The sequence below is a fragment of the Thermobia domestica genome, chromosome 14, assembly GCF_964235325.1.
Source record: "Thermobia domestica chromosome 14, izTheDome1.hap1.1, whole genome shotgun sequence".
In the NCBI taxonomy this organism is placed as follows: Eukaryota; Metazoa; Arthropoda; class Insecta; order Zygentoma; family Lepismatidae; genus Thermobia; species Thermobia domestica.
Genome location: NC_137467.1, coordinates 30,413,826 through 30,485,914, shown reverse-complemented (window position 1 = coordinate 30,485,914; position 72,089 = coordinate 30,413,826).

The window sequence follows — 72,089 nt, the reverse complement described above, 5'->3', positions numbered from 1 at the left end:
AAAGTAGTGACTCTATATAGCACTGAGCATTATTGCTACTGCTGGAGGTGTTGAATGGTACAGTCTGTCTCGATCTTAAGTAATTATTATTAAATTCTTCATGATTTTTAAATTCTAAAATTTTTATAAAGTAGTGACTCTATATAGCACTGAGCATTATTGCTACTGCTGGAGGTGTTGAATGGTACAGTCTGTCTCGATCTTAACTAATTATTATTAAATTCTTCATGATTTTTAAATTCTAAAATTTCTATAAAGTAGTGACTCTATATAGCACTGAGCATTATTGCTACTGCTGGAGGTGTTGAATGGTACAGTCTGTCTCGATCTTAACTAATTATTATTAAATTCTTCATGATTTTTAAATTCTAAAATTTTTATAAAGTAGTGACTCTATATAGCACTGAGCATTATTGCTACTGCTGGAGGTGTTGAATGGTACAGTCTGTCTCGATCTTAACTAATTATTATTAAATTCTTCATGATTTTTAAATTCTAAAATTTCTATAAAGTAGTGACTCTATATAGCACTGAGCATTATTGCTACTGCTGGAGGTGTTGAATGGTACAGTCTGTCTCGATCTTAACTAATTATTATTAAATTCTTCATGATTTTTAAATTCTAAAATTTCTATAAAGTAGTGACTCTATATAGCACTGAGCATTATTGCTACTGCTGGAGGTGTTGAATGGTACAGTCTGTCTCGATCTTAACTAATTATTATTAAAATCTTCATGATTTTTAAATTCTAAAATTTCTATAAAGTAGTGACTCTATATAGCACTGAGCATTATTGCTACTGCTGGAGGTGTTGAATGGTACAGTCTGTCTCGATCTTAACTAATTATTATTAAATTCTTCATGATTTTTAAATTCTAAAATTTCTATAAAGTAGTGACTCTATATAGCACTGAGCATTATTGCTACTGCTGGAGGTGTTGAATGGTACAGTCTGTCTCGATCTTAACTAATTATTATTAAATTCTTCATGATTTTTAAATTCTAAAATTTCTATAAAGTAGTGACTCTATATAGCACTGAGCATTATTGCTACTGCTGGAGGTGTTGAATGGTACAGTCTGTCTCGATCTTAAGTAATTATTATTAAATTCTTCATGATTTTTAAATTCTAAAATTTCTATAAAGTAGTGACTCTATATAGCACTGAGCATTATTGCTACTGCTGGAGGTGTTGAATGGTACAGTCTGTCTCGATCTTAACTAATTATTATTAAATTCTTCATGATTTTTAAATTCTAAAATTTCTATAAAGTAGTGACTCTATATAGCACTGAGCATTATTGCTACTGCTGGAGGTGTTGAATGGTACAGTCTGTCTCGATCTTAACTAATTATTATTAAATTCTTCATGATTTTTAAATTCTAAAATTTCTATAAAGTAATGACTCTATATAGCACTGAGCATTATTGCTACTGCTGGAGGTGTTGAATGGTAGTCTGTCTCGATCTTAACTAATTATTATTAAATTCTTCATGATTTTTAAATTCTAAAATTTCTATAAAGTAGTGACTCTATATAGCACTGAGCATTATTGCTACTGCTGGAGGTGTTGAATGGTACAGTCTGTCTCGATCTTAACTAATTATTATTAAATTCTTCATGATTTTTAAATTCTAAAATTTCTATAAAGTAATGACTCTATATAGCACTGAGCATTATTGCTACTGCTGGAGGTGTTGAATGGTACAGTCTGTCTCGATCTTAACTAATTATTATTAAATTCTTCATGATTTTTAAATTCTAAAATTTCTATAAAGTAGTGACTCTATATAGCACTGAGCATTATTGCTACTGCTGGAGGTGTTGAATAGTACAGTCTGTCTCGATCTTAACTAATTATTATTAAATTCTTCATGATTTTTAAATTCTAAAATTTCTATAAAGTAGTGACTCTATATAGCACTGAGCATTATTGCTACTGCTGGAGGTGTTGAATGGTACAGTCTGTCTCGATCTTAACTAATTATTATTAAATTCTTCATGATTTTTAAATTCTAAAATTTCTATAAAGTAATGACTCTATATAGCACTGAGCATTATTGCTACTGCTGGAGGTGTTGAATGGTACAGTCTGTCTCGATTTTAACTAATTATTATTAAATTCTTCATGATTTTTAAATTCTAAAATTTCTATAAAGTAATGACTCTATATAGCACTGAGCATTATTGCTACTGCTGGAGGTGTTGAATGGTACAGTCTGTCTCGATTTTAACTAATTATTATTAAATTCTTCATGATTTTTAAATTCTAAAGTTTCTATAAAGTAGTGACTCTATATAGCACTGAGCATTATTGCTACTGCTGGAGGTGTTGAATGGTACAGTCTCTCTCGATTTTAACTAATTATTATTAAATGCTTCATGTTTTTTTAAATTCTAAAAAATCTCCCACACGCACCTTAGGGGACTGCATGATACACCAGTGTATCGCGACACATCGGTTGAGAAACTACTATCCTAGTTAACAGTGAAAACAATAAATAAAATTTCTAGTCTTAACGTCCCACAGCTATGCACCAAGGCTAAGGGAGACAGTGGTGACAATAAATGAAATCTTGGAAGAACCCTGAGAGAAACTCATGCACACTGTGTTTATACGAGCTGGGATTGAACCAGAGACATCATGCACCGGAGATGAGTGTTCTACCCGGTGTCTCTCCATTTTGCCTAACACTTTATCAGTTGTCAATCACAGATAAGAATGACTTTCACAGTTTTATTGATGAGTTTTATCCTTAGGCGAAATGCCAATTCCCATTACGCCTAACGATCTTATCAGGAAGGAAATAACATCTGTATAAAAGATCTGACAGTATTTCCGTAAATAACTGAAGGGAACTTACATACAAAAGACCTTGTTGACAAAATCAACGATCATCTATTTCATATGCACACAACTATTTCATACTGCGATTCGTTATAACTAAACTCCGGATTGACCTAAGTTGCAGGGATCATAAAACATATCTTCAGATTTTGTTTTTTCAGCATTAAAAGACTTCATTCACATCTACATTTGTTAATAGTTTGTGTAATTAATTGATAAGTGTATTAAATGCTAAAATGAGTACCTCAAGGATAAACATCCACGGCCTTCTTGAGATATATTAAGGTGTTTGTCATCTCTCTCTCTCTCTCTCTCTCTCTCTCTCTCTCTCTCTATCTATCTATCTATCTATCTATCTATCTATCTATGTATCTATCTATCTATCTATCTATCTATCTAATTGAAAATTACTATGTGACTCTAAATCTCCTGTGAACTGCCCGACCGATCTCGATCACATTTGTAACATGGATGAGGTTCGAGGCTGGGCTGGTTTTAGGCTATTTACTTTGATGGTAGAACTGAGGGTCGGGGAGGGGTTATAAAAATAAATAAAACTCCTGAACCACTCGACCGATCTTGATCACATTTTCAACAGAGATGAGGTTCAGGCCTGGGATAATTTTTATCATTTACATTTGACGGAGCAACATAGGAGATGAGAAGGAGAGGGGAGATATATAAAAATCAATTTATATAAGACTGAAAGTGACTATTTTTGTATCTTAATAACTCTTGAACGAGAGGGGTGGGGACGTATAAATAAAAACTAATAAAACCTAATAACTTTTGAACCACTCAACCAATCACGATCAAATTTTCAACATATATGAGGATCGGGCCTTGGGTGCTTTTTATCGTTTCACTTTGATGAGAACCTAGGGGAGGGGGAGAAGGGAGATATATGTAATAAAATTAAATTTACTGCCTTTGTGACTTCATCACTCTTGAGTCACCCAACGGATCTCAATCAAATATTCAACATACATGAGTTTGGAGGCAGATATTACTTTAGGCTATTCACTTTGACGATGCAACGGAGGGGAGGGGGAGAGAAATTTAAAAATGATCAACAATGACCAATATTAGTGTTGAATCCATAGTTTTCGGGATCTATGAGAGAAGCAGTGATACTTCTGATGCTGTTTTAATCCACGTTCATCCCTGATCGTTGGGGTGAGGGAGGGTACAACGTACGGGAAGGGGATAAACATTTAAAAATGATCGAAAATGACTAATATTAGTGTCGAATCCATAGTTTTACCAGTAGCTGAATTTAACAGTGACAATTCTGATGCCGTGTGCCGCAGCACGGAGGAGGGAGAGCTATATATAATAATAATTGAAAATGACCAATATTAGTGTCTAATCCATAGTTTTCGGGATCATTGAGATGAACAGTGACATTTCCGATCCGGTTTAAATCCAAAATCAGCCCCGTCATTTGGGGGAGAGGGAATATATATATATATATATATATATATATATATATATATATATATATATGAACGGGTGGATTCCAAAAGAGCCTAAGTCAATTTTGAGATATTGGTTCTATTAAGTTCCATTTCAGCATCTCCGTATATTAAACTGGATTTCATGCCGAAACTCCATAAATCAGATTGATTGTAGGCAAAAGAAAACAGTGTTGTTTTCCAAAATGTCCTCAGTCAACAGTATTCGCTGAAGTTATTTTCTGATTCATGCGTAAAATCGCTTACATAACTCTTGCTATAGATGATAATTTCACAGTTATCTTACGACAAATAGGCAATTACAAATTTCTTTTATGTAGATTATTTTTCTTTCACAGAAATAGAATGATGGAAACACACACAAAAAATCGTCTCCTGAAAAACTGACTTTTTCGACAGGCTCTTTTGCAATTGAGCGCTTCATATATAAATGATCGAAAACGGCCACTATTAGAGTCGAATTTGTAGTTTTCTGGGTTGCTTAGATGAATAGTGATACTTTCGATCCCATTTAAATTCAAATTCAACGCCGTAACTTGGGGGAGCGGGAGGAAGAGATATTTAAAAATGATCGAAAATGACCGATAATAGTGCTGAATTCACATTTCTTGGGGTCACTGAGATGAACGGTCACACTTCCGATGTCATGACCCGCAACATGGGGGAGGGGAAATATATATATATATAAATGATAGAAAATGACCAATATTAGTGTCGAATCCATGGTTATTGGTGTCGCCGAGATTATCAATAATCTTTCCGCTGCTGTTTAAATCGATGCCATTAAAAACGAAAACAGCATATTTCACGGGTACTAAACACGTGAGATACGGAGTTGTGCATTTCATTTCAACCCAGCGAAGCGGGTAATATATGCTAATATTTTATATATTAAACTAACTGGGTTATCTATTTGGATTGCAGCCGATGGACACACTCAAGGCAACAACACTGGATAAAGAATAATGAAGAAGTGAATAAAAGTATAACTGGAAAAGTCTATATTTGTCCTGTTACTGTCTATATCTGTAAGAAACTAATATTGTGTGTATTTTGTTGGAATAAATAAATTCAGAATTGATATATTGTTCTGATGGCAACTGATTATCAGTAATAAGAATTGATCGATCAGTAACCAATTACTGGCCACAATTGTGTAACTTCTGAAATGTATAGACGTTATATCCTATTATGTGCATATGTGTGATTCAGAAGTGTTCACAGGGTAGAAGTGAGTGAAATATATTGTAAATTTGTGATGTCTTTTTCATAAACGCTAACTACTGTTATGTCTGCTGCTGAAATACTGTGTGTGTATTCACATTGTATAACTACAATATTGTATATTTGAAATATCTTTTGTTAAAGGTATTTGAAATGAGAACCCCCCATTTTGTTTTTAGCAATCTTCATTGTGATAAGTTAATATAATTGTAGTAATTTCTTTGATGCAAGTTAGTTTTTTGAATTTTTTGTATTTTATGTTATAGTTATTTGAAATAAATGTGGTTTTTTGTATGTAAGTTTCTTATAATTATGGAAATACTGTCAGATCTTGTATATAGGGGGTATTTCCTTCCTGATAAGATCGTTAGGTATAATGGGAATTAAGCCAAATGGGAATTGGTTTTTCACCTAAAATGGCGGATGTGATTTTTATCTGTGATTGACAGCTGATAAGTATTAGGCAAAATGGGAATTAGGCCAAATGACTAGTAAATCGTTCTACCCAGGGGGGGGAAGGAGTATACCGGCTCCAGAATACCCCAAGCTTCATAACTAGACATACATTTCTACGCTTCGTTAATAAAAGTATACTTGGTTCGATCCCAGCTTGTGCCAAGTGAGTGATATAGCCGGTGGCTCAGTGGGGTAAAGCGTTCACTAGGTGCACGGCGTCTTCGTTTGATCCCAGCTTGTGCGAAGTGAGCTTTGTGGTGGGCGAACGCCGTGTGCATGGATTTTCCCGTGTCCTCCCATTTCTTCATTCCACTATTTCATTCGTTTCTCATGATCACCGTCTCCTTTAGTCGGGATAATAGTCGGATGTAAAACTTAGATTTCATTTTTGTTTAGTGTTGTAGCATTAAGATTTGATCTTACAATTCATCTGCACTCCTTTTTTTTCCTTATAAAGCAATCCATTTCTAATTTTCTAGATATATATATTATTTTTCTGAGAATATATGAGACAGTACTTAACAATTATGTATAATCGTTTCAGGTGTAGAAAACACTGGTTCAATACTTTATAAGTGTACAGTGTATTGTACTATTGCATGCCCCCTCCCAACAAAAATTTCTTGATGCGCGCCTGGTTCTACCATTGAGCCACCGCTAACTCTAGTTAACAGTGGAGGTCTCTTTTGTACATACATACATACATACATACGCGTATATAAATAGTAGATACATAATTTAACGATCAGTTTTAGCAAATAACAACAATACGTCAAATTATTATTCCCAACGAAGGACTGCTTTTTAGCGCCACAAAAAATTCGTTTCCCTCAGTGTTTCTCAAAAAGTACGCATTAGAATTTATCTTTTAAGCATTAGACAACATTATAGTTGAACAAGAATTAAAAGTTTAAGAATTAATAATAATTTTGGGCTAGTTTCCATTAGTTATACTGTGTAGTGCCGGTTTGCTAATGTTATAACTAGGGACGGCCAAAATTTTCCAGAATCCGGATTCCGGAAAATTTATTTCCTAGAATCGAAAATTTCACTTTCCGGATTTCGGAAAAATTCCGGATTTTTCCGAATTCCGGAAATTTTCCGAACTTCCGAATTTTCTGAATTCGGAAATTTTTCTAGATTCAGGAATTTTTCCGAAATCCGGAATTTTCTAAATTTTGGAATTTTTTCGAAATCAGGATTTTTTAAATTTTACTTTCCGTATTCCGAAAAGTAAAACTTCCCGAATTGGCCATCCGTAATAACATAAAAGAGCCATGTTTTAGTTTCGCTGTTAATTTTAAAATGTGGTATAGTTATTATATAGCATCAATTATTAGGTTTACAAAGAAAGAAAATAATAGTTCTATTTCTACTTTTTCGAATACTGCTAATAAGAACTTACACTCACTTGATATCATTTTGTTTGGCTTGATGAGATTTATCGATATATTCTCATCTTTTAGTATATTTTCCCCAATAATCAGTAGCCGGCGGGACTCGTGTGATTTGGATTAGTGCTGTTAAAATTCGAATTATTCCAATATTGAAAATGAATTTACGGGTTTTTTGAAAATTCAAATAACAGGAATGTTAGAATAATTTGGATCCCATATTAAGCTGTAGTGGGGTAAATCCGTACCAGTCTTAGCAACATTTGACGGACAGTGACAGAACGCAAAACCAGTGCACATAAGTCATGGACACACACAATATATTTTTAAGGATAAATGGGTATAATTGAACCACCACCTTCTTTGAAGTCTGTTAGAAAAGTAGGAAGTCTCCAGGATGGCAAGAAGTAATAAAAATAGGTATAAGGACATTTTTGATTGTCTTTTCATTATGAACAAAAAATCCTCACAGTTGTTTCGATGTAACTTTTTTCTGTGCAGTTACATACTAAAAACTGAGGTGAGGTTTCTTCTTGTTCTGCCTAATAACTAGAGATGCAAGGGCTCGGGAAAAAACGTTTTTTTTTTTTTTTTGGAAAAAAACTCTGTTTTTTCTGCTTCGCTTTTTTGCTTGGGAAATTTTGGGCTTTTTTCAAAATTCTGCTTTAAATTGATAAAGCAGACTTTGTTTCGCTTCTCTATAACACAAAAAGTCATTTAATTAGTGGTTGATGCTGATAATAATATAAAACCTCGAAAATAAACCTTGAATTTCGAAAAGATATTTCAAACAATTTTACTTCAACATATTTACATTATGAATTCCAAAGGATTAACCAATGTATATAATAAGAATTTTTTAACCTCCTATATACAAAAGTAAGCAGAGTTGGCAAGAACCATGGTTGTTTTTGAAAATGCCAAAAACCAGTTTTTGGAGGATGTTTAAACCAGGCTTTTTTGGTTTAAACCAGGCTTTTTTGATCCAGGTTTTTTGATTTAGATATTTTGCTTTATGTGTTTATATTACATATTCACAGAAATCAGTTTGTTTCGCCTTGGTGTTGTTATGCAACAGCGGGGTTATGCTGGAAGAAGTTCCATAAGCTTAAAGAAGTCCGGTCAGTAAATGTCTTAAATTGAGAATCTCCCGCCCTAGCCATCGGGAAAATCCCGTCATTACTTGAAATGTAAGACAATAACGGGAAACTCCTGTTATTGCTTTGCATGTAAAATTTAAAGGTCAATGTATCATAATCAGTACGCTAAAACTGAGGTATTAAATTACAAATTTAGTACCGGTGCGTAGATATCATTGAAAGTCCAATCCAAGCTAATGTTGGAAGTTACGTAGGCAATCGATAAATTTTGCCAATTTCTATCAATATATTTAAGCAGTCTTGGCTTCTTTATAAAACAACAGGCATTTAGGCATGCTGAAATATACAATTTGGTTTCGTTTCGTATGTTTAGGCTTAACATCCTTACGTAATACCAAGTTTACCAAGGAGAAGACTTTCGCTTAAAGTGACATCCGAGTCGCTACTCAGTTTACGTATGAAAGAAGGGTTGTGGTTCGACCGAGAATTGAACATGGGACACCTTGATTAAAAGGTGAAAGGGAAATAAAACTAATGCAGGTGGTTTGATATGTGGAAGCGTCACCATGAAGTTCACACGATTCGCATTTTTCGTTCTTTTTATTTTTTGGTTTAAACCAGTTTTTTTTTTTTTTTTTTTTTTTTTTTAATGTTGGTGTAAACCAGCCAACCCTAAAAATAAACACTTCTTTTAAAAAATACACAAATAACGAGCAAAATTGTATTTAGTATTTTCACTCCAAAATATTCCATACCCTCTTTTTGAAACAAAATAAAATTTAAATAAAACAAGAGAAATATTAGGCTGCACATCTAGAGCGTTTGGTTTTGTATATTCTTGAAATTCCACAGTTAAGTTTTATATAACCACCATCACGGTTTACCCAATCCTCAAGTTTTCTGAATTTTTAACAAGAGGGATTCAATATATCATTACGGAACATTTAAGTTAAGCTAAATACAACCGCACAACAAATATGACTGAGTGGTTAGCTTTTGCGCTTCTATCGGGAAGTCCGGGATTCAACCCAGCATTCGACCATTTTGACAAAGCTTTTCTTCATTCCATCTGTGAATGTAGAAATAGTGCGTGTACTGTGAGTTGGCCGACTTCCTTTCTTGTTGTTTTTAAATCGTTATTATTACTAATTACCAACAGTGACGGTTTTGCAAAGGTTAGGGGGGCGGTCTTTTGGAGTAAAGCCTGTTCCCCAAAGTTACGGAATGTCTGCAACAAACGAAATATCTGTTAGTTATGCCTTTACTCATAAACTTTAAGCTCCCGTCAAATAAAAATTACGAATGTTTAGAAAAACTAAATATTAGTAAGAAAAACTCTTCCTAAAATACTTTTCTAAATCCGCCACTGATTTTCAGTATAAAATGTTCCGGAAGATTATTGCTAAACATACAAATGAAACGAAATATTAGTTGTGCTTGTACTCATAAACTTCAAGCACCTCCCAAATAAAATTAGGTCTTTTTAGAAAACGAAACAATCGGAGAAACCCCTCCTAAAGTACTTTTCTAAATCCGCTACTGATTATTTGTATAAATTAATATTCAATGTTGTGTCTGGAAAATTATTGCTAAATCACTTCACAGCTACAGTATAACAGAAATGTGGAAGTACGGTTTGACGGATATATTGAAAACGTACGCTTTGACGAATATATAGAAAAACGTAAGTTTAACTTTTGCGCTAGAAGCTAGAGTACTAAGCTCTTAGAAATGAAACACGGATGACAAATTGAAATGATCTAGAGAAGAAAAAAATGTCGATCACTCAAAAGTTAAAATAAAGTTAAATAGCCTCTAAAATTGCCCTCAAATACTACATTCTTCATCAGAAAAATAAACACACTGCTGAACAAGACTGCACTTATTTAATATAAAAACACATTTACACGTGACGTTTCGATCTTCTAGCCAAGATCCTCATCAGTGTACGTCTGATGAGGATCTTGGCTAGAAGATCGAAACGTCACGTGTAAATGTGTTTTTATATTAAATAAGTGCAGTCTTGTTCAGCAGTGTGTTTATTTTTCTGATTTTATTCGCAAGACGTTGACTATGATTGTGTGTCAGTTACATTCTTCATGTTAGCTTTAATTCGTAAAACACGTGCTCCATCCATCTTGATGGTGAATTTCAGAGCGAAATATCGCATTTAGGTCATGAAATTCTTATTTAACTATAGAATATACTATAAGAAAGCTATTTAGATAGAAAAATCATGAAAATGAAAAAAGCCAAAATTTCAAAATTCTCGTTTTTTTCCCAAAAAAGCCGGCTTTTTATGTGAAAAAACCACCGATTCAAAAAAGCCGGCTTTTTTGCATCTCTACTAATAACCCTCCAGCACTTTGTTGCACATTTTTTGATCTTTAGGCAGAAGAGACATTCCTGTTCTGCCTAATCTTCCCAAAAAAGGTTATTAGGATTTCAGGGAAATATAATAGTAATTATTTTCCCGACAATTGCAGTTCCTTTCAGGGCTCCTTGATTTTCGTATATAATTTCTTATACCATATCATGCAATTTTAATGACATTCTAAACTGGGAGTGATAAATTCCATTTTTTTCCATTAGTCAAAAATTTTGTTTGGTTATATTTTTCCCTATCGCAAAAAGTAAATGGTATATGTGATTGACTTTTAGCATGCGTGACCTCTTCTCCAATTGTACAGAAAAGCCCCGATTATTCGCTGAATTGGGTGGCAAGAGCACCGTGGATAGCGAAAATCGCGGATAACCCTAACCAAAAGACTAAAAAATAAGGTGAAAGTATGGAAAAGAAAATCAGTATAAAAACTGTTTTATCGTACAAAAAAAAAAAACATAGTAAAACTTTTAAAAATACCTTTGCTTTACGTCTAAATCGCTAAAATAAAGAACAGTAAACAAAAAACAATACTGTACTCTAAACCTGTCAGTAATTTTCGGCCTTTGCATTGTATTTTCCTGGGTTTTAGCTTTTTTTTTTTTTTTTCGTGATTAACCCTTCAGTGGTCGCCTACGAACTGTCACTCTGCAGTGAACATCGAATGTGATTTACTACCCCCGCAAATCAATCTTCCCAATTCCCGTTCTTCATTTCGTACCATAATCAGCTTCTGCCTATCAGAGTAGAGTTGCACTTAGAAACGTACACTATTGTTGGAAATATTGATTTTTACAATACAATTTATTTTTATCTTTTAAAATATTAACTAACTAACTAACTAACTAACTCTATGGCCTATGAAACCCGGAGGTTCAATGCCGCGTTCACAAAATCTCTCCACTGACTTCTATCCTTAGCTAACTGCATCCAGTTTCTACTTTGTATTCCAATCTCTGAGAGATCCATCTTAATATTGTACTCCCATCTGCGCCTAGGTCTTCCTAATGGCCGTCTTCCGATTGGTCTTCCAGTCAAGACTTTGAAAGCGTTTCTACGTTCTTCCATTCTAGCTACATGACCCGCCCACCTAAGCCTTCTAGACTTGACGACCCTAACAATTTTGGGTGAACCATATAAATTATGTAGTTCCTCGTTATGAAGTTTCCGCATTCCCCATTTCCGTCCGAATATTCGTCTCAGGATCTTGTTCTCAAATACTTTCAGTCTATGTTCTTCCCTCAGAGTAAGCGACCATGTTTCGCAACCATACAGAACAACAGGCATGATTATCGTTTTATATATTTTAAGCTTCAAGTTCCTCGACAGAATTCGCAACAACAAGAGATTTTGAACCGAATAGTAAGACGAATTCCCTGCTTTCAGTCGACACTTAATTTTTCCGTGAATATGATTTTCTTCTGTTAATATTGATCCTAACTTTTAAAATATCTTTTAAAATAAAATAAATATAAAAGTATTTCTTTGCATGCCAGTTCGCAGCGACTACTTGCGAAAAATAATTGAACGCGAGTCCAGCAGGGTTATTTTTTTTCGCTGATAATTGGGGCTTTACTGTATTTGATTTCAGGTACGTTAGAAGGATATACGAATATATGTATATGTAGTACTATTACTGAATCGCGAAGAAACGAACAATGTTCGAACTTGAGTGGTTAATATACGAAAAAAGAAACTTATCGATTTGTTTCATATTGTTTTAGAAGTTAGATCTACTTGCATTTATGGAATAAAATGTTTACTAGAGCTAATGTCCGAAACTACTCAACCAATTTTAACATTTCTTTTACCATTGGAGAATATATTGTTAGTAAAAGTAAAACTAGTCCGCCGACAGTAAAAGACTATCCCATGCTGTAGGCGTCGGTGGACCACCGATGGGCAACTGGCAACATATCGCCGAAATTTGGCGGCCCCACAGTGGCCCCACTTCAGTTTTGAAAATTATACCACCAGTGGCGCACCAGCGGCAACGCAACGAAACGCCAAAGAACAACAGAATTACTCCCCCAAAATACGTATGTAAAATCGCCCATATTTGTATTTTTTTTTTTTTTTTTTTTTACATTAAGGTGAGTGTAAGAAGCACTAAGAAAAGTAAAATACCCCGGCGTGGGCGCGAACCATCAACTTTAGGATTACTAGGCTCGCGTTCTTCCGACTCGACTACGGAGGCGATAGAGAAAGCTTCGCTTGTGGAGGGATAAATCTTTGACGTATTTTTAATTTGGCTAATAAGAGTATTCCTTTAACCGTGGGTATTCGACAATAACCGTTAGGGATCAGATGAAATGCATTCGCCACGTAATTTTATAACAAAATGACGCGCGTCTATTAACTTTATTTCATGGTTCTCCCATATTCACTTTCTAATGATCGGTGACAGTTACCATCTAATTCATACAATTATACGCACTCATCTCAAGGTTTTTCACGTCATGATGTTAAGGCAGGGGTTACTCTTGATCCCCCGAGTTCATTTTAGGAACAATTCGTCATGAAAAAATAATATATAATACTAACCGGATGCACATGACTGGCGATAATTCCTATTGGTCCCTTGACGATTCTCAACGATGAATCGAAAGAGCGCGGACCAAAATGAAGTCCTCGCTGCTACGTGGTGGTAACTCCAACACCCCGACTCTAGAGATCTCTTTCGACTTGACGAAACTCTGCCGCCAATGGCACACTAGCAGGAGTCCTTCGACGCGTCGCTATATCGACGATTGACATTTACCGGCAAGTGGGCCACTAGGTGTTGGCGACGTTTACGGCATGAGGTACAACTAAACTGAGTTATATACATAACCTTACTGTGGTTATAGGTGACGGGCATACTGGTAAATGGGTAGATTAACCATACAGTAAAAGAATATTTGTACGTGATTCATTATGTAATATGCAATGTAATCAGTGAGATCATATTATTCAATTTATATAATTATGTCACTGTTATTCTTAATATTTCAACTTCCGGATTACGTGGAAGTGTTCACTAAATTGCCTTAATATCAAGAGTCAATTTTCTTTTATTTACTTATTTTTAAATACAGGTTATCCTACTTGTCTTTTGTATAAATTTTCCACCTCTAAGAGAATCCATCTACATTTTGGCGGGGATAGGTGTATGTCCTCAAATGTGTTTCTGGTTAATTAGTTACACATACCCAACTAGAAGGATGTGTTTCCTCCAGAAATCTTCAAGACTTCCGAACCTATTAAGTATTATTATTATTATTATTATTATTATTATTATTATTATTATTATTATTATTATTATTATTATTATTATTATCATCATTATTATCATTATTATTATTATTATTGCATTTTATTGCATTTTATTAAAAACATTTTTCATATTTAGAATTGACAGGAGAAAATTTATGAAAATATGTGTGTGCTTACTATACTATCTCGGGATGGAATTTAAAAATGAAAATGAAACCTTTCAGTTTAACGTCCCACGCTTATGCTCGTTAGGCTAAAGGAAATGATGATAAAACAGGTGAATGATAGAAGAATTGGTGGAATGAGGATGTGGGAGAAAATGGGAACACCCCGAGAAAACGCATGGGCTTGATGTTGTCCACCACAAACTTATTGGCTAGGGACAGAACCACGATCGCTCTCACCAGAGGTAAGATTCTGCCACTGAGCCACATTGTCTTGTCCTCAATTTATATATTGGATGCTTCATATTGTACATCCTCTCCTCTAGCTTTGCCTTGTTTTCTCTCTTTGCTGGTATCGATTTCTTTGGATTTTAATAATGACTTTTTTTGTAGCCGCTATAATGTCAAGATGAAGCAGTTCTGTTCAATTTTTGTTTTCTTCACTTTGGAGTAAGAAGCTAGAATATGCATTGCGACTTTAGATAACTTCTAAAAAAAAAATGATTTGGTTGAAATATAATTAATGTTTTATTGTTGTCTTTCGTAAAAGCCTGACTGGAAATAAAACAAAAATTCAGTTATTCAATTACGGTATCAATGTTCATATTGAAAAGCGTTAATTTCAATGCATTTTCATGACAAAGACGGAATATTTCTTGCTTCGTCGCTGGTAGTTTCGCCAAGTTCTGCCGATTCCCGGATGGTTCATTCCGCCCTTGCTTGCATTTACACACACACACACACACACACACACACACACACACACACACACACACACACACACACACACACACACACACACACACACTCTCTCTCTCTCTCTCTCTCTCTCTTTATATATATATATATATCACTCTCTCTGGCGAAAAATTGAAAGTCTCAGGAGACTAGACTTGCTCACAGGGGCCTCAGTCCCCTTGGTTACTTTCTAGCTACGGGTCAGATTCAGCATATTTCCTACTAGCTATCCTTTGTGTAGAGTATTTGTGTATGGGTCAGAAACGTGGACATTACGTAAAAGTGATGAAAAACGACTGGAAGCATTCGAATTGTGAGTATGGAGAAGAATGGATAGAATTATCCAGGTCGAGTGAAAACAAATAAGAGGATCTTAGAAATGGGGGAAAACAATTTTAGATATTAAGAAGAGGAAGAGAAACTAGTAGGGGGCATTGGCTAAGAAGGAACTGTATCATTAGAGACGTGCTAGAGGGTATGGTGGCAGGAAATAGAGGGAGTATACAATTAATGGATGATAACAAATCAGAAAAATTGTACGCAAAGACAAAGAGGTTAGCGGAAGACCGTGCAGTATGGAAGTTTCAGTTGTGACAAGTGATCTGCCAATGATGGCAAAATACGTATGGTGGTGATGATGAAATTGGGAAGCACAAAATTAGTAGGGGGCGCGGTGGCTCAGTGGTAGAGCGTTCACCTCCGGTGCTTGAGAGGTCCCTCGTTCGGTCCCAGCTCGCGCCGTGTGGACAAACACCGTGCTCGTGGGTTTTCTCGGGGCTCTCCCGTTTCCTCCCACTTTCTTCATTTCACCATTGACACAAGATGCGGGTATTTTATATTAAAATTCCTAAAATTGTCCCTAAAACTAGGCTAGATTTATACAAAAGTTGAAATTTTGGGGGGGTCTGAACCCCTATGACCGACCCCCTGCGTACGTCCCTGAGTGACCGTTAATATATGAGAACCGCAATGAGCTAAAAGAAATAAATAATTGTGTTTTACCTTTTAGACTTCTAAAGTGTGCTATTTATATGTATGGGAATTCTTACAAAAGGGTAAAATCCGTCCATTTCTCAATAGATAGCAACAAAAAAGGGTAAGAAATAGATGAAAATAGTTTTTGATGTGGGTTCAGTATCCCTAGAATATTACACTCCTCGGTTAATTCTCTATTTAAACCAGAAGTGGTCGGCATCTAGGTCTACTCTAGAGCAAAAATAAATAGTCCTTCTTCCCTTGTATAAGTCAAACATGGACTTGACTGATACATACCCAAATAGTGATTCGGATTCAACTTTAAACATTACAAGTCTCATATAACCTAGATGCTCAAAACGTTGAATAAATTCCAATAAACGAAAACAATAAAATCTCTGTCAGATTTTGTAAAACTGCTTAGTTTTAAGATTTATGGATTAAAATCAGTGTTTATCATTTCCTGTCCGATCTTTCTGCTGAAAGAAATCGAAAAGTGTGCATGGGCTCCTTTCTCCCACTTTTGCACTCTTTTCAAGATAGATGCAAAGATAACAGAATACTATTAAAATTTACAAAGTCTGTCCAGAAAGAACCTGTTCTGTTGATCATGTTTTTCAAAAAAATTATCTTTAACTTTCTGATTGCCGGGTAGTGGGATTTTACCTAGCTTGTGTCGTGAGACTGCGTGTTGGAGTAAAGTTGTGGTCCGTACTTGTGGTATTTTGAAGTACGTATTACGAAAATGATTTTGGGGGGAGGGGAAGCAGTATGTATGCATCAGATTTTGTGTCAAATAGTAAGTGTACGGGGAGAAATGTATGATCAGAACGCATATTTTTTCACGCGCTACCCTAGCCAACTGTTTCATGCGCCACACAAGTGCGAAATTGTATCACATGTTATTGTCATGGGGGGTCAAGGTGGAACAAAGGAGCTATTCGGAGCTTCTAACCCCCTTCGCTCGCTCAGCTATGTTTCGTAACGTAAGTAAATGACTTTTTATGCATTATATATTACGTACAAGGGCAAATAATAATTATTATTTATCTTACTTTAATGATAAAAGTGTTATGATTTTTTAAAAAAAAATAAAAGAAAGAAATTTATGTTGGAACCCAGCCCAAAAGAAATTTTCATTATTCGCCCGTGCGCTAGCATGCTCGGCGACGAGGACCGACAACAGGTGTAGTTTGATTTTTGCTGTATGAATGCTACGTGGCAAGAAACAGATAAGTTTAACCAATCAGAATCGTGTATTTAGCTCCTATGGCTAGGGTGGAGCGTGATTTAAAATATATGCGATCCGAACCAGTGTGTATATGTGTGCTTTTAGCGTTTCAAAGCGGGAAGAACATCTATCGAAGACAAGGCAAGTCATGAGACGCCTATCATGTGTTGACGTTCACGCTCAGAAAGCGCGTTAATATTGTGGGTGAAAATAATCGTTTAACCATCTGTGAAATATCTGAAGAAGTAGAAATCATGTAATCTTAGTTGAAAAATGGAACATGCATCGTGTTGCTACAAAATTCGTTCCACAGTTGCTAACAAATGGAAATCTGTAAATATCTTTTGAAGCGTGAAAACTAAAGCTATAGCTTACTTAAAAAAAAAAAAAAGCATCATAAAAGATTACAAGACTTGGATATATCATTATACAATGCATGGAACCAAAGACACAGTCATCATAATAAGTGGGAAAATCTTCGTGGAGAAAAAACATTAGAGATATCAAAGTGGTTTATACGTTAAAGCGATGCTTGTTGTTTCCTTTGGTATTTGTTGTTCATTTTAAATATGTTCTTAGTAGTCAAACTATCAACAAAGAGTAGAGTAGTATTAAGAAGTAGTGAGACATTTGGAAAAATGAAATAAAATCTTTGAGTTTTACGTCCCACAGTTATGCCGGATAGGCTAAAGGAGATGGCGATGCTGAGAAAAGAATTAAATGGTGGAATGAAGAAAGTGGGAGGAAACGGAAGAACTCACGCACACGGTGTTTGCCCAACACAAGGTTTACTTGGCGCGAGCTGGAATCGAACCGGGGACACCATGCACAAGAGGTGAACCAAGGATGTTATAAAATAGAGGATCTGCACATATGTATCTTCATCATATGAACTCAATGAAGCCAAAAAAATAACCGAGTATCGTCCGAGCTGGCACGTCTGATTGGCTACTCTCGCTTCTGCCATGATTGTTGGCTCGAAATATCGCGATCTTACTGGCGCGGAGAAAGCGGAGTAGGCGTGGCGAAAATGTGGCGTATGGCTTCACGATTTTGTCGTTTGGGCAGATCCTCTATTTTATTACTATCCTTGAAATAAACGCTCTAGCACTGAGTCCCCCCCCCCCATTGAGACATTTGAGGAAGGTCGTGAAGGAGAAGAAACCGGAACCTTGGAAAAATGGAATATGTTCTTAGACATTCAGCGCTTCTTATTAGAATTCTCGACTAAGAACAATACGTCGGTTGTACTCCAACCATTCTGCTGATTTGGTACGTGCAGACTTGTTTCTATTTCCCAAGTTGAAACTCACCCCCAGTTGTAGTTTCCAATCTATAGAAGAGATAATAATAATAATAATAATAATAATAATAATAATAATAATAATAATAATAATAATAATAATAATAATAATAAAACTTAATAGGTTCGGAAGTCTTGAAGATTTCTGGAGGAAACACATCCTTCTAGTTGGGTATGTGTAACTAATTAACCAGAAACACGATTAATTAATAATGGAGGAAAGTATTTTGAAGGAGATAAATCTGAATAGCTTCCACAAACGGTAAGTACCATTATATTTAGAAAGTTCGTTTCTGGATAGTCCTTGTATCTGACTAATTTTCTCGTAAGTACAAAATTATTTTTTTTAAAATGTATTTCATGAGCAAGCTAGCCGAAGGCTAGGATCCATTAGAGGGTTACGCCCTATAATGGTAACTGATTTGTATTAAGCAGAGAAGAACTAGTTTGTGCAGGATATGAAGACTGCGTAGGCAAGAACTGCCTCATAATCTGGGTGATCAGGAGACGTTCAATGCCTGTAAAGGGCTAATAATAATGAGAGTGGAGTATTTAAGCACGGTTGTAGAGTATATTTGATTTTATTATTTTCAACAGAATGGAATGTAAGGAGTCAAATCTGTTGGTTGTATACTTCATTCGAAGAGTCTAAGTTATAATACAGGATATGCGGAAAACTGATGAGTTCATAAAATTCTCGGTTGGGGCTAGGCAACTGGCTTCTGTATATCACAAAATACTCGGACAATGAGTAAACTAGTTAATGTTTTCGATATGATTTTTATCTTATTCAGTTTATTCGTCCGAACATGTGACGTCATAATTGCTTTTATGACGTAGAGGGTATTTCCAAAAGCTTTCCGACTGGTACTGAAATATCGGAGACACTGAAAAGAAGTCGTTCATGACACACAGTGCTATCTGTAGGAGAAATAATGTGTCAGTATCAACTGTCTATCTGCGTATGTTTATTGGAGATGGTGACTTGAATCGGTCGCTATGCGTTGAATTCCCATACTGCATGACAAGGCTTCATCCCACGCAGCTTTTATTGCCAAAGATCCAGTTCTAAATCTGGGCTGTAGAGTGAGTGCCGAATCTCTCCGAGGCAATAGTCTTTCACTTCAGCCTTGACAACAGCACCAACGTGGACTGAAACGTTGCGACGCCGGCTGAACGCACAGTGACTGATTCAATTGATTGCCTCCAATGAACTGACGGAGCTAAGACAGTTGAAACTAATGCATTATTTCTTCCGTACATGGCACGTATGCAATGAACGGGTTATTACCAATGGAGCGATATTTCAGTGTTAGAACGAAAAGTTTTTGAAATGCTCTTGTATCCTTTGTTAATAAGGAACATATGAAGAGTACAAACTACTTCACTATGGAGCAGTTTCTATAACTATCAAAAATTACACAAAAAACGTTTAAGGTTATTCTATGATTACTGCAATGTTATTTTCTTTTTTAAAAAAGGCGAAACACATGAGATTCCTTAATTTTCCAGATCGACCCTCATAGATTTCCTCCTTCCTGAATGTGACCTTTAACATTGTGTGGTGGCACCACTTCTTGCTTAACACACAAGCTCTTTTCGTTCTACAGCAAAAATTTACTTTGTTTAGTGTTTGTTTTCGGCAAGTTCACTCTGTAAGTAACTCTGAAATAAAATATGGATCAAAATTCGACTTTGTTTTGTCCTTATGCAACTCCGAGGTTATGATGGACGGAACCTGAGAGTTCTGGACCACGAACAGGGCCTAAATGAAATGCAGTTGGCAAGTGCACAGACTATCATGTAAGGTCAACCTATAGGCGGTTCCGCACCACACTATTTCGTGTCCGATTGACCTGTAAATAGGGTCTTGCAACCAGTATCGGGTATTGATCAAACTGTTTTCATTGATTCTAATAAAATGATTCGCCTGATAGAATTGACGACTCTTTTTTAAATAGTATGTACGCGATTTTACTTTGTGTATTCTATATGAAGCTGTTCCTTCCGAGAACACTTCATCCCAAATTAATAGTAGGGATAACCCTTTTCGAAAAATTTTGTTTTCTGATTTTCGGAAAATTCGTTTTTGGAAAATTCATTTCTCCGCATAGTATTTTTCGAAAAAAAAAAAAAAGTAGTCATCTTTAATACGTCAGCTTTTTGTTCATTAATGCGATAATTAATTAAGATTTTCACTGTGGCTGTGTCAATTTTTAACCCACGGAACGGAGTCGTGTAGTGTTGCATACGAGACGAGAGTTTTTTTTTGTCTCGTCTCGATTCTCGGAAAGCTTTACTCCTATCGTCCCAAAAAGTTTCTCTTATTGTTTTGTAAATTATATATAAAATGTATGCCCTATTTTTTTTAAAAAGTTCATCTAGAACAGCGTTTCCCAACCTTTTCAACTTGCGACACACTACAGGTGTAACTTGAATTCTCGCGGGGGGGCGCGGTGGCTCAGTGGTAGAGCGTTCACCTCTGGTGCTTGGGGTCTCGGGTTCGATCCCAGCCCCCGCCAAGTGAACTTTGTGGTGGACAAACACCGTGCTCGTGGGTTTTCTCGGGGTTCTCCCGTTTCCTCCCACTTTCTTCATTCCACCATTTCATTCATCTCTCATCATCACCGTCTCCTTTAGCCTAACCGGCATAACCGTGGGACGTAAAAACTCAAAGATTTCATTTCAAGATTTTTGAATTCTCGCGGCACACTCATATAGATATTATTTGTAAATATAAAATACCATGGTAATTCTTTTCTGTGATTACTGATCTTCTCACACAGAAGAAAGCTCGATCACTGGTTTTCCCCCGTGGTAAATCATTATGCTTATTTTTCATTCTAATTTAAAAACAGAAAACAATTGCAATGAGATATAGGAATCAGGTTTTTAAAAGTAGACCTTTTTCGAAAACTGTATCCAACCTTTCACTAAGAAGGAAGATCATTAAATAACGAACTAATTCCTTTTACTTTTAAAACACAAATGTAGTTAATTTGAATGTATGTTTGCTTTGTCGAAAGGATTGAATGATATTTTAAAATTTCAAATTATGAAATAGTCTGCAACAACAAAGAAGCAATAATGATAACAAAAACTTTTTCCAACATTAAAAATGTGCAGAAAAGTAACACAGTATGAAACTTAAAATTGTAGATTCATAGTAGAGGTTCATAATAATATGAAACACACACACACACACACATTTTCCCCTTTGTCTTGCAATTTGATTGCTATAGAATTAATAATTTTGTTTCGATTTCCTCGTGGCACATCAGCGGCCCTTCGCGGCACACCGGTTGGGAAACGCTGATCTAGAAGTTATCAGAATCATTGTGGGTCAGGAGAGGTCCACGTAGAGTGTGATATAACAACATTTAAACCATATTTATAATTGGAGTATATTGTGCATTGAATTGAACATCTTCAAACGTTAATAAATCCTCTTCATTATATTCGTACGATGACTTTATCAATTTATAGTTGTTAAACTTTGAATTCTCAAACACTAAGACAGTATTTAAAAACATCTAAGACTCGGGTGAACTCACGAGACTGGGAAAATGTTATGTTTCTCATCTCGTCTCAAATTTTAAAATACACTTCGTGTGGTGACTGTCGCCTCGGTTTTGAGACGAGACGGTAAATTTCTCGTCTCTTGTGTCTTACTGTAGACGTGAACAGCAACAAAAACATTCATTCACAGTTTGCACATTACATAACGAAACATGGAGAGATGTATGTTAGGAATACCCGTTAAGATTTTAAAAAAATCCCATGGGTTAGACAAGTGACAGATATTACCGTAAAAAATAAAAGCATCGAAGTGGCAATGTGACAAAATATATTGCCAGGAAAAAAATATTGCTAGTTGGACAAAATCAATCCTTAATTGGATACTAAAGAGTACATGCAGTAAGAATTATTCTATACCAGTTTTTTTTTTTTTATCATTAGTTATTTATTTCTCGAATCAGACAAATTTTTAATCGTTGTCAACATACAAACATTTTCATTGTTGAACATTCTCTACCAGTTGATATATAAATATGAAATCAAGAAGCACTGTAGGGTACCATGGAAAAGAATTATCCCAGATCGTTGTGAAGAAAATTTGGAGAGACATTTCATCCAGCATTGGGTGATTGTTATTATAGAATATATGACAAACCAAGACACTTACGATCACTTTTTTTCGAAATTATTTTCAGTAATATGAGTTGCGACAATTACGACTACTTATAAGTTTATATAAAATTCAGAACTAATATTTTATATCGAGGCTAAATGCTAGCCAAAAACTAAGAATGAGAACATTACTCCCATAAAGGTATATGAGTTTTGATTTTGATTTTGAGTCCGTTTCAACAGCGAGGCTATATGAGATGTGGACTTACAGCTTAACGTGAAGGAAATCGAATCCCATGCCAAAGGCACGTACTCGAACTGCTTAGCCACGAGGGAGCCCTTAAAGGTATACGAGAAATTGGTACATAGCTAACGTAAGAGGATTATGATAACACAATATATGGTGTGTATTTTGATTACGAAACCTAATAACTGAATCTGATTGGTGAAGCCGTCAATCGGTGGCCAATAGAATTACCATATTAAGCATTGACTGGCAAACGGCAATAATTTCTCGACCTAAAGCTATTTCACTCCCTGCATTGGCCAGATATATGCTGCTTATAAAGTGAAACACTAAATACAATTTGACCTGGCTTAATACAACATATCTTCTCTGTTGGTGTCGAATTCAAATTCACGACATTGTTTTGATATATATTTCTGTTTGTTACTAGTTTCTGTAGTGTTACTATAGATATACTACATTGATGTTACTAGTTTCTGTAGTGTTACTATAGATATACTACATTGACTTGATATCTAGCCTTCCGTTGCAAGCGCTGCTATCGGCTGAAGGAATTTCACTCGCTTTCTCTCGCTTAGCAACAGCTGAACCCTTATTGGCTCAACGCGTGGGTGTGAGTTTTAGTTCGCATTTTTGCCACGGCTCAAGACATTTTGGCAGCACAATAGATAGTTTTCCTATGAGCATATTATTTGTAAACTCAAAACACTACGCTGGAATCATTAAGAATACAATAATGTGTTAATGTGCTAAGTTGGGATCCGAACGATCTATTCAATAACTAGATTTTTATCATGTAAACTTTATTTTAATTAATTCACTTACTATATTTACAAGTATTATGTGCATCACTGCTAGGAATATGGTGTCACTGTTAGGGTTATGTATGTCACTGTTAGGGGTATATATGTCACTGTTAAGTATATGTATGTCACTATTAGGGGTATTATTTCACTGTTAGAGGCATATATGTTACTGTTAGGAGCATATGTGTCATTGTCACTAGCATGTGTGCCACTACTAGGCATGCTGTCATTATTAGGCGTATTGTGTTTAATATTAGAAGTATGTAAATCACTGTTAGGAGCATGTGTATCACTGTTAGGAGTATATATGTCACTGTTAAGTATATATATGTCACTATTAAGTATATGTATGTCACTATTGGGAGTATTGTGTCACTGTTAGAGGCATATATGTTACTGTTAGGAGCATGTGTGTCACTGTCACTAACATGTGTGCCACTACTAGGAATGTTATCATTATTAGGCGTATTGTGTTTAATATTAGAAGTATGTAAATCATTGTTAGGAGCATGTGTATCTGTTAGGGTTATGTATGTCACTGTTAGGGGTATATACGTCACTGTTAAGTATGTCACTATTGGGCGTATTGTGTCACTGTTAGAGGCATATATGTTACTGTTAGGAGCATGTGTGTCACTGTCACTAACATGTGTGCCACTACTAGGAATGTTATCATTATTAGGCGTATTGTGTTTAATATTAGAAGTATGTAAATCACTGTTAGGAGCATGTGTATCACTGTTAGGGTTATGTATGTCACTGTTAGGGGTATATATATATGTCACTGTTAAGTACATGTATGTCACTATTGGGCGTATTGTGTCACTGTTAGAGGTATATATATTACTGTTAGGAGCATGTGTGTCACTGACACTAGCATGTGCGCCACTGCTAGGAGTGTTGTCATTATTAGGCCTATTGTGTCACTATTAGGAGTATGTGATCCAGAGCCGGCCCTAGCCAATTTGCTGCCCCGTGCAATTGTATCATTTGCCTCCCTCCCGTTTCTTCAGAAAGAACAAATTTTAAAAGCAACGATTTTAAATATGCTATCCCGTCATGAGCAACGAAGGGGGGGGAAAGTCCATTCGCACTCAGAAAGGCCTAAACACTACCAATACAATCGCATTGTGTCTGTTTTTCCTTTAAATAATAATCTCTTACGTTAATGAAGGACAAAGCAAATACACCTGCAATGGAAAAATGGTAATCCTTTTTATAGAATTCAAAATTGGGCTTCAATCTCAATAGGGTGATTGTGCCAGTCTTCGACCACCCCCTAGTTGCCGACCACTTTTCACTTTAAAACCATATATTAGGCTTATTTTCCGATAAAAAAAAAGCATGCTTTTCAGTTATAATTGAATTGCAGCTTATTCTGAACCAATCACAAAGATACTGTCAAAATATATTGCACACGCATTCGGTAATAGCCAATCAAATGTATGCCTACGGAAGACGCACTGAGTTTTCGACAACTTTAATCTGTTGCAAATGGGAACGACAGCGCCCTGTTTTTCGTGCTTCTCCATAGTTTTATCTCATCAGGTAAGAAATGCAAATAATATTCTGTTACATGGAATTGTAGAGCACATTTTAGTAATTAAAATTTAGTGATAACTGTAAGATACGAAGAATAAATCAATAAAATGGAGTGGTCGGACAATGACTTATGAAATATTCTTTGTTAACTAGTGTTCGACCACAGGGTGGTCGAGCACTGAAAAATTGTAGAAATAACAATAACGACTAACTTTCGATTCATCTGCATGAAATGAGTACCTAGTTACCAATTCTGAAGTTATAATGGAATACGAAAACATTTACTAGTGTTCGACCACTACTTGTCGCAATACATTTGTACTGGTCGAAGATTAGCTGTTTCTTTCTCAGTGTCCGACCATGCTTTGCGTTTGTAATTTCTCGCAGAATTTCTTGATTCAAACACTAATTCAGTGATCAATTTACATTTGTATAATCATCTGCTGAGTGTTACCGTTAATACATGAATATTCACCGAATGGCCGTGGCTCAGTGGTAATGGTGAAGAGGCAATCCACTGAGGGTTCGAATCCCTCTCAAGAGCAAGGGTATTTTTAATTGTCCTCGATATTTCTGTGTTCGTGTCCCTGTCAGGATTGGATTACCTCCAATTGGCTCGAGGAGCATTCAGGCTTAATGTCTCGACTGAGACGAACTTTGAAAAGAATAGTAAAGCGTTGGCTTAGCATTCGGAAGGTCCTCGTTTCGATCCTAGCGGTCGACCATCTTGACTGAGTTCTTTTGGGTTTTTCCTCAGTCACACCAGGCAAATGCTGGGATGGTATCTTCAAAATAGGCCCTGGCCGTCTAACTTCCAACATCCTCTCCCCCACCTTATCCCGGTTGGAACCGTAGATGCCTAAAGGCCATAAATTCATGTAGTTTCCCAACATTTTCATGGAAAATTAATGGCACTGTTAGGGTATGACATTTAATTTGAATAATAAATTTATTATATTTGGTCTAATTCGTTTAATACTGAACTACACTACTCTCGCTTCGTCGTGGAACGCATTCAAATATTGTTAGCGGTATAGCTACTATCAGCTTACGTCTGGAATAAAACTGTTTTCCTTGCATGTCCTTAAGAAATTTTTGTTTCAGAGATAATGAGTGAGTAGGCCTAAGCTTAAACTGCCAGCTTATTCAAACGAGGATCTACAAAAAGCTCCGGAGGCTTGTCGCTTAAAATTAAATAATAAAAAAAAACTCCATACGAAAGACATCAGTAATCTATAGAATTCCTCGGGTAACGCAGATGGATAAATTTCATGGTCACAGTCCCAAAAAGCGAAAAATAGATCCAGAACCATACCTAACACAGAAAGAAGAAGAGGGATTAGCAAACTGGCTCCATAATGTGAGCAAAAGGGCTTTCTACAGAAGAAATACGATCTTTTGAACAGTGTTAAAAAATTGTCGATTCATAAAAACGCAAAACGCCGTTCAAAGACAATCGAGCTGGTGAAACCTGGTACTACACTTACTTGAGAAGACACCCACAAATCGTGTCCCTAAACCTTAAACAAGGCGTGATACGCTGTAACCGAGGGAAACATTCGCTTGTGGTTTTAGGACCTTGAGAAATACTTGAAACAAACGGGACAATCTGATATTCTAAATGATTCTGAGCTAATATTTAATGCTGATGAATCCAGCTTTCAACTGTCACAAATCAGGAAAGGCGTTGGGGTCCAAAGCGTAGAACATATGTACGAGGTGAAGGGCAACGAGAAAGAAACATTAACACTGCTTTGCACTTTTTCCGCAGCAGGAAAAATTGTATCCCCGATGGTCGTATATCTGTATGTAAGACATCTTCCAAAGGACGTCTCAGTGCAGTTTCTTCAGAAATTTTCATAGGCAGGTCAGGTCAGATAGCGGCTGGATGCGAAGTGAAACACTACGAATGGATAGGAAACGGCTTCCTAAAATGGGTGAATGATTCCTCTATTAAGAAACCAGTCCTTCTGCTAATCGACGGCCACAAGACTGACTTGGCAATGGAAGTCAGCGAATTTTGTTCCAGCCATGCTATAGTACTCTAGTGCCTTTCACCAAAGAGCACACATATTCTTCAACTCTGCGACGTATCAGTGTTCAAATCGTTTTCGAGATTTGTACATGGAAACTGAGTAAAATGTTACACGTGCTATTTCTGCACCACTAATTAAAAGAGTGATATACAAGGTAGCAACACAATTAGTAATTAAAAACGAATTTAGAAGATGGGGCTTATACCCCTTCAACCCAGAGAAGACGAAGCATGTTTGGTGCTGCATTCCACTGAACCTTAAATGAATTTGGTGGTCCCTTTCTTGACAAAACTATCACAAAATTACTTATTCTCAGCGACTATTGTGCGAAACTGCGAAGTGATACCTGAAAAATTAATGATGTAACATCTACAGATGCTATTAGTTTGGTAAAGTTATGCTTTAGCCTTCATACTGTAATTAAAAGCACATTAACCGAGTAGTGGTCGATGACTAAACAGTAGGCGGTCGAACATTGACGAAAAATGGTCGAACACTAAAAGAAATCAGTTACTTGTGTTTCTCCGACTAATATTACATAAATGGTATAAGTTATCTCAGTTTTTGATAAAGTATAGATAAAATATAGTTTCAGGAACACATATGAGCTACTTGCATCCTCCTAAGTTCTTCCATTGAGTGAAAAACGATTAAGGACCATAAGAAAATGAGTTAGGTGGTCGAGGACTGGCACATTTACCCTATATCAGTTTGCAATTCCAGTGCAGCTACCTCTTTTATCTTTATTTATTAATTTTCTTTCTACATCTGTTTATTTTTTCAAAAAACAGAACTTGTTCCACCTTCAATGATAAGGAGCTTGTTTTGACAGACAAAACTAGTTTTCATATCAAAACTGTGATAACTAACTAAACGGAACAGGTGTTCGCTACTGTTCGAGAATGTTCTTGTATTTGACAACAACCATGCAATTGATGCTGGTATTTGTTTGCTTTTAGCACTGTCCATGTGACGATTTAAACTAATGCGGCCTAAACATGATTTATGAAAGTACTATTCAAATAGGTGGTCAGCTTTAGTAAATATAACTACCAACATCATGAAGTCTGTTTCGAACAAGAAATATTTATTTTAAATAATATTGTTACGACAGATCTTATCGGTTCTCGAAACATGCCGCTACGTGCAAATGTACGTGTTTCACATATGGTAGAGCCGGCCCTAATATGATCACTGTTAAGAGGATTGTGTCACAGTTTGCAAAAATTATACTACTCTTACAATAGATATACTTTGCTACTTAACATTATACAGGGTGGCCCAAAAATAGGTTTACACTACCGTGCTGATCAGCTCATTGCATTTTATATCATTTCTTATTGTTATTCTTCAGGTAGACTTAGTTTCTTTATTATTTGTTCTTAATGTGTTTTTACTTAAACTCGGAACAGCCGAAGAAAATAAACCCATAAACTGGAATGCTATATTTGATCATTGCAGGGATATATACCTACTTTTGGATCACCCTGTTTATTTCTCATGTAGAGTACATAAATATAAATCATTAATCTCTTTGAGCAGAATACAAGCTATCAGTTGTCTCGGATTTGCAACTAGTGGCATTTTTAACATTATCTCTAGAACCCCGCGTGACAGTTTGCCCTCTGGGATGTCACTTTGTTAACTTCGATGTGATGTGTTGGTTGGTGTTTTTTTTAAAACAATATTAAAGAGTTAATCATAGTTTTGGACTATTTATATTACACTGTCCATACTATGTGTAATGGCATAACGAAAGATTGATAAGAGTAAAGTTGAGTTGAGTTGAGTTGATTTTGAGTTTAACGTCCTTTTCAGCAGCGAGGCTATATGAGACGGGATCTACTGATTAACTTTGAATCCGAACCACATGAGCTCACGTCGGAAATCGAAACCTGGATCTCCCATGCGAAAGGCGTGTACGCTAACCCTTAGCCACGAAAGAGCCCCAAGGATAAAGATAAGTATTTGTTCCATCTTAATAGATGACGTTCAGGAATTAGATTTCTGGCCTCTCGGTATCTAAGGCCATTTGGCCCCCTCACGTATATGAAGGATGACGTCAATCGGCGAGTACAGTATCCTATGAAAGGGAAGGAAGGAAGCGGCCTGGGGCCATTATATTAGGTATGCCATCCTGGCATTTGCCTCGCGTGAATGAGGGAAACCCAGGAAACACCTCACTCAAGATGGCTGGCATGAAAAAAGCTTTTATACTTTTTCGATTGAGTGTCCCCATTGGGAATCGAACCCGGGACCGCTCGCACCAAAGGCGAGACCGTTAACAACTACCTCACATGGGGCCACAATAAATGAAGTGTTCATTGTACAGTGTCAATTTATAGATTCACAAAGAATTCGATTTTCCTCGAATCATTGTGTTCAGCTTGATTAGATATATTGATGTCGGGAGGGGGGGCTCTCACATCTTCCGGATTTTGCATCATTTATGCCCCTCTCGCCCTCAAAAATGAAATGTTCAAAACTACACCGTTTTTCTCCAAAACACAAGGTTTCTCAAAAGTCCCCGACATACGGTAACTCTGTTATCAGAGTTACGACAAAATTTAAGAGGGAAAACCGTCTCCAAATATGATGTTTTCAATCTAAAGTGGAGGAATTTTTCAAATCGGACGAGCCGTTTGTGTTGTACGCTCTTTATTCGCCCAATGTTAAATAAAAATGCAACGCTGCTATTTACCTGGACTCACAACATGATTGAATGAAGTGACTCTCTTTTACACTAACTTGTCGATGGCCAGCCCCATTTCAAACATGCTTCCATTCACTGTACGTTGCTGATGCACATAAATAGCAACGTCGCATTTTCGTTTAACATTGGGCGAATAAAGAGTGTATAACCCAAACGGTTCGTCCAATTTGAAAAATTCCTTCACTTTAGATTGAAAACATCATATTTGGAGACGGATTCCGCTCTTACTTTTTGTTCTAACTCTGATAATAACAGAGTTACCCTTGTTAGAGGACTTTTTAGACACCCTGTGTTAGTGCTATTTATGCGATATTTCAAAGAAAAAAGAAAGTTCTATCAAACCTAGAAAAGTGTGAGAGGGATCTGTAATGTATAATTAACATTACTGTAATTATGTAATAACAGTAGCTAATGTTATTTCTTCATAAATTATGGATCTCAATAATTAATACAGGGTGTTTCAAAATGAATATCGGGTTTTTAAGACTTTGTATATTTATTGCAATTAACTTACAATTATAAATAATTCATCAAAGGAAAGAGCAACTCAAACAGTTTTGTACGTATGCATGTGGATGCACTGTTTCCTCAGTCTGCCGTTAGAAGGCGCTATTATCAAAGATGGCGACTAGTGTGAAGAAAAACTTTTTGTGTTTTACATTTTCCAAAGACTGAATCTGTATATACAGTGCAACGTGCTTTACATATTAAATTCAATTGCAATCCACCAAGTGATAATAACGTTCATAGATGCAGGGGTAAAAGTGGCTCTGAGAAGGTAGGGAGCGGCATGACGTCACGCCGTTCTACCTGCCTAACTTTGCCTATTGTAATTTTTTAGCAACTGGGGGACACCGTACATATTACTTTTTCGAGGTGGGGGACGGCGTCCCCCCGCGTTCCTCCTCACTTTTACCTCTGCGTAGATGGTATCATCAGTTTAAAATCACAGTCTGTTTGTGCAAAGGGAAGAGTACGGGACGACCAAGAGTGACTGAAGAATGTGTTGAATGAGTGACAGAGCCTTTCACGCACAGACCCGGAAATAATTCGGAAAGCTAGTCGTGAATTAGCAATTACGCGTAGCCCCGGAAATAATTCGGAAAGCTAGTCGTGAATTAGCAATTACGCGTAGCCCCGGAAATAATTCGGAAAGCTAGTCGTGAATTGCCAATTCCACTGACCTCTGTGTGGACAATTTTAAGGAGATTGAGGAATTTAAGAAAGAGGATTGAACCAGTTGCTGCAACAGTTATCCCAAGCACACAGATCAAGGTTTGGGAAGAGCTCGCCTATCAACTAGATGTGTGTCGTGTGACGCAGGAGCGGATCCAGGACGGACTTCTGGGGAGGGGGGGTTGTAATATTGCTACTTAGAGCTACTTTTAAGAACTCCAATCTCTGGGATGGGTTTTATTTATATATAAAATAAGAAAGTTTCCTCTTCTTGGGGGAGCGATCGCCCCGATCACCTCCCCCCTGGATCTCGCATTCTCTGACGAATGGTGGTCGCATTGAACACTTGTAACCAAATCTGTGCTGTTTGTTACGCTTTGTTGTTCTTAGAATCGTTCGTTAAGTGTAATAAATACTACAAAGCCGTAAAAACCTCGATATTTACTTTGAAACACCTCGTATTTTGACACTTTCAGTTGATCGCAATTATCGCTACATCGATCATTATACATATTGACTTCTATAAAACTTAAAGATATCATTCGGCGAACAGGATGTACGCTTAAAAAGTAATATAATAATAATAATAATAATTGCTGGGCGGCAGACCTTATGTATACGCAATTATATATATATATATATATATATATATATATATATATATATATATATATATATATATATTTACATAAATAAAATAATGCTTATATATATTTTATGACTTTAAGCGCCTCAAACTGAAACGGGATATGTTAATTTGACTCCCGTAGTCACATCATCACATTATCTAATGTGGAAAACTTTCGCTGTTTGACCTATAAACAGTTGTATGAAAAGAGCATATAACCTTGAAGGATGAATGTTGTTGTTTATGAATTGTTTTAAGTTCGAAAGGAAAAAGTACTTTCTGCAGACATTGGTTGTGTTTTGTGTAGAGAGAGTAACTGGAGCGTAGCGCCATTATGATCTTGTTAGCAAAAGTATTTTTTCCGTAATGTTTGCTTTTCTTGCTCTTCCGTTGATTCTATGGATTTCCCACCCTTGGTCAATGATAAAACGTTCTCACAACAAGGTGCCACATAAGTTCTAGTACCTTATTTTCTTTTCTTTCCTTTTTCATTTTAACGATGTACACCATCTTGTGCTTTTTTAGTAGATTGGTTTACAGTTTAACCGCTATTTAAGAATTTACTAGGAGATATTTTCCTCAAATAAGAGTTCAATAATATAATAGAAGTGTGCTTGAAAAAAAAAAGTTTCTCTAATTGTTCAGGAGCGGCTCGATGTCGTAGTCACAAAGTCAGAGGACTTCCCAATTAACACGAAAAAAATATTATTTGAAAGAAAAACAATTATGGACACTATCCTGTATACGAATGGAGAAAGAGCTCCTTCGTGGCTACGCGGTTATCGCATGTTTGGCGTGGGAGACCCGAATTCGATTCCCGGCGGGAGCTCATGTGGTTCGGATTCCACGTTAATCAATAGGTTCCGTCTCATATAGCCTCGCTACTGAAAGGAATGTAGACCCTATAAAATCAAATAAACTCAACGAATGGAGAAAGACCGAATACAGATTTCCGTTATTTTAATTTGGAGCCTGCAATCCTGATTGATGTCCAACTATCCGTTGCTATGACAACAGTGGTTACGATTATGATTAGGAATTACAGTTCTGAGCATTCGGCGTCTATAGTTTTTTCAAGCCCGTCACCAGGGATGTAATGCGTCATAAATGGCAAATACCCATTGAATATTTTTTATAGTATAGTGTGTACTTACCTTAAATTTTATGAATGAATGAGCGTATATGGGTGTGGGTATACGCTATATTTTTTTTAAAACGGTTGAGTGGATACCTACCAAAAATTTTAAGACCACATCATTGCCTGTTACATATGGCGGATGACGTCCCTCAACAACAATCACAGTTTCCGGGGAAGTGAGAAAGTAAGGAAGCGACCTGGAACCTTTGTTAGGTACTATCCCGGCATTTATCTGGTGTCAATAAAAAAAATCAGGAAAATCCTTACTCAAAACCTGAAAATGCTTTTTTTTTTCACATTTTCAACCGAGTGTTCCCACCGGAAACAGAATCTTGAACTACTCGTACCAAAAGTGAGATCGTTAGTAACTACTCTACGCGAGGCCACAGAACACACATGTAAAACTCCTGACCTTACATACAATGTAATCAGACATTTTTCGTAACTGAAATCTTTTTCGTTTTCTACTTCTTTACAGCGGGCGGGAGCGAAGGAAATAAGGCAGAGCTTCCCGGGGATTCACGGATCAGTCGTGTAATTTCAAGTTTAGCTCAGAAGGAGGAGCTCCACCGACATAAGCAGTTTAACAATTTTTATTAGTATTTTGCTATACTATTGATTAAAATGTATAACGATAAATGACGTTTATATTTCGTTATATATGCCCACAGTCCAAATTGCAATATAAGTTAACACGGCTAAACACCTTAATTTTATTTACCTGTATTTGTAAAAACTACTGATTGCATGCATTGAGAATTGGACACATCAAATGCAGAACACCATTAACTTTTTATTCTCAAAACCTTCATGAAAATTATTATTATGTTGTCATAGCAACCAAGCAAAATAGCTATCTTCTTTTTAACAACTAACATTACCTGATTTATCAATATAAAATCCAAGGATCTTATAAAATAGATCCTTGATAAAATGGAAGTAATTTGTCGCACAGATATACAATATCGTTGTAAATGTATGTATGTGTCAAACTCAGGGGTAAATGATGCTCTTGTTACAATGATATTCGCTCCGTAGACACTATAAAAACGAAACATTTCTCTTAAACAGTCTGAAGTGAGTATGGTGGCTAATTCCAGGCAGGCCCGGATCCATGGGGGCTAGGAGGCCGGGCCCCCTTAAATTATTATTGTCCTCCTAAAATTTTCACGGTAGGTTTGTAAGCGAACTATAATATGGTTTAATTGGGCTCCCCAACTTCTACCGTCTCGCCTACATTTTTGGGTTTGCTACGGGCCTGATTCCAGGTTCAATCCTCGACCATGTTGTGAGTTCGTAGTGGACAACATTTGGTGTCCTGCTGGCCACGGATCATACTGATAAAACCTGTCCGACCGGTCATAGCCATTCATTTGCTGTATCATCAAAAGTGTACATTACAACTTTTTTATGTTGATTATAGATCTAAATTAAATTTCTGTACATTTTTAATAATTATACAAAATAAAATATATTTGAATAATTCGATTTTTTTTTATTGCAGGTAAGAGCGGCAGATTAATACAAAATTTGTTCTACAATCTTTGAAGCGTCTTTGTTACTCCTCGAAGTCAGTTATAAGGTGAGTGTCCGATCCGAAACATGTCACTACACTGTTTCTTCTGTATTTTTTTAAAAAAAATATTGAGGACTTTTAGTTCATATCTGCTTAATAAAACCCTATGTTTTACATGCACAGTAAATAAATGAACAAATGACAATCTGTTTCAAGAGAGGATAAAATTTATCAGTTATCATTGGGAATGAACGACATGCAGTTAAGCGCCACGACAATTTACTTTTTATCAATTTTCTCGGAGACTATACATCAAAAACTTACCCTCCAAAGTATCTCAATTTGTTTAGCTAGATACGATTTACGGTTGTTGACTATATGTCTCATCACTTAGGAATTCGATAGTTAAACAAAAATTGCAGTTAAGGAATCAATCCTAGTTTTTACTCTGTGTTTCATTATCCTGTGTACTGACTTCTTGTCAGATAACCCACCGTTACCGTGTCATAATGTGAAACTTGATTGGCAGATACTTAAACATCAGTTTCTCTTAATAGGTGGCTATCCGTGGCACAGTTATACTTCAGTATCAGTTTCATCATAATAGATAGCGTGATTATACTTCGGTATCAGATTCATCTTAATAGATGGCGTGGTTATACTTCAGTATCAGTTTCCTCATAATAGGCGGCGTAGTTATGCTTCAGTATCAGTTTCATCTTAATAGATGGTGTGGTTATACTTCAGTATTAGTTTCCTCATAATAGGCGGCGTAGTTATGCTTCAGTATCAGTTTCATCTTAATAGATGGCGTGGTTATACTTCAGTATTAGTTTCCTCTTAATAGGTGGCTATCCGTGGCTTAGTTATACTTCAGTATCAGTTTCATATTAATAGATGGCGTGGTTATACTTCAGTATTAGTTTCCTCTTAATAGGTGGCTATCCGTGGCTTAGTTATGCTTCAGTATCAGTTTCATCTTAATAGGTGGCGTAGTTATACTTCAGTATCAGTTTCTCTTAATAGATGGCTACCGTGGCGTAGTTATACTTCAGTATCAGTTTCATCTTAATAGATAGCTTTATTATACTTCACTATCCATCTTAATAGATGACGTAGTTATACTTCAGTATAAGTTTCCTCTTAATAGGTGGCGTAGTTATACTTCAGCATCAGTTTCTCTTAATAGGTGACTATCCGTAGCATAGTTATACTTCAGTATCAGTTTCATCATAATAGATAGCGTGATTATACTTCGGTATCAGATTCATCTTAATAGATGGCGTGGTTATACTTCAGTATCAGTTTCCTCATAATAGGCGGCGTAGTTATGCTTCAGTATCAGTTTCCTCATAATAGGCGGCGTAGTTATACTTCAGTATCAGTTTCATCTTAATAGATGGCGTGGTTATGCTTCAGTATTAGTTTCCTCCTAATAGGTGGCGTAGTTATACTTCAGTATCAGTTTCTCTTAATAGGTGGCTATCCGTGCCGTAGTTATACTTCAGTATCAGTTTCATCTTAATAGATGGCGTGGTTATGCTTCAGTATTAGTTTCCTTCTAATACTGTAGTACTGTATTCTTCTAATAGTATCCTTCTAATACTGTAATGGCGTAGTTATACTTCAGTAACAGTTTCTCTTAATAGGTGGCTATCCATGGTATAGTTGTACTTCAGTATGTTTCATCTTAATAGATAGCGTTATCATACTTCAGTATCCGATTCATCTTAATAGATGCCGTGGTTATACTTCAGTATTAGTTTCCTCCTAATAGGTGGCGTAGTTATACTTCAGTATCAGTTTCTCTTAATAGGTGGCTATCCGTGGCGTAGTTATACTTCAGTATCAGTTTCATCTTAATAGATGGCGTGGTTATGCTTCAGTATTAGTTTCCTTCTAATAGGTGGCGTAGTTATACTTCAGTAACAGTTTCTCTTAATAGGTGGCTATCCATGGCATAGTTGTACTTCAGTATCAGTTTCATCTTAATAGATAGCGTTATCATACTTCAGTATCCGATTCATCTTAATAGATGGCGTGGTTATACTTCAGTATTAGTTTCCTCTTAATAGATGGCGTGGTTATACTTCAGTATCAGTTTCATCTTAACACACTGAGAAAAATCCGTTCTCCGGACAGCGGTATATTGTTCAAATATACGATATCCTCTTGCTTACTATAGAAATCAGCACGGAGCATACGTCACCCGTATGCTACATAGGCTCTGCCCTTAGTTGTTACATCATGCCGTTGCAGGATGTCTGACATCTAACAGTTTTCCGTTTATCACGTGCATATACTTATGTTACATTCCTCAGCTGTATGTTATATACGTCTATATGTATGTGAGATTCTGACCGCCTATATTGTCTCATAATGAAAGTACGTACAAATGGAACACTTATACGGAAAATATTATAAAACATGAGTTTTCAGTTGTACGTCTGCTGTACGTTGTCCAAAAACTACAGGTAATACGCATGTAACCTATCTTTTTAAGTACGCCACCTACATTTTTTCTCAGTGTAGATGGCGTAGTTATACTTCAGTATCAAATTCATCTTGATTGATGTCGTGGTTGTACTTCAGTATCAGTTTTTCTTAATATGTGGCGTAGTTATACTTCCGTATCAGTTTCCTCTTAATAGGTGTCGTAGATATACTTCAGTATAAGTTTCTCTTAATAGGTGGCGATCCGCGGCATAGTTCTACTTCAGTATCAGATTCATCTTAATAGGTGGCGTGGTTATCACACATCAGTTTTTAGGTTCACGAAAAATTCGTTTGTCTCGAAAACTAGGCATGAAGATTCAGCTATGCCATTCTGTTCAGTAGTTATTGATTATATATATATATATATATATATATATATATAGTGAGAGAGAGAGAGAGAGAGAGAGAGAGAGAGAGAGAGGATTAGAAACTAAGGTTACAAGGCAGTGCCGTGCTGTGTCGTGCAAAATCAGCGCCCTGGGCGAGCGTATATGACGGTGCTCCGTACATATGAATGAAGTCTACAGACAGCCGCAAAGCGCCACCATGGTTGGTGCAAAGCGTAAGAACATTTTCAAAAATAAATCCTGCTTTTCCTTGATTTTGAACAGTTTTTATTACTTTTTCCCTTCCATTCTATATATCGCATACCCGGTGGAAGACTGTTACAAGTCAAAAATACACATTTGTAGGAACATGACATTAAAATTTGTTATTCTGTCAAAATCACTCCCTAGAATACGGGTATTTCTGCTTAGGGGTTAATTTGTTTAGTTACGTTTCTGCGAAAATACCACCAGAGCTTGCTTTCCTCTCTCTATTCACTTTTGAGCGATGATAATTGAAATTTTCCATTTTTTGAGTTGTAATAATCTTCCACGGGTGTGCGATATGTGCACATGCGTTTTCTGACCCTGGTCAAATTAAATATTAGATTGAAAAATAGTGCTGTTGATCCAAAATATTCCAAGTACTTTTTCCTTTCTCTTTTTTCTTTTCTTTTCTTTTTATCCCCGAATTTTGCGCCCCCTTACTTCGGCCCTTTGCCGTCGCCCCTCACGCCTCCCCCACGGCACGGTACTTTTACAAGGTCGATATTTCTGAAATTTCGTCTGTTACAGAGGAATGAACGGTAATTTTAATACATGGAGTTGGCAACTATGCAGTTTCAGACACCCACTACCTACGGCAGTAGTTGTAGGTTAACGTAAATTATCAACTCGTTTGAAAAACTGGTCTCGCGAAGAAGTCCGCTCATTTATTCGATTTCTGTGGGCGAAACTTGTAAACGCAGATGAAATTCACCGGCAGCTGGTATAAGGTTTACAGAGAGACTGTAGTATCTCGTCAGCATGTCGCAGAATGGTGTAGAAAGTTTGCGGCTGGTAGAGGAAACGTCACCGAGCAGGAGCGCAGTGATGTACTCACCACGGCATCAACATGCGCTGGGATATCATCGACCTCCTTTCCTACAGCGACTTTCACTTGAAAGAGCACTAGGAGGCCGTCGCTTCACTTCAGACGAGGAGGTGAAACATTTCGTAACAAAGTGGCTGAGCACGCAAGGACACTATTTTTTTTTTTTTTTTACCAGGAAGGAATCTTCAAACTCATCGCACGATGCGATAAGTGCCTCAACTGATATGGAAATTGTCAGAAACTAACTTAATGTGTGTACTATCTGATAGCTGTATTGGTTGTATGAAATAATGTTTACACGTTTCACTGCAGCCTTTGTTACCTTACTTTCTGATCAACCCTCGTGTATATATATGTGTGTATATATAACGTATTTCCTGTTAAATCCAGGGGTAAAAGTAAAGGGGAACGCGGGCGGACGCCTTTCTCCCGCTTCCAGAAAATATCCGTGGCGTCTCTCCAGTTTTTTAAAAATAATACAATAGGAAAGATAGGCACGGGGAACGGTGTGACGTCATGCGTCCCCCTATTTTTGTAGATCCACTTTTACCCCCTGGTTAAACCTATTAGTATTCTAGAATGCTATGTTTTAAATGAGACTGTTATGAAAATACCAGAGATCATATAGATAATATTAAAGAAACTAGACAGTTGAAAATATCAGAACAAAAGCAAAGACACGAAAATTCCAAATTATCGGTGTTGCTTTGGTAGTAGAAAATATGAGCTGAAGTCACCTAAATGTTGACGTATTTAGTTTCTCGCAAAGGAGAAATTGCTTTTAACAGGAAACATATTGGATAACTTCAAACAAAGGTGTTTATCTATGCATTAATATTGACCATTATTAAGAATGCTTTGTGGTTAACATGAAGTTATTGGCTATTATCTCTCTCTCACTCTTTTTTCCTTTTTTTTTTTACATGATGAACTCTATTGTGCTTTTACAGAAACTAATTACATTAACTATTTTGCTCTCTCGTTGGCTTTTTTTTAGTGATTGCTAAAGTTAAATAATGTGCATAAATCTATCGAATCCGAAACTGATTACATATTATCACTTCAATGCCTTTATTTTATGATAATACCAATCATTTCTGTTTAAGTTTACACTTTTTTAAGGAAAACTACTTTTTATATTAGCTCTGTCCATGTGTGTGCGAGATAAAACATCTCAAGAAATAAAACAAGAATCATAATCATTTTTGTCCAGAACGTGCAGGGTGAAAAATTAGGATTAGAGTTTATTGGTGAAGATGATCCATTCATTTGATCCGAATGTATGGACAATCAAAAATCGATGCGGCTACATCCTTGCTTAACAGACTTCCCGCAATGCTGTTCATATTAGCGGGTCGGTATAATGCTCAGGATACGGAATATTAATCTATCCGTACGAATACAACGCTAAAATGGAACTAAACCACTTTTTTTACTAGACAGATCTAAAGACTTAAATGTATTTTGTATTTTCAAATATTCAGTCATCTTATTAAAGTATACTTCATTTAATTTGAGTTACCAATATCAAACCAAAGTCACGTGAAACTATGACACCTGTATTTTATTGCATTGGCAAATTAGTTTCCGAGACTTAATAGCCTCTGTTTTGTATTCAGTCTCCTTTAATTTATTATTATTATTATTATTATTATTATTATTATTATTATTATTATTATTATTATTATTATTATTATGAACAACTAAGTTTGTTATGCAAGTCAGTTCAAGCGAAGATGTTTATGTATTATGAGATAGGAAATAATAAAGAGAAAGGATTTGCTTTGACATTAGTTGACAGATCCTATTATTACCAACTTGACAATTTTCTTGTTAGAAATCTGCATTTGAGAAAATTTGAAGTATGTATGTTTTCCATTATTATTATTTTTTTTAAAAAAATTCTGTTGGCATGAAGTTTCATTGGTGTAGTTATCTTACAATAGGAAGAGATAGTATTGCATATGTAGGTTGAATTTTAGTATCATTATATCAGAAGATGCACGAAACTATAAATAAGATATTTAGAATTTTTATACTGTAGTAGAAACTATTTTTAAAATTGTAACTGTCATAGAAGAAACAAGGTTTGTATATTTTTCATCTGCGGATCCGACTTTTTATAAACGAGCAGGCGTCTCTACTTGTAAGTAACTATAGGAAAGAGATCGTTTTATATTCGAGCATACCACTAGTTGTAAGTAACTATAGGAAAGCTATCGTTTTATATATCGGAACAGATCTCTGCTTGTAGGTAGCTGTAGGAAAGATCGTTTTATTTCGAGCATATCACTAGTTGTAAGTAACAATAGGAAAGATATCGTTTTATATATCGGAACAGATCTCTGCTTGTAGGTAGCTGTAGGAAAGATCGTTTTATATATCGGAACAGATCTCTGCTTGTAGGTAGCTGTAGGAAAGATCGTTTTATATTCGAGCATACCACTAGTTGTAAGTAACTATAGGAAAGATATCGTTTTATATATCGGAACAGATCTCTGCTTGTAGGTAACTGTAGGAAAGAGATCGTTTAATATATCGGAACAGATCTCTGCTTGTAGGTAGCTGTAGGAAAGATCGTTTTATATTCGAGCATACCACTAGTTGTAAGTAACTATAGGAAAGATATCGTTTTATATATCGGAACAGATCTCTGCTTGTAGGTAACTGTAGGAAAGAGATCGTTTTATATTCGAGCATACCACTAGTTGTAAGTAATTATAGAAAAGAGATCGTTTTATATATCGGAACAGACCTCTACTTTGTAGGTAACTGTAGGAAAGAGATCGTTTTATATATCGGAACAGATCTCTGCTTGTAGGTAGGTGTAGGAAAGATCGTTTTATATTCGAGCATACCTTTAGTTGTAAGTAACTATAGGAAAGAGATCGTTTTATATATCGGAACAGATCTCTGCTTGTAGGTAGCTGTAGGAAAGATCGTTTTATATTCGAGCATACCACTAGTTGTAAGTAACTATAGGAAAGAGATCGTTTTATATATCGGAACAGACCTCTACTTTGTAGGTAACTGTAGAAAAGAGATCGTTTTATATATCGAAACAGATCTCTGCTTGTAGGTAGCTGTAGGAAAGATCGTTTTATATATCGGAACAGACCTCTACTTGTAGGTAACTGTAGGAAAGAGATCGTTTTATATATCGGAACAGACCTCTACTTTGTAGGTAACTGTAGGAAAGAGATCCTTTTATATCCGAGCAGACCTCTACTTGCAGGTATCTGTAGGAAAGAGATTATAGACTATTTAAAATTAGAATGATATATGTAGATGAAGTCATACTGTTAGCTTGACGTAGTTACACTATAGAAATAGTATAGTTGGAACAACCAGAAATATAATTGAATGCAACAATACTAGATTGTTAATATAGCACCAGGCGCCAGCAATACTTATAGGCAGGAAGGGCAATATTGTTAAAAATTACAGTTGAATGAGCAAAATATGTAGTTCTATTTTGGTACCCCTAGTCATTTTTATGATGGTAATAACTTTGTCAGTTATGGTATAGCTATGGTACTTTGCAACTATAAAGGAGTCGCGGTGGCTCAGTGGTAGAGCGTTCACCTCTGGTGCGTGGGCTCTCTGGTTCGATCCCAGTTCGTGCAAATGGGCTTTGTGGTGGACAGACACCTTGTGCGTGGGTTTTCTCTGGGTTCTCCCGTTTTCTCCCTCTTTCATCAGTTCTCCTCATCACCGTCTCCTTTAGCCTAGTCGGCGTAACCGTGGGACGTAAAACTCAAAGATTTCATTTCATTTCACTTTTGTAACTATAAAATTGCCACGTAGTTGGATATATCATACCGAACGGTTGTCGAGACCTTCACAAAATGAGGAAATGAGAAATTTGCTTAAGAAGAAAAACAAACAAACAGATAGAGAGAGAAACAATGAAAGAGAATATACCGCCTTTTTCTTTCGGCGGCCGGTCAAAAAAAGGAAACTTGCTTTTCCATTTTGAAAAAGAAAAAGGAAAAGAAAAAATACAAGTGGTAGATAATCTGTCTTCCCTTAGCTTCTAGTGATTAAAATATATTTTTCCAAGTGACGTCCCTCACGAGTCGCCACTGATGATGATAAGATACAACCATATATATCCTTATTAATCTTTCTGTGTCATAATTAGTTTGTTCTTAATCTGCCTAAGATGTAACAATATGTTAGAAAATTCTGATCAAGTTCCCTTCTACCTTTTACAAAAGTCATTTCATAAGCCTTGTCATACTTTTTTTTTCTTAAACGTACGAAAAGCAACCAAACTAATTAAGTAGCACTAATTGGGATCGATTTTTAAATTAATTATATTTTTAATTAACTTAATTGCTTAGCCATTTCAAATAATCAGTAATAATTAGATTGCACTTTGTTTAATTTTTCGGAATGAGACGTGATTGTATTTTCTACGTAAACAAACAGTAATCATAGATGGTCATTTTAAGAAGCTATAATTAGATGTTCTTTCTTTTCTTTTCTTTTTGTCAGAAAAGAAAAGAGAAAAAGAAGGTAAAAAGGGAGTATATCGATAACAAAGGGATTATTTTTTAAATTGCTATTGATTGTTAGGTTTCCAAATAGAAATGAGTGACTTTCTCCATTCCAGGAGAAAATAATCATCCTTCATTATTTTTTTTAAAAAAGAAGTTCAGTTTACTGAAATTCCATTATATATTTAACCCTGTCTGTCCGGGAGACGAGGAGCTCAGTAACTACTTGGTAGAGACCTGCACGGGCCGAATTTTTCGGCCCGAGCCCAATCCATCCCGAATGTGCCTAGGCCCGGCCCAGCCCGGGCCCGAAAAGTTTTGAAGATTTTCGGCCCGAGCCCGGCCCGGCCCGATAAGTTTTTTTAAAATTCTTGGCCCAAGCCCTGCCCGGGCCCGATAAATTTTAAAAGTTTCATTTTGTAACATTTTTCACGGGCATACTTCTTCAACGTTTGCCTTTATTCTAATTATCGTTTAACGAAAGTCAATAATTATTGCAATTAATCGGCCCCAGCCCGGCCAGACCTGAAGAGAAATCATTGTCGGCCCGCCCAAGCCCGGCCCGTGCAGGTCTCTACTACTTGGTAGATCACCATCAGCTTTGGTCAGGACGTAGAGTGGTCAACAGATAGGAACTGAGTTCGTTGATGCAGGAGATCCATCGAGTTGATCCGAAGATATGTTCCTCCGTGTATTCCTATAGATGGTTATTATACGAAAGGCAGTCATAAAGTTCCCGGAATTTCGTTGTAGCTCTTTATTACTGCAATATAAGTATACATTTACTTAGTCGCCTTCAAAGGTGGCACCTTCAGAAAGCACACTTTACTTTTACTTTACTTTACTTTACTTTACTTTACTTTACTTTACTTTACTTTTACTTTACTTTACTTTACTTTACTTTACTTTACTTTACTTTACTTTACTTTACTTTACTTTACTTTTACTTTTACTTTTACTTTTACTTTTACTTTTACTTTTACTTTTACTTTTACTTTTACTTTACTTTTACTTTTCTTTTCTTTTCTTCTCTTTGTTTCACCGCTCCTGCGATTGGTGGAGACAGCGGCAAAAGTCCTCTTTTTGGTATCTTCCGAAGTTCAGCCGTCGCGCTAGTTTTGATATCCTCTAGGTTGGGAAAACGGAGAAGGCCCATTTTGACTTTTGGAAAGAGCCAAAAATCCGTTGGTGTTAAACTGTTTTTAAGGGTGTTAAACTCTCTGAATCAGATTTCCCCCAATTTGCACATGAACTTGATGCTTACGCTTTGCTTTATCTGTGAAATTGCGCTAACTGATTGATCATCACACATTGCTCCGTTCCGCTACACTACTGGTACACTGTGTGTTTAGATGTATTCACATTTGTTAAATTCAGAATTAGGCAACTTAGGGACTGTATTGCTCAAGATTTATTGTAATTTCATAACAAATGCCAGAACACTATCATTCCGGGAACTTTTTGATTGGTCCTTGTAGATGATTGCCCCTTGGTCATATGCAACCTAACTGTACTTAGAAGTTAGATTGGTTGCATATCATTCACATGTTGCAAATATCCTTGGAATTATTTATATATTAGAATTAGAGATGCAAGGGCTCGAAAAAAACCGGCTTTTTTGAAAAAAAAAACTCGGTTTTTTCTGCTTTGCTTTTTTGCTTGGGAAATTTTGGGCTTTTTTCAAAATACTGCTTTAAATTGATAAAACATACTTTGTATCGCTTCTCTATAACACAAAAAATCATTTAATTAGTGGTTGATGCTGATAATAATATAAAACATCGAAAATAAACTATGAATTTCGAAAAAATATTTCAAACAATTTTTCTTCAACATATTTACATTATGAATTCCACAGGATTAACCAATGTATATAATAAGAATTTTTTAACCTCCTATATACAAAAGTAAGCAGAGTTGGCAAGAACCGTGGTTGTTTTTGAAAATGCGAAAAACCCGTTTTGGGGGGGATGTTTAAACCAGGCTTTTTTGGTTTAAACCAGGCTTTTTTGAATTAGATTTTTTGCTTTATGTATTTATATTACATATCCACAGAAATAAGTTTTTCGCCTTGATGTTATTATGCAACAGCGGGGTTATGCCGGAAGAACTCCTGTAAGCTTAAAGAAGTGCGGTCAGTAAATTTCTTAAGTTGAGAATCTCCCGCCCTGGCCATTGGGAAAATCCCGTCATTACTTGAAATGTAAGACAATAACGGGAAAATCCTGTTATTGCTTTGCATGTAAAATTTAAAGGTCAACGTACCATAATCAGTACGCTAAAACTGAGGTATTAAATTACAAATTTAGTACCGGTACGTAGATATCATTGAAAGTCCAATCCAAGCTAATGTTGGAAGCTACGTAGGCAATCGATAAATTTTGCCAATTTCTATCAATATATTTAAGCAATATTGGCTTCTTTATAAAACAACACGCATTTAGGCATGTAGAAATATACAATTTGGTTTGTTTCGTATATTTAGGCTTAACATCCTTACGGAATACCGAGGTTATCAAGGAGAAGACTTTCGCTTAAACTGACATCCGAACCGCTACTTGGGTTACGCATGAAAGAAGGTTTGTGGTTCGACCGAGAATTGAACGTGGGACACCTTGATTAAAAGGTGAAAGAGAAATAAAACTATTGCAGGTGGTTTGATATCTGGAAACGTTACCATGAAGTTCACACGATTCGCATTTTTCATTCTTTTTATTTTTGTGGTTTAAACCAGTTATTTAAAAAAAAATGTTGGTGTAAACCAGCCAATCCTAAAAGTAAACACTTCTTTTTAAAGAATACACAAATAACTAGCAAAATAGTATGTAGTATTTTTACTTCAAAATATTCCATACCCTCTTTTTGAAACAAAATAAAATTAAAATAAAACGTAAGAGAAATACTTAGATTTATATGATACACTTAAAGGCTGCACATCTAGAGCTTTTGGTTCTGTATATTCTTGAAATTCTACAGTTAAGTTTTATAGAACCACCATCACAGTTTACCCAATCCTCAAGTTTTCTGAATTTTTAACAAGAGGGATTCAACATATCATTACGGAATTCCCCCCCCCCCAAAAAAAAAAGACTACGGAATATATTTAAGTTAAGCTAAATACAACTGCACAACAAACATGACTGAGTGATTAGCTTTTGCGCTTCTATCGGGAAGTCCGGGATTCAACCAGCATTCGACCATTCTGACAAAGCTTTTCTTCATTCCATCTGTGAATGTAGAAATAGTGCGTGTACTGTGAGTTGGGCGACTTCCTTTTTTATTGTTCTTAAATCGTTATTATTACTAATTACCAGCAGTGACGGTTTTGCGAAGGTTAGGGGGGCGGTCTTTCGGACTGAAGCCCGTTCCCCAAAGTTACGGAATGTCTGCAAGAAACGAAATATCTATTATTTATGCCTTTACTCATAAACTTTAAGCTCCCGTCAAATAAAAATTACGAATGTTTAAAAAAACTAAACATTAGTAAGAAACCCTTCCCAAAATACTTTTCTAAATCCGCCACTGATTCTCAGTATAAAATGATTTTTAAAGTTGTATCCGGAAAATTATTACTAAACATATAAACGAAATGAAATATTAGTTATGCCTGTACTCATAAACTTCAAGCACTTCCCAAATAAAATTAGGACTTTTTAGGAAACGAAACAATCAGAAAAACCCCTCCTAAAGTACTTTTCTAAATCCGCTACTGATTATTTGTATAAATTGGTATTCAAGGCTGTGTCCGGAAAATTATTGCTAAATCACTTCACAGATACAGTATAACAGAAATGTGGAAGTACGGTTTGACGGATATATTGAAAAACGTACGCTTTGACGGATAAATAGAAAAACGGGCAAGTTTAACTTTTGCGCTAGAAGCTAGAGTACTAAAAGCTCTTAGAAATGAAACACGGATGACAAACTAGAGAAGAAAAAAGATGTCGTTAAAATAAAGTTAAATAGCCTCTAAAATTACCCTTAAATACTACATTCTTCATGTTAGCTTTAATTCGTAAAACATGTGCTCCATCCATCTTGATGGTGAATTTCAGAGCGAAATATCACATTCAGGTCATGGAATTCTTATCTAACTATAGAATATACAATAAGAAAGCTATTTAGATAGAAAAATCATGAAGTTGAAAAAAGCCAAAATTTCCAAAATTCTCGTTTTTTCCCCAAAAAAGCCGGCTTTTTATGTGAAAAAAACCATCGATTCAAAAAAGCCGGCTTTTTTGCATCTCTAATTAGAATGCTTTGTCTCTAAAGAAAAGTTTATCTGTTTGTCTCCAGTCCTTTCGATAATGATATCGCGAAAACCACAAGTGCTAGAAACGTGGCGTTTTCACTAGTGGATTCCAAATTTTGTGTAGACTGCTCAGTTCTAATTGAATATATTTTTTTTTTTAAAAAATAGCAGTTATTTCTTTATTACATTTTTTAGGGGTACACTGGAAGTGTTGGAATTTTATAAAAGTAAAGTCATATCCTAGAGTTATACATTCCTACACCACATAGTTTTATACTGAAATTGTATATCTCTCAGGCGTTTGTGTAATCGGCAAATGATAATGAGAAACGAAGGATATCCATTTCTCCAGTCTAAGATGAATCTGTATTGTTTGGAGTGTTTTGGCCAATGAAAATCATATATCACTGACATTAGAATTAATTGTGTGTAATGTATTTGCTTATTACATACTGTATCAATAAGAAAGAAAACACTGATTATACATAAATTAAAAACTCCAACCGGAAGTGGACTCAATCTTGCAAACGGTGCAAGATATTGAAGAATAATCGAAAAAAAATCTTCCCTTTATGGTACCCTTTGCCGATTTTTTTTTATCAAGATGTCTTTCACTTGTGTCTGTAAAGAGACATGTACAGATGTTGTGAGGAATGACAAGGAGATTCATTCTCGTATATGAAAGATGCACTGTGTAGAGAGAGCATGTTCAGCTAGTCTGTTTAACAAGATTTAGGGACTTACGTGAAAGGTATGGTACTCATAGCAATAACCAACTTTTTCTTAGAAATCTAGGCATTGATAATTCCTACACCAATATTCATGGACAACGTTCTGTTTATGGTGAAGTGAACAGTCTGTGGAATCATGACTAGACATTAACAAATATGATGTGAGTACGTACTTGTTTTTGCATTATAGAGATACAGATGTCTGAATACTTCATGTTCCGTAGGTGATACACTTCAGTATTCATAACTATAATACTAATGTTCAGGTCTTATCTAAGGTTGGATACAGAATCCACCTCTTATTATAGTCAAACGACGTAATGTCACGACGAGCTCCGTGGCTACGCGGTTAGCGTACTCGCCTTTGACGTGAGAGGCCCGGGTTCGATTACCGGGCGGGAGCTCATGTGGTTTGGATTCCACGTTAATCAGTAGGTTCACGTCTATAGAGCTTCGCTGCTGAAATGGACGTTAAAATCAACTCAACTCAGCAATGTCACTGAGTCGTTAGTGAATCCAAGTCGTTTTGGTCTTCGACTAAATGCTGAGGTCATATTCTTACTGTACTTGTGGTGTAAAATAGGTACAGGTACCTGCGTATAAGAATATATATCTATCATCATGGTTATCAATGCATGAATTTAGACGATGAGTTGTGTAAGGTAGTTGATTTCGGTACGTGCAAACACATTCAAAGACAGAATTATAAAGCAATTTTTGCAAGTAAAGAATTCATAAATGTTAATCATAAGAAAGTTAATCATGAATGAGTTTTTGAAATATCCAAAGCTCTCTCTCTCACCATCCTTTGCAAAACATTTTGAAGAGTAATGAAGTAAAAGTACAATTTTGGACAAAAGTTTAATAAGTGAGTTTAACGTAGAATACTTTAAATATCTTGACCAAACTCTTTCACGTGGTGTACACGTGACACTACTATTGTTTTGAAATGAAATCTTTGAGGTTTACGTCCCACGATTATACTGGCTAGGCTAAAAGAGACGGGGATGATGAGAAATGAAGGAAATGATGGAATGAAGAAAGTGGGAGGAAACGGGAGAACCCCAAGGTAACAAACACACACGGTGTGTGTCCACCACGAAGTTCACATGATGCGAACTGAGATCGAACCAAGGACCAGAGGTACTACTATTTTGTTTAAAGAAATATCACACGAGGGACGAACGTGCTATCAGCTAGGTGTAAGATTGATACAGTCCTAGTGATTTTTGTTTTCTTTGCTTAGAAAAATCTAATGAAAGCGGAAAAGAAAAATGTCCTAGAGTACCCGCCTTGGGCTTGGGACATCCTGCCCAGTTCGAGCCTATTTGGTTTGCATTAGTAATGCTATTCTAATATCCGAATATTAGTTTTCAATGAATTATTGTTTTTGTTATCAGAATTATTGTTCGATTCACAAATATTTCAAGAGTCTATTATTTGAGTTTTAACATTACTAGTTTTTACCACACTTTAAGTTATAGTTTCACGTCTATTATAGCCTTAATGCTGAAAGAGACGTTAAAATTTCTAAACTAAATATTCAGTTAATCTTGTTAGACGTTTGTATTGCTGTTCCTGGAAATGTCCAAATTTTCATTTTTAAATCATTTTCTAACATTCTGAAGAAACTACTTATGTTGTTTAGAAACTACATTATGTATACGACTACTTATGTTCTGAAGGAACTACTGTGATTGTATTATTTCGTATCGTAACGGCACTCAATGTTTGCTCTTTACGTACGAGCAACAGGTAGGGTTGAGATATTTTGCCTAATAACTATCAAGAAGAACCAAAGCTAACTTTGGGGATGAGGAAATACAGTAAGATTGGAGTTTCAAAGAACTCACAGAATAGAGGGACATTCCTGGAATTAAAAAAAGAAACAAAGAAAGAAAAAAGATAATGAATTATTTTGGGCGGGGTCGCTATATATATAGATATAAGGTAAACGCGCCTGAATTCGACAGGCACCCGAATTCGACTTACCTGTGCTTAAATGTTGTGAAATAAGCGTAAGATGTCATCCCTGTGATCGTGAATAGAAGTGGCAACATTATGGGAGTGTCTTTTCTCGTGTCAAAAGTGCGGTTACAGTAGGTGAGTCATACGCATGGAGAAAAGAAGTACATTGTTGTGTGTGTGATACACTCTTCGAGAAAAAACACATAATCTTAAGAAAATCACAAGACGGCAGGTTATTTTCGTAAGACTTTTATTAAAGTTAGGTTTGCTCAAGCAAATAGTAGTACTTTAATGTTGTAAAGGAGATTCAATCAGTGCGTTTTGTTTTCTTCTGTGAGGACAAAGGTTGTGATGTAACATGAACGGGTGGTTGTCGAAAACACGAGCCTTTATTTGTAACGTGAACCGGATTTCGTCAAGGTTGTCGAATTCATGCTCAGTATTGCAAATATAATTTTATCTGAATATCTAAACGTACAAGTATGTTCAAAGTCTTTCATAAAGCTATTTGTTGCATAATTCTCCGATAGTTGTAACCTCAGTTCGATATGGAATGTCGAAATCAGGTTCCTGCATGTCGAATTGAGGATCATCGAAGTAACTACTCAGTTCAGAAAATTTAAGTTGTGTTCTTTTGCCCGTCTGATAATTTCTGCATAATAATAAAACAATATTTGAAGCTAAGAAGAGATTACTACTAATAATAATGCCGACTTAATGTTTTACATGGATATAATTGAAGGTGTCGAATTCAGGTACCGCAACTGTCGAAACCAGGTGAAGTGTGTCGAAATCGGGTTCCATTGGCGAGTTCCAGTTTCATACAAAATTTTAACGTTAGCATTTGAGCCTTGAAGTGACTTTTAGTATTAGTAGAGACTGTACATTTCAAGGAAAAAAACGGGCCAACACCAACCAATATTATGGCCACAATAGGCAATTGATTTTTAAAAAGGTCCTTAACCTGTCGAAATCCGGTGCGTTTACCTTATATATATATATATATATATATATATATATATATATATATATATATATATATATATATATTTAGTATAGTAGCCTGGCTTATAACATTTCCAGCAATCCAGCTTTGATGATACTTTAAGAAAATGATGGTTAGGACTGTGGTTTACTTCACTTACCTAAAGTGACAACACAAGTGTCAACAGGCCAATTTTGGGATAAGAAAAGAACATTTTGGATGGAACTTCAAAGAACTAATTAAGTAGTGTAGCATTCCTGTGAAAGAAAGTGAAAACATTTTGGGTGACGCTACTATAAGTTAGCTTTTCAGTATAGTTGCCTCGCTGAGAACGTTTCCATTTCTTGAGCATTACTAATAGTTTAAGGAAATGGTGATGGTTACTACTTCACGTAGGTAAAGTTCAATTTACTACCTGACAAATGTCAGCAGACCAATTTCGCGATGAGAAAAGAAAGAACGATTTGGGTGAAATTTCGAAGAACCAACTGAATAGGGCGGCATTGCTTTGAAAACAAAGTGAAAACGTTTTTGGTGAGGGTATTATACTTACAAAATGGTCATATCTTCTCATCAATAGTTAGTGTTTCCAGTTAGTTCGTCATTGCTGAGTAACGTCTCTGGACGTGTTTATGTTGGGATCTTATATTCTTTTGTCTCTCACTTCTCAACAATGAATACTATTGTAGATCAATAGCGCAAACGGAGATTTTTCGTAGGAAAATCCAAATTTTCTTAACAGATACGAAAATTAGTTGTTCGCAATTGATAAGATTGTCGACACAATGGCACTAGGCGGATGTGCAGTCCATTATTCAAGATAAACCCTCACATTATAGGTCATTCCTCACTATATTAAGTCGCCTTTTGATATTTGGGGGAAGTGCTTGGCACCCTCGATCTTTTTATTCTTGGAGATAGGGTCCCTGATGAGCTCCGAGGCTACACAGAAAAAAATCCGTTCTCCGGACAGTGGTATATTGTACAGATATACGGTATCCTCTTGCTTACTATAGAAATCAGTACTGAGCATACGTTATCCGTATGCTACATAGGCACTGCCCTTAGATGTTACATCATGCCGTTGCATGATGTCTGACATCTAACAGTTTCCCGTATATCACATGCATATACTTACGTTACCTTCGTCAGCTATATGCTATATACGTCCATTTGTATGTGAGATCCTGACCGCCTATATTGTTTCATACGGAAAGTGCGTATAGATGGAACACTTATACAGAAAGTATTATAAAACATGCGTTTTCAGTTATGCGTCTGCTGTACGTTAAGTTCAAAAACTACAGGAATTACGCATATAACTTATCCTTTTAAGTACGCCACTTACATTTTTTTCTCAGTGTAGATGAGACGTGGACCCACAATTTAATGTGGAGTTCGGACCACCGTGGTGCGTTCAAATTTTAACTCTGTCCTATCCAGAATCGAACCTAGAAACACTGCTCAATAGGCACGCGCGCTAACCACTAGACCAGCTGAGAGAAGCTAGCCACTAGATCAGCTTGTATTCTAAAGAAAAAATATATGCGCAGAAAAAAATCAGGTTCACTTTTCACCTGTTTTGTGTGTTTCTAAAATTTCCTTATGTTTCACATCTTGGTGCTTTTCTTAAAACTTTCTCTTAAGCTCTGTTAAATGTTTTTTGATGATTATTCCTCATGTCACATGCTGTCTCGTTTCTAATCATCATATATCCATACCATCAGTGATCGTTGTCATAGTACAAACTTTGGTCAGAATTTGATTGATTTGGTTTCAATTTTATGATGGGAGTGTTTTTTTCGGTGATTATTCCTCCGAATGCACACCATTCTATGAACCTTATCATTCTGTGTTCTGGACGGCAGCAGTTAGTTTCTACCCAACTTGAAATTTTTCCCGTCAATATTGATTGAGCGGTTCAAATACGAGAAGACAGTCAATTTACACGAGATGGGTAAAGTAGAAGTCACGCTTAAAACAAATGTTCAGTTGTATAACAAAGTTTATTTATAGGAATATATTGGAACTAGGAATACATTTACTTTATAGTATGTCCTATTAATTAATAAACTACACATGCGTAACGTGCTTTTGTAACACTATTGTATAAAAACTCTCATGGAAATAAATCACTATTTTCTAGTATCGAGCAATAAATTGCTTTAAAGTTGATTACATGTAGATACAATGAAAAGGGATAGCTATTACTGAGCTATTTATATTTAGATACCTTTTTCTCTTTTTACTGTATTAATTTCGTTTACGGTAAATGGTCGCTGTACGTGGTAAAAACTATGTAAACGGAAGCTGGCTGGATTCAGATGGTGGGCTGTGGGACAGAAATCTTGTGCTCAATAGATGACAGGCCATTCTCTTTTATAATTATACGAGGTATGTTCAAAAAGTATCGAACCTTATTTTTCTCCCCCGCGTAAATGAATGAAGCGCGGGATACTTTCTTCAGCGTAGATGTAGAGGGGACACTCGTGCGCAGTCACGAATTTTTACCGCCCGCAGAAAACATCAGTCGCTGGCAGTCGGCCAACGAGTGAAGGCGTGTAATGATCGGTTGTCGGATATCAGTTTTTGTAAAATGACAGGCTATGGTGTATTCTCTTGCAGCACCGTCGCATCACAATCCGAGAAATTTGCAAACGATATAGGTGTGTAAGCACATTTGGTTCGGCACATTCAATTTTGAACGAGAATTCAGGCATGAGAAGAGTGTCCGTGAAATTTGTACCGAAGTTTTCATCGCCAAATACGACATTCCTGTATGTCTTCAGCCTCCCTACTCACTCGACATAGCATCGTGTGACTTTTGGTTCACCATTCCAAAAACTGCGTTCTAGAAGTGTTTCCAACAATGGCGGAAGCACTGGCAAAAGTGTGGGAGAAGTGTGTGCATTTCCAAGGAGACTGCTTTGAAGGGGATTATTAGTTCGGATTTCCAAATCAATAAATGTAATTTTGCCAACCAAAGGTTTATACTTTTTGAACACACCTCGTATGCTACGGCCAAAGAGAGCAATCAATACATGTGAATATGCGACGGCATTAAGAATAGCTGAATACGATTCTGCACAGAAATTGTTGTTAATGGTAACTAAACCGACACCGAAATCAATTTTGCGAGAAAATGATTCTGGGTTCGGAACCGGTTTTCTGAAAAAAAAAAATCTGTTTTAGATTCGAAACTGAAATTGATTTTCCCAGAAACGTTTTGTTCTGATTTCGAAACCGAAATTGATTTTCTGAGATCTGTTCTGTTTCCGGAATTGAAATTGGCGCCTTTGGCGTGGGAGACCCGGGTTCGATTCCCGGCGGGAGCTCATGTGGTTCGGATTCCACGTTAATCAGTAGGTCCACGTCTCATATAGCCTCGCTGCTGAAAGGGACGCTAAACTAAAAATTAACCGGAATTGAAATTGGTTTTCTGAGAATAACTTCTGACTCAGAACCGACATTGAAGTGAAAACGAAATTACAGAGAAAAATAAATTTCAATAAAACCACAGTAGGTTGTTCTTTCGAATTACCACTTCACAATCGCTTTTAACAGCGTTGGCAACTTGTAAGGGCTTTGATTCTAATGATGTTTGTAAACGGTGACAGTGAAAGAGTTTCAGATCGTAATTCAATGAGAATTTGGTGTTCGGTTCTCATGAACCGAAATGACAGGAACGTGCACAAAATTTTATTTCAGGGCGGGGTCCAAAGCATTTAGAAGGGATCCAAACCAATTATGAGGATAAAGAATACTAAAATTTGTAAAATTACCCCTAAAACTAGACTAAATTTGTAGAAAAGTCGGTATTTTAGGGGATGTCCGGATCGCCAGGACCCACCCAATGCTTATTTCCCTCTGAATCGATATGTAAAGATTTTTTTTTTTTTTTTTTTGGTTTTGTGATCAGAACCGATTCGTCGAAAATTTACAGTTCTCTTCCCGAAGCGCACCGACTTACGGTTTTCAGTTCCGTGAACAGAAGCGATATGTCGAATTGTATTGTGATTCTTTTTCCAAAATAACCCGAATTAAGGTTTTCGGTTCCATTGGAGCATTTCATTTGCTTTTGAGATAAAATACTCGTCCAGATATCCTTATAAAACCTTTTGGTACCTAACTATTACTGTCTTGAAAGATGACCTAACCTTCTGAATTCTGACCGTTTTGTTCGAAATCAATACCGTATAAATAAAGAAATGAAACATACTCTACTATCCTACATCTTATATAGAATCAGCTTCACACTGGCTGTGTAGAAAACACGTTTCGGAAATAACTCGTCCAAAATTACAGGTGTCATTCCATCATACTCGCTGTAAAATTGGGCTGTAACCTGGACAAATATAGATCAGAATGTTTGGCTGTGGGATTCGAACAGTGTCTTTCGTTTACAAGGCGAGAATATATAATTTTACTCCTCCCCCCCCCCTCCCCAGAAAAAGTACATTACATCTTTAAGATCGATCACCATTCACTTCATACAACACTGCCGGCTTCTTGTCCGAAGTCATTTTGAGCCCTTGTACGTTTTGCGCTTAATGCATATCTTAGGGAAAATGGGTCACAAAACTGAAGCCAAATTTGGCAGGTGATCAACTTAATGAGAGGTGGTAATGTTAACAGGTTTCAAAATTACAGACAAGAAATACATCCTTGTGAAATTTCACAAAAACAACTTTCAAGAATAGTTACTTCTTGTGGTGACAGACGGCAGTTCGCTAATGTTATATAAAGATAATATGAAACCTATGGAAGCAAAGGGAATTAAATCATGTTGAAACGTGTCAGTTTTATTGTTCCACCCCAGCACATATATTGGTTAAATGATGGAAGGACATTTGACAGGTGGTAGGTGATGAACAAACATTAAACAAAAAACAGTTTTCGAACCATGTGATTTCCTCGTATCTATTTAAAAGTGTGGTTGTCAAGGGAACATCACATCATTACACTTTCACCGTGATCGTCTGGAAGCGATATTCCAATGAGTTCGCGGTTGAAAGGACTGTTCCCTTGGTTATGTACTGTTCTTCTCTCCTTTTTCCTTTCATTTCTCTTCGTCTTCCTCATACACGTTATCTCCACAGGTAAATTTAAAGGGATGAGCGGTGTGGAAAGGTCCTTTCTTCCCCTCAAATGACTATATACAAGGGTATATCAAAAAGTTTGTGGAGACGTTGGGAAAAAGTACATCTTCGAATTAGTCGTTTACAGTCATTACAGTTAATAAGAGATGTCAATCAATTAAGAGGTAGGACTTTTAATGTAGAATTTTTTTTTTGGAAAGGAAAAAGAAAAAAAATATCCCATACTAAGGCCAAAGTGGAGTGTTCTGCTCTACGGTAAGCATGCTTTCCGTGAAAATTGGCAACATCACACAAATCAACTATCATAAAATGGAAACTTAGATGGAGTACACCTTTCTGAGCGTAAAATTCCCTTTTGGCGAAACAAAATTCGTCCAAACAGGAATTCCTCTTTTGCGAATATGGCCAGCTCTCTAATTTCGGCTTCAAAGCATTTGGTGAAACATGAACGTTGTCTCTACTCCTCGCAAATCTTCAGGACCTTCGCAATCGTGCATCGCTACTCGGAGTCGTGTCGACCATGATATGTTAACAACACCTGGGGTATGAAATGGATTATCACATAGATATGTGCCGTATCACTGAAGATGGATATATTGAGCATCTGTGAAATATTAGCAGAAACTTCAAGAGCACCTGTATTGGAGTATAATAAAATGTGATATTCCTCGTGTCGTTCACAAGTAATATGCGCCTCACTGTTAGCTATATGGGACGCCGGTAAGAGAACACACACAAAAAATGCAATCTTCCAATTAACAGTGCAGCTGTTGTTTCTTGCATACCGTATGAAATATATAAATTGTTTCAACATAGATTATGTTGCCATTCGTCGCCGGACATCCCTTGAAAACTGCTTGATATCGCCTCTACACGTTATAAAACTTATAAAAGGTGTTGCTAGTTGAGAATACACTCATATCAGCTACAGCAGTCAATATAGAGAGATGATGCTAACTTAGTGAGGCGGAAAGAGGGATGATCATCGAAGTCCAAAGGTTTGGAGATTGGACCCGTGAGATTTCCAACAAATTTCAAATACCCTGCTCGACAGTGAGTGATGTTATCTTGAAGTGGAATGGAGAGGGGTTTATGACATGCTGGCCCAGGCCCATTAAAAGCAAAAATACTATTAACAGATCGTCACCGTCGATGCTTGAAACATGTGGGAAAGTCAGACCAGAAAGTGTCGGTAGTGGTTAACGGAAAATATCAAGCTCCGGAAAGAAACGTTTAGACAGTTTCTAGACGCCGTACTAGAGACCGGGGATATACAATACACTACGTTGTCAGCGAAACAGGCACATCGGATATAGATGCCCTTACGGAAAGTCTGAAAGGAGAAAATAAAGTGTAGGAAGAAGAGGAATATCGGATTGAGTTGGAAGAAGAATGTAGGCTAAAGACTTCTTGAGATTGTGTCAACAGTTTGAAGGACCTCTAACAATTTGCCTTACGTTGAAATGGCATTGATATGCTTAGTGCTGATTCTCAGTCTAAAGTCGAGCAGCCAATCACCAACGTATACATAAATCCCTCGTTAACTATTATAAAATAAAGTTTACCTGTGTACACTACTTGTTTTCTGTTCATTGTAAGTTTTGTGTATATAATCATAGTTCTAACTTTGTTGACCGGAAACCTATCTTTAACGGAATTTTTTACAAATTCCGTTTGATTTTACTAAAGACATATTTTACTGTATTATAAAGTACTAGCATCAATTACCTACTTCACTGAGTTAAAATAAGAAAAAATAGTAATATGTTCCGTTAATCAATCAATTTTTACTTCGGTTAAAATAAAAAAATAGTAATATGTTCCGTTAATCAGTCAATTTTTACTTGGGTTAAAATAAAAAAATAGTAATATGTTCCGTTAATCAATCAATTTTTACTTGGGTTAAAATAAGAAAAAATAGCAATATGTTCCGTTAATCAATCAATTTTTACTTGGGTTAAAATAAGAAAAAATAGTAATATGTTCCGTTAATCAATCAATTTTTACTTGGGTTAAAATAAGAAAAAATAGCAATATGTTCCGTTAATCAATCAATTTTTACTTGGGTTAAAATAAGAAAAAGATAATAATATTGTTCCGTTAATCAATCAATTTTTACTTGAGTTAAAATAAGATAAAAATAGTAATATATTCTGTTAATCAATCAATTTTTACTATTACTTAAGCGCTCTCTGATATCGGTAACTTTCGATCATTTTTATATATCTTCCTTTTCCCCTTTCCCAAGTTGCGGGGCTGAATTTGGATTTAAACTGCATCTGATCTGTCACTATTCATCTCAGCGACCTCGAAACTGTGAATTTGGTTCTATTATCGGTCATTTTCTTTCATTTTTTAAATATCTCCCCCCTCTCCCTCCCCTAAGTTGCACCGTCAAAATGATATTAAAAAGACCATCCCAGGTACGAACTTCATCTACAGTATGTTGAAAATTTGATCGAGATCGGTTGGGTGGTTCATAGTGATTTTCAGTTTTATAATATAGACTAGCTGAACCTGCGCTGTCTAGTCAGCGCATCGTTCTGTTATGATCATGAATCTCCTTTCCACTGTGTATATCTCCTTACTCACACAAGTAAAGGATAGGAAACTCAGAAAGGAAGTGAATTGCTATGGATAGATGTTGGAGTGAGTTAGCAGCAAATTTGTAGAACACGATATCAAATGGAAATATTTTTTTCTAATAAATCCATATCCATCCGAATACGCTTCATTGCATCTCTTGAGGCCTTTGAAGTTGCCAGCATGCAATAGGTTTTGCCAGCATGCCTGCAATGTCCGTCAACCCACCACATGTGACTTCTCTACTGGTTACCTAAAACCATAGTTTCGGCCAACAACAATGTTGATCTTACAGGCTCAAAACTGCCCCTAAAATGTTGAATAGAACAGTAATAACACGGCTTTTAAAAATTTGAATGAGAACTGGACAATCTTCACAAAATTTGGAATCGACCAGTGAAAACAGCACGTTTCTAGGACGTCTGGTATTCGAGATCTTATTGTCGAAAGGATTGCGGACAAACATATAAACCTAGTATTTTAATATATACTAGCTAAACCTGCGCTCTCTGCACAGCGCATTATTCACATAAGAGCATGAACCACCTTGTTATTCCTCACATCTGTACATGTCCCTTTACAGACACAAGTGAAAGATGTCTTGATAAAAATCGGCAAGAGATACCGTAAAGGGGAGATTTTTTTCGATTACTTTTTCAATATCTCCCACCATTTGCAAGATTTGAGCCTACTTCCGGTTGGAGTTTTTAATTCATGTATGATCAGTGTTTTCTTCCTTCTTGCAGTATGTAATAAGCAAATACATTACACACATAATTACCTAGGTAATTATAGTGCCAGTGATATGTAGTGTTCATTGGGCAAAACACTCCAAACACTAAAAATTTAACTTTGACTGGAAAAATGGTTATCCTTAGTTTTTCATTATAATTTGGCCATGAAACAAACACCTCAGAGATATGCAACCCCTGTATACAATTATGTGGTGTTGGAATGCTTAATGCGTAGGATATGATGCTTTAGTTTTTTTTTAAATCAATACTTCCAGTGTACCTCTAAAAACTGTAATAAAGAAATAACTGCCATGTTTTGTTTTTAATTTTCAACTGGAACTGGACAATCTATACAAAACTTGGAATTTATTTATTTATTTATTTATGACTTCTTTTACGTGGCGAAGTTAAGGCTCTGCAGCCTTCTCCGAGCACTTAACCACGTGCATACATTCTTTTTTTTAAAAAACAAAAACAAAAACAAAAAAGTACCAATACATAGAAAATATTAACAATTACAAAAGAAAAGTTGACCAGCGAAAACGGCACCTTTCTAGCAGTTGTGGTTTTCGAGATCTCATTGTCGAAAGGGTTGGAGACAAACATATAAACTTTTCTTTGGAGACAAATATATAAACCTAGCATTTTAATATATAGACTAGCTGAGCCTGCGCTCTCTACACAGCGCATCATTCGCATATGAGCATGAATCTCCTTGTCGTTCCTCACATCTGTATATGACCCCTTACAGAAAATCAGCAAGGGGCACCGTAAAGGGGAGTTTTTTTTTTCAATATTTCGTACCTTTTGCAAGATTGAACCTACTTCCGGCTGAAGTTTTTAATTCATGTATGATCAGTGTTTTCCTCTTGCATGCAGTATGTAATAAGCAAATACATTACAATTAATTATAATGTCAGTGATATATGGTGGTCATTGGAAAAACACTTCAAACAATAAAGATTCCTCTTAGTCTGGAGAAATTTTTATCCTTCGTTTTTCATTATCATTTGGCCATGAAACGCCGGATAGATATACAACCCTGTATACAACTATGTTGTACTGAATGTATAACTAGTAGGATATGATGCTTTACTTTTTTAAAATTTCAACACTTCCAGTGTACTCCTAAAATGTAATAAAGAAACAACGGCCATGTTTTTTTTTAATCTTTAATTAGAACTGGGCAAATTACGCAAAATTCGGAATCGACCAGTGAAAACGGCACATTTCTAGCACTTGTGGTTTTCGAGATCTCATTGTGGAAAGGATTGGGGACAAACATATAAACCTAACATTTTAATATATAGACTAGCTGAACCTGCGCTCTTTACACAGCGCATCCTTCACATATGAGCATGAATTTCCTTGTTATTCCTCACATCTGTATATGTCCCTTTACAGACACAAGTGAAAGACGTATTGATTTAAAAAAAAAAAAAAACATAAGGGGTATCATAAAGGGGAGACTTTTTTCGATTATTTTTCTCAATATCTCGCAGAGTTTGCAAGAATTGAGCCTGCTTCCGGTTGGAGTTTCTAATTCATGTATGACCAGTGTTTTCTTTCTTCTTGCATGCAGTATGTAATAAGCAAATACATTACATACACAATTATTTATAATGTCAGTTATATATAGTCTTCATTGGTCAAAACACTCTCAAAAAAAAAGTTCATCTTAGACTGGAGACATGGTTATCCTTCCTTTCCTATTATTATTTGGCCATGAAACAAACGTCTGAGACACATACAACCCCTATATACAACAGTGTGCTGTTGGAATGTATAATACTTAGGACGTGATGCTTTAGTTTTTTTTTTTTTTTAATTTCAACACTTCCAATGTACCCGTAAAAACATAATAAAGAAATAGTGGCCATGTTTTTAAATATTAAATTAGAACTGGACAATCTACATGAAATTTGCAATCGATCAGTGAAAACGTCATCTTTCTAGAGCCTGTAGTTTCCGAGATCTCATTGTCGAAAAGATTGGCCATAAACATATACACGCAGTTTAAAAGAGCTCCAAAGATGGCAGCACAATTCATTTGCATTTATTTCGGAGAAGGCTTATTAAAAGCAAAGGCCTTCGAACAATAATTTAAAAGGATAAAAATTTTCTGAAAAATATTTCTTTATTTAATTTGTTTAAAGTACAGTCTTTTAAAAATATTTGTCTTTGTTAAAAACGTGAAATCACAAATAACCGTAAATCAGAGAGTTGAAAGCTAAGGTTAAAGATTAGAGCTCGGTCGCTCTTAATTGGTGTAGCATTTTAATAGATAGATAGAAGATAGATTTTGCTATAACATATTTACAATGAAGAATTAAGAACTAGAGCTAAAAACATTTTGTCACGTGAACTGTAGTTTGCACGGCGTATCTGGGAAAAAAACAAGAAATGGCCTGAGCGATCGTAAAATTTTAGGTTCAAGTTTAACGATGTGTAAAACGAAATAAACAGTTTAACAAAACATCTTCACAAGGATACAGAAATAACGATTAAAGTGCAAAATGTAAAAAAATAAAAAAAAATAAAAAATAAAAAACCGCTTGATAAATGGTCCGTTGAATGGATTACTAACAACATTGACAGAAGGGTTATAAAAGACAGTAATATTTATGCATTTCTGGATGTCAAAGTCTATCGGATCCGGATTCGATTCCCGGTAGGAGTTCACCTGATTCGGACTGGATTTCTTCCGAAATAAATTCTTGTATACGTGCTAAGGTATGAAGTTTGTAGCAGCAAATGCTACTGGCAAATGTAAAATGTTACACACACTAATATTTTAAACCTTATTTTATTTCCCTTCTTCAGGGTGTTTCAAAACAACACAGACAGCTTTTGGGAAGGATTCCTGACACCGAGATGACAAAAAGTGTAGACAAATCTGGGCGAAAAACTCTTCCTTTCGGAGTTATAGCCTGCCGTAAACATGAAAAAATGAATTTTAAAGGTTCATAGCTCCCATACTATGGGACCTACTGTAGTTGGGTCAAGACTTCACTTAGGGATTAATATGTGCTATCCAAAAATACGTGTTTCAGAATCCTGCGGTACTCACGCAACAATTTTCATAGAGGCAGTTTGGCTCCGGGCATATAATTTGAAGTACTCACCAACTACCTCTATACAAATTGTTGCGAATGTACCGCAGGATTGTGCAACTTCGATATTTGGATAGGGCACATATTAGTTCCTAAATAGTCTTGATCCGACTACGGTAGGTCCCATAGTATTGGTGCTATGAATCTTTAAAGTTCATATTTTCATGTTTTCTGCAAACTATAACTCCAAAAGGAAACATTTGTGCTTTCAGGTTGGTCTGTACTTTTCGTCTTATCTTGGTGTCAGGAGTCAACTCCGAAACGTTGTCGGTGTTGTTTTGAAACACCCTATACAAGAATTGAGCGAGTTTAAGATCGTTATTTATTCTAACGAAAAAACGAGGTTTTGTGAGGGTTGTTGAATTGCAATTTATCACGAAACTGTTGGTTCAAGTTGACACCTTAAGTTTCAAGAAAGATTCTGTATTTTTACATAGTGACTTTCTTCGAGGTTCCAGGCATTTTTGTGGCATTTGTCACTATTCACGTTGATCCGCTTTCACCTTCTGTGTGTTTCTCATTCGCATCCATTTTGTTTTTGAAAGCTTCTCCTTTAAAGAATTGCACGCAACGAGGAATCATGTCGTCATTTCTTATTACCCGAAGGACATGCTATGGCTGTCCTCTCTTGTGTTGCTATAGAGAATCTTCTTTGAAAATGTAATGTTTTGGAAAGAGTTTCCCTTTTTTTTCTTTTTGTCGTCTTTTTAGTGGCTGTAGATTTTAGTTAGAAGCTTTTATTCGTTTGCTACCGAGATCTTTAAGTTGGCACAAAGTTTTCTCTCCTATGTTGCCAAGATAGAAGAATGAGGAAAGAACATTCATTATGAAGGATACTACAAAAGTTGGATTCGTTCCTGTATTGGGCTAAATTGATCAGTATTCTAATCATCTTCGCTCTAATTAGTGGGAAGATTTCAATTTCATTCCGCTGCAAGAATCTTTTCCAGCATCTCTTACGCTTTCAAGCAGTGATGATTTTTTAGAAGGGGGAATTCCCAGCCGGAGCTACAAAATTGCCCTCGGACTCTCTGACCAGGCTTAACATGAATTACTAGTATTGTTTCAGTACTAGTTTCACCCCCAGAATATTGAAAGTCTCTTCCGATAGAGATATGGAATCATCACTGTTTTCATGCATTTTGCACGAAACGATTTACTTTTTCATACTTATTCTTTAAAAAAGGAACTTGATTTATCAAAACTCCTTTATGTAAGGTAAGGTAAGGATAGTTCGCGCACAATTTAGCCAAATTGCATAAAATAGTCAATATTGAAGCAATATTGTTAAAAATGACGCAGTGTGTAGTTGGGTACCGTGTGCACAATACCAGACCTGCAATTATTGTTAAAATTGATTGTGCTTTTCTATTTTGCATAATCTCTCCTACCTCGTAGAAGGGAGATAGGTAAGATTGCGCACAAACTGAAATACGCAATCTCACCTACCTCCCTTATATCAGTGGGAGAGATGGCACACATGGATAGGTGAGAGTGCGTGAGATTGCACGCATATGTTTGTGTGTACATTGGTAGGTGAGAATGCACACAAACGTGATATGATGATGAAAATATAAAACATGTTTTACAAACGTGATACTACTGACAGCGGACATTTGTGTTCTACTGTACGATACATACAGTACTATACACAATATAGTACAATATATTTAATATCGTTACTATGAAGACATAATAAGGAACGGTGCTCCCAAATTAAGAAATAACCTTGAAATAGATAGTTATTTAATTGAAAAGAAAATCAACAAATAGTTACCTGAGGCATATAGTCAGATCACTAAGGCAGGTGGAGCCCAGATTATTTTTGAGGGATTGATTTGCATTTGCCTTTCATGCATAGAGGTTGCATTCCAACAAACATCTTTAGATTTTAGAGCAACTGAAATTGTTCCCAAGAGTGTCTGTCCTCCTGGTCAACCCCTAGCTACGGCCCTGATCTATCTATATAGAAAACTGCATATTTTCGTATTACTCTCTCACGTATGACGTTCACTAACAATATGTCACTTAGGACATTTGAGAACATCTGTGTGAGTATTAGAAATGTGTGTTTGTGTGTCACTAACAACAGTAGTTAGAATTTACTCCAGCAGTATGTAAATTGTCAAATTATTATTGGCAAATGAACGGCGTACTTTACAGCACCCATAATTCGTTTCTTCTCGTTTCTTCCGCCTCGAAAACTATGCATGAGAATTCACGCTCAAACATCTCATTTTGTTGAGCTCGATACCATCTATCGATTGATGTAGGTCGATATGTTGCGTTTGAACGATATTATAGCTTTAAAAAAAATATTAAAGTCTCAATCATAATTTTGGACTATGACTCATTAACCGTACTAACAGGGTGTAACAAAAAGGTAGGGAAAAATTTCAGGGGTGGATTCCTTATTGGTAGACAAGCAAAAAAGTTCATATGACCTTATGTCGGGAAATGCATCTTTACAGAGTTACGGCCATTGAGCTGTCTGATGCTGTGAAATAGTCAAATTCTGGTCGTCTCTTAACCTGACTCAATTTAAACCTCAGTAGCTCACCCCCCTAATTAAGCTAGAAATATAATTTTGGTATCAATGTGTTTCTGAAGGGTAAAACTTTCCGCCGATATGTATTTCGTGTATGTGGAGCTTACCACGACGGACGAGGATGGGTAACTACGTGATGCAAAAAAACAAACAAAAAAAAAAAAAATAGGTAGTTTCCTTCCCCAGTTCACTGTTGTAACCACCACATATATGAAATACATATCGGTGGAAAGCTTCATCCTTCAGAAACACATTGATACCAAAATTATCATTGTAGCTTAATTAGGGGGTGAGCTACTGAGGTTTAAATTGAGTCACATTAAGGGGCGACCAGAATGTGACTATTTCACAGCATCAGATAGCTCAATGGCCGTATCTCTGTAATGTTGTATTTCCTGACATAAGGTCATATGAACTTTTTTTTACTTGTCTGCCCATAAGGAATCCATTCCTGAAATTTTGCCCTACCTTTTTGTTAAACCTGTATATAGGGGAAATGTCGGTATAATCATCTCTCAAGGTGAAATGATTCCCCACCTCTACAGCGGAAACTCGTGGCTCTGCCTATCACGTGCTTGTCAGGTCACACAGCAAAGAGTTCTTCTAGTTGCACAGCGAAAGTTGGAAAAAGAGCCATTTGTTTTACTGTAGTCGACATAAGTAGCATATTATGCATATTCTCACGAGATAGTTATTACCTTTTGCGGTATTTGTTCTAGTTTATTCATTTTGACGTAAATGCTGGAGTAATTGTTGGAAAAGCAGTGCTTTGTGTTCTTCATTACGCAATGGAAGCGGAAGCGGAGGAAAGAATGTTATTTAATGGAAACCATATTGAAAGGCAAAATGATCCCGGAATCCTTTTGTTTTCAAATTATACTTGCTGCTTGCTCTCTATGTTAGGGGGAAAAATCGTGTCAGAGGGTTGTGGGCACTAAAATTATAAGTATGCATATGCAAGTCCAATTATGTATGTATATGTACAGATACAAATTCTAATAATAAGCGGCAGATGTCTCAGTCTTTCATGTATATATATTTAAACTACGTGGCTGTGAAAAAACATCTTCAATATTTTGTGTCTAATTATGGGTGCCATGTTAAACTTTTGATGTAACAATTACATTTCAAGTTATTTGATTAAGGTGTTAAAATTTTTGTGTACTTAGTTCATAAATTATATACTATTCAAAGCTTACATCTTTAGTAGCTCGCATAATGTTCAGTCATCGCAAATAGAATGGAAAATTATGTTGCTAAAGTAATTGAGTACGAGCAACTGCTAACTTACGATAGCATGAGCTTCATTAAGGATAGAGAGTTTGAGCCCGATTGGACTCCGGAGATATCCAAACTCGCGAACCTGGATTTAGGTCTCGGTCGGCATTGAGACCGAGCGCTATAAATTTCGATATCGAGCCAGAGCTTCTCGAAGCGAGCGTGATCTCTGGTGAGGTTAGTGAGCACGAGCTAGTTTGAGATTCATTGAAGATAGCGAGCTTGAGCATTTAGCGACGCGAGACTAATGAAGTAAATGCGTGAGAGTCTAAGCGCTAGTGTGAGTCTCATTGATTTTAGTGAGCATGAGCTCCTTTGAGGATAGCGAGCCTGAATCCAAGTGAGTTCCGTTTGGATAATTCCCATCTCTGGCTCCGATTGCAAAAATGCCTGTCTCTGGCTCCGATTGCAAAAATGCCTGTCTCTGGCTCCGATTGCAAAAATGCCTGTCTCTGGCTCCGATTGCAAAAATGCCTGTCTCTGGCTCCGATTGCAAAAATGCCTGTCTCTGGCTTCGATTGCAAAATGCCTGTGTCTGGCTCCGATTGCAAGATGCCTGTCTCGGGCTTCGATTGCAAAATGCCTGTCTCGGGCTTCGATTGCAAAATGCCTGTCTCGGGCTTCGATTGCAAAATGCCTGTCTCGGGCTTCGATTGCAAAATGCCTGTCTCGGGCTCCGATTCCAAAATGCCTGTCTCTGACTCCGATTGCAAAATGCCTGTCTCGGGCTTCGATTGCAAAATGTCCATCTCTTACCCCGATTACAAAATATATATTTTTGGCCCTGATTGCAAAATCCATCTCTTTTCTAATTTCAAAATGTACATCTATGGCCCCAACTGCAAATTATCCATCTCTGGCCCTGATTGCATAATATTTATAATTGGCCCCGATTACTAATGCCCATTTCTGTCCTTGATTGCAAAATATATATTTTTGGTCCCGATTGCGAAATGTATATCTCTAATTCTGATTGTAAAATGTACATTTCTGACCCCCATTGCAAAATATCTATCTCTGATCCCTATTACAAAATGACAACCTCGATTGCAAATGAACATCTTGCTGGAGTAGCTTGGCACAGTAGAGAAAAATTGGCAATATCTTGTTTCTGTAGCGATGAGACTTTTGGAGTTCTTCAAATCTAGAGTGACTAAATATAATAGTTTTTGTATACAACCTTACTTTTGATTTTAGTAGTCCGTAGTGTACTTGAAACAGAACTATAGAAGTATATTGAAATGAAAAGTTTTAATGTTTAGAAGACGTGTGTAAATTTGGATTACGTAATCTCCATATCAAATATGGTATGCATGGCAGTAGCGCTGTCGCATTGTTTTCTTTTCCATGTAAAATATCGCATTGGAATTCAACTCAGTGAACGTAACCGTGTTTCTATAAAACAATAACTAGCCACCGAGGCCTCTTTTCCTTCTTTTCTATATGGATATGCTTCATAGGATTTTAATATCCCTTTCAGCTGCTGCATTGCGCATTTGAACCTTGAGGAAAATAAAACACGTATTCTCTTGTTTGCTACACCAAAATTTAAAAGAAAAATTAACAAGCTTGCTTTCTCTTTATTTTCAAATGTTATTTAAATTCAAATTTTGCATCAGTTATTCTCAAGCTGTAGGTCGTGAAGTCGACAGCTGGCTTTATATTCTGTACCGGTTCTATTCCGGGTGGGAGACCATTAAATGCAATTGCGGTGGTACGAATCTCACCTCCTTTCGGTGTGAGCGGTCCTGGGTTCTATTCCCGATTAAGGCCGCGGTGGCTCAGTGGTAGAGCGTTCACCTCTGATGTATGGGGTCCTTGGTTTGATCCCAGCTCGCGCCAAGTGAACTTTGTGGTGGACAAATACCGTGTGCTTGAGTTTTCTGAGGGTTCTCACGTTTCCTCCCACTTTCTTCATTCCACCATTTCCTTCACTTCTCATCATCACCGTCCCCTTTAGCCTAGACGGTGTAATCGTCGGACGTAAAACTTAAAAAATCATTTTTTCGGTTCCCGTTGGAGGCATTCGGTCGAAAAAGTGTGAAAAGATTTCTCAGGCCCGCCTCAAGCTTTTCCTCATTCACACCAAGCAAATGCCGGGATGGTACCTAATATATAGGTCCCAGACCGCTTCCTTCCTTTCCCAATCCTTTCTTCCTTTCCTTTCTTCGGATAGTGTGGTCGCCGAGGGACGCCATCCCTCATACGTGACGGGCTAAACGGCCATAGATACCGAAAGCTCAGAAATGTCTAAATCCTAAAAATCGAATCTCACCTTGAACTTCGGGTGTTTCTGGAACGATTCCAGGTTACGTAAGTTTGTATTGGAGAATATCACGTCCGTGGGTTTTCTCAGGAATTCTGTTTAGTCCCACATCCTCATTCTACCAGTTATTACAATCATTCATTCATTTTCATTACTCATCTGTTTCCTTTAGCCTGTAGGTCTAAATCTCGTATAGTCTCGGGGGTGGAAAGGAAACTAAACTTCAATATATTAGCAAGAATCTCTATAAGTCAGTGATGGCCAAAGGGGTGGCTCAGACTCGGATCTGGGATGCGAGTATTTTCCATCCGATCCACGAATAAAATTTTTCATTTTCTGTGTAAAATGGCAAAAGTATGCTGTATCTCGGAATTTCTTCAATAAATAAATAAAAGGAGAGAAATAAATAAATAAATAAATGAGGGAAGGAGCCTACATGTTATATATAATATGTAGGCTTCTTCCGCCATCTCTCTCTCTCTCTCTCTCTCTCTCCTTTTATTTACTTATTGAACAAATTCTCAGATACAGCAAAAAAGAGTATCTAAAATTAATTCTAAGAGTCAGTGATTGATATTTAGTGATAATGTACTTTGATAATTACATTGTATTTACTAGTCTCTATTGCATGCATATAATTAAAACGGATACTACCATTACAATTTTTTATTGTTTACAAAGTTATGCGTGCTGAACCAGGTTTTCCTGTGTACACAATAAAAAAAAAGAAGCGAAGTCGGAAACGATATGACTATTTATTTATTAATTTTAGAACTAATTGTTTTTAACCAGTAAGTAGGAGAAAATAATGACAAAGTGAGCGTCTTGTGGATTTCTTCCATAGCATTTTCTTCTGAATTGAAACCTCTGTCTCGTTTGGGATTTAAATTACGGGTCTGCTACCCTGACCATGGGCACCTGAAGGGGAAGGGCGGGGTAGGACTCCTCCCGGCTTACGAAAATGTATACGTAATATAGCAAACCATGTATATTAATTACCAGACGTAATACAGCAACCATGGAATCCCCCCCCCGTAGAAAATTTTCTTCGGGCGCCCATGATCCTGACTGAGGACCTTTGTCTTTTCTTGACCACTATTTTGGCATGGACGGACTAAAAATATCAGTTGAGTAGGATTAGTGCAAATCAAAGGCGTACACATGCATAAAGAAATCGATTGTACAATACGAAGCAAAAAACCTGCAACATGAAAGTTTAAGTTCATTGTGAAACTACGCCAACAACATAGGCAACCAACCTAACGTCTTTGTGGCACTGATCACGCCAGGATAACCTTCGGCTTCGTCCCCCTGCACACTTCGTTTGGAGCAAGAAATGCATAGACCACGTGACTACAAACCACAAATTTCTCACAAGATGGAGTAATAGATTGAGGTTCTTCTCATTTCTCTTCTCATTTTACATCCTCAGTTTTAAAGAGAGAGAAAGAGAAAAAGGTCAACGTGATAAAAACTAAATAAAGAGGAATATGTGAAATATAAAGGAAAATAAAACGTGCGCATATATTGACAAATGACACATGCACTTCAAAGGAGACCATCTCAAATTTTGTTATGAACCATATATAATAACTGTGAGAATCAGCAAACCACAAAGACATAATTACACACAGTAAGTGTTATACAACACATATCTATTTAAACAAATAAAAATGCTTGCAGAAAGCTGAAAATGTCTTTAAAATCTCAACCATAACTGAAACAAGAGATTACTTCTCTATTGTTTTTCTTCGTAGCATCCATCTACATGGAGAAATGAGAAAGAGATAACATCTTAAGAGATTCGCACGTATACAATATCGGAAACTGCTAAATGGAAAAAAGTACCTTCTTTGGCTGGGATTCGAACCCAGAACCATAGTGTTAGAAATCCAACACTCTACCGATGTAGCTAGTCCGACAGTAATACCCTGTTCCTCCATCATTACCTATGAAAGATGGAATGGAGTCTGCAGAAAACTACGTCTAACATGTCCACGACAGACCGCCTATAACCTATGTCTAATTGGTACTTAAAAAAGCTAGTTCTACACGTGCATAGAAAAGTAAAATCAAATGAGTAGTTAGTACACATCACTTTGTCTGTCTCACTCTATCTCTGACTATAGAAATAGAGGAAGAAGAAAAAAAATATAGAGGTGAGAACACAGGAAGAACAAGCAAAAATATAAGTTGCAGGAAAATGAATATCAAGGAGAGAGAGAGAGACATAGAGACAGAGAGAAAAATAGAGGGAACGGAGCAAATGATTTAATATACATCGGAAAAGAAGATTCACAACTGTGCTATACATTTAATGTATTGAATACTCTGCAGGCCTGTATCCACGGGGGGGGCTAGGCCCCCCCCAAACTTTGGCTGGCCCCAATAAAGGTTTCACGATAGGCTTGCAAATAAACTATAATATGGTGATGAAGTATAATATGATTGGGTCGGGCTCCCCCTAACTTCGGCCGCCCCCCCCCCTAAATTTGTGGGCTGGCTACGGGCCTGATACTCTGTTTCTTCTAAATTGCTTGCTAGATGACAAATATTAATTTGTAAAAACGTAGCAAATGCCCGCGTTGTCTTGTTTTCTTACTATTTCAGTAATAGTGGAAAACGTGGTTTATGCAACATAATAAATTACTAATTTTCCCACAACAACCATGTAGATGTTGTTGATGATTTTGAGTTTAACGTCCGTTCAGCAGCGAGATTATATGAGACGTTGACCTACTTATTAACGTGGAATCCGAACCATATGAGCTGCTGCCGGGAATCGAAGCAACCATGTACTGTTGGTAAGAAATTTCTAAGCAAAAGAAAAAACTGATCAGCAAAATACATAAAACGATAGTCCTGCAAACTATTACTTAAAGAGAATTTATTGTAAAATCAATACATCCATGTGGCGGTATATAGTCGTAAAGTGATTAGAAAACTTAATATTAAACTGTCGATCACATTGTTTTACTTATTTGAATTCAATGTCGTATAGATTCGGTTTTAGCTCTAGGATTTCAGCGTTCTCACTTCGATTCTTAACTTGTTGGAAATATGCATTAATTGAAATTATAAAAATATACGAAATTTAACTAGCTAAAAGAAGAGAATAACATAAAAATCCGGATTAGAGTATTACAATAAACATGTGTATTTTCTTTAGGGTTTGCAAGTCATAGCTTATAGGAATTATAGAAAAACGTTCGTTGTGAAAGCACAAGAAAAAAAACAGAGAATAGACACAAACCTCAGGTGGGTTTGAACACGAGAAGGCGGAGGTAGTAGACTACTCTACTAAACCGCTCGGCTATATCTTAATCCTCTAGTACGTTTTGATAAATATTGTCTATAGTATTTGCACTTTACTTGTTTCTGTTTTGTTGTTTGTCATATAAGGTATACGAGTGGCGAATAATAGAATAGAACTGTTTTAGACGAGTATAAACACATTTCCCGGACAAGTTGTAATCTTATATGTATCTAAATTGCACAAATAAATCAGATTAAATCTGTAAAGTGCTTCGTGGGTTTTGATGGAAGTTAACTGTTGCATAGTTACGAGTTTTTGTTTATGCCCACCACTCGATGGAAGTTATGTTCTTAAAAAATAGTAACTGCTACTATATTC